This window comes from Xenopus laevis, chromosome 9_10L (assembly GCF_017654675.1).
Source record: "Xenopus laevis strain J_2021 chromosome 9_10L, Xenopus_laevis_v10.1, whole genome shotgun sequence".
NCBI classification, from domain to species: Eukaryota; Metazoa; Chordata; class Amphibia; order Anura; family Pipidae; genus Xenopus; species Xenopus laevis.
Window position 1 is genome coordinate 22,597,658 of NC_054387.1, and position 72,089 is coordinate 22,669,746.

Sequence of the window (72,089 nt, forward strand, 5' to 3'; positions counted from 1 at the left end):
GTGCTGCTCCAGCAGAATTCTGCACTGAAATCCATTTCTCAAAAGAGCAAAAAGATTTTTTTATATTCAATTTTGAAATCTGACACGGGGCTAGACATATTGTCAATTTCCCAGCTGCCCCAAGTCATGTACTCTGATAAACTTCAATCACTCTTTACTGCAAGTTGGAGTGATATCAGCCCCCTCCCTTTTCCCCCCAGCAGCCAAACAAAAGAACAATGGGAAGGTAACAAGATAACAGCTCCCTAACACAAGATAACAGCTGCCTGGTAGATCTAAGAACAACACTCAATAGTAAAAACCCATGTCCGACTGAGACACATTCAGTTACATTGAGAAGGAAAAAAAGCAGCCTGCCAGAAAGCATTTCTCTCCTAAAGTGCAGGCACAAGTCACATGACCAGAGGCAGCTGGGAAACTGACAAAATGTCTAGCCCCATGTCAGATTTCAAAATTGAATATAAAAAAATCTGTTTGCTCTTTTGAGAAATGGATTTCAGCGCAGAAGTCTGCTGGAGCAGCACTATTAACTGATGCATTTTGAAAAAAACATGTTTTCCTATGACAGTATCCCTTTAAACTTGTCAATTGCTAAATTTAAGGGTAAGACCAGACGAGGGGATTCGGGGAGGTTTTGTCGCCTGGACCAATCGCCACGTCTTTTGCGCGACTATCTCCCCGAACTGCCTCAGCGTTTTTTCCCCATGGCTACAGCGCAAATCGCCTGCGCTAATGCACACGCGGCGATGCGTTTTCAATAGTCGCCCAAAGTTGCCTCAGTGTGAGGCAACTTTGGGCGACTATTGAAATAGGTTTGGGACCCCCGTGCTAGACCTTGCTTTATGGTATTGTTCTCCAGGCTATAATGAGGGGGGTTTCCTCAGTAGATAAGGCTGAAGAGACATTTCTTGTTTTTACATTGCCTAGTCTATACAGTGTTCATTTGTTTTTGTCTAGCCAGTCCCCTTCTTGCAAGCAGACAGGATAGAAAGAGATCATTTTCATTCAAAATGGGTATACCTGTTAGAGACTGAATTTTTACTTCCTTCCATTAGAGGGATCAGATGTTCATCCTAGGCTTCCAGACAAAGAATTGGGTGAGAGGCATTTTGGTATTAGTTTTCAATGGGTATTAAACTTCTGTATCTATTTCGTACTCTACCAATGATCAGAAGGTTGTCATAGAACACAGGATGGAAATCATTACTGTTCTACCATGGTGGAAGCAACCATAGATACTCCCTTTATAGCTGAAATTTCTTGCACAGGTGGGAGATCATGATGGAAGGGCTTCTTTCTGAAGTAGTTATAGCTACAAGTATGGACAAACGCTGAAGGCCCGGCTGTTGCACGCCTGACAGAAGAATTTTACATTTTATTTGTTCTGCTTAAATGAGGGAAGTAGAAGTGGGGTAAAGCAGTAGCTAATATGGCAACTGCCTCACTTTCTTGCTCTGTTAAAAAAACAATAAAATAGGGAATTTGATGGAAAAGAAGAGATTTACATAAAATTTCTAATCCCACCAAAATGAGGGAGATGTTTGTTCTAGTGCTCGGGGGCAAAGCAAGTCATTCTAACAGACACTAGAACAACATGAACTGCCTTTAACGATACTGAATATGCAATATCTGTTATCTGATGTACAGCAGTTATAATTGTGCCTCAAAACCGTTTCACATTGATGTTTTTAGTGCCTTTGTTATCTGGGTGTTATGCTCATGTAGTTTGTTCTCTGCTTTTATAAGTGGGTTTCCTCTCACAATCCAAATATGCAGCTTGTGTTCCTGATAACACTGACCCTAGTGTGTGTCTTAGAAGACTACATTAGATAAAGTTCATTATATTGTAGAGATACATACCAAGAATTTATATATTATAAGGGTAATAATTATATATTTTTTTATATAATTATTATTTTTAGATATGAAATGCCAGACACAAGCACTATGCGTAAACATCTTGCAGGCATGACAACCCTCCTGTATGCAGACCTGTTACTGACACAGTAGCAACTCTTTTTTGTGTTCCATTGCAGGTGAGCAAAGTGTTGTTAGAGTAGGCAAAACTACTGGGGTGGGTAGGTGCATTGTGTGCAAACAACATGGTTCTTTGCATTAGTGGTTCAATTTGCCCTCATGATAAATAAGCCCTGTGTACTATTTGCCTTTCAGCAAGAGATGTTTATTTCTTGTGAACACAACTTTATTTACTTTCCTGACAAAACAGAACAGTCCAGTCATATGCTTTGTGATACACATGCCATATTTACACGTTTGCAGCAATATTTACACAACATGTTTGCAGCAACAAAGCAAGTGTTTACGGAACTATATCGCAGAAAGCAAGACAGAAAAAATATGATTAAAACCAATACAAAGTAAACAAGAGCTCAGTCCTATAGTAACATCAGCTCACTGCTCCAGCGTAAGAAAATGGCTGCACAGAGCTCATTAAAGGGGAAATAAAGTCTAAAATAGAATAATGCTAGAAATGTATTTTGTATACTAAACATAAACATGAACTCACTGCACCAAAAGCCTAATTAAACAAACGATTTATGCTTTCCAAGTTGGCCACAAGGGGTCACCATCTTGTAACTTTGCAAGACCACGCACATGCTCAGTATGGTCTGGGCTTCAGTTGGGAGGTTAAGCTTAGGAATCGTCATAAATTATCAAAACAGCACAAGTCAAATAATATCTGCCATAGAAGCCGATACAGCAAGACCGATTAATAAACAGAATATGCAGACTGCACTGGGTCTGTGGATACAAATCTCTACACAGTCACTGGCTGCTTTACAGGGAAACAAAAAAAGCTGCTCATGGTCAGGGAAGTAAGGTGGGGGGCTCCCCCCTGCCATTTGAAAGTATGACAGTTTCCCTGCAGAGCAGTTAGGAACTGGCTGAAATTTCCTATCTGCAGCTGTCAGAGCAAGTAAAACAAAGTGTGAATTTCAATGCATACAGTCAGGTTTGCGTTATACATTTTTTAATAAAATATATTGGAGGTTTCTTTTTCATTAAAGTAAAAATGGGATTTTATTTTTTTTTATTTACATAGCCTTTAAATGAGCCATAAAAGCTACAAACCCATAAGCTGTAGCTGGATAACTTTGGGCAGGTCCTGCTACAAAGGAAACCGGAAATAAGAAAATTACAAGGTTTAAAAACTATTTAAAACATCATTACAGTTTTTTCTTAAAGTGTAATGTTCCACAATGCTGTTGATGTAAGATACAGGCAGTGGAGCATATAATCCCTTAGTACGACAATGTTCTGTTCTATATTAGTGTTACTGACACATTTTAGCACGCCAGTTCTCGAATTCCCCCTTCACTTAAGCAAACCAACTTATATTGATGATGAACGAGTTAATGCATTCACTCTCATGTGCCCCCTCCCCAGCCAGATCATGTGACTGGCGTGCCAGACAAAGCCTTAGTGTACCAAGGAAGCAGAAGGGAGCTGGCATGTGGAGGAGGACAGGAGGAGCAATATTATTTCACCATTTCCATACATCTGCTTTTTCCATTTGTAGGAGAAAAACATGTTCCTAAAATCTTTGTGTTTTTAGCAGGAATGCATGGAAAATTCCACTATGCCATCCCTTCAGTATTGCTCTCTATTCAACGTTATTTGATAGCTATCTTAAATGAGATCTCCCCAAGATCCATAGTAACACCTCACTGCTTTCATGGCAGCTACTTGTGATCATCTCCTCTGCTTAAGCACCTGAAAAGATTCTTCCATCCTAGATTTCACTTTATTTACTAATAGACATTTCTCTTATGTATTATCTCCTCTTCTTCTGGCGACTAATCTCCCCTAAATGCCTTCCCACCGGCTACGATGTTAATTGCCGACGGGATGGCACTCGGATCGGCAACTTCAGGCGACTTCGGAAAACAAAGCGTTCCTTCACTCAGTAAAGCACAAATATGGCACGTCAGGCTTCCCATCACATGGTCATCTCCTGATAGAACAACATAGCCTGTTCCTCTGGTTATTGGGCTGGGAAAGCAAAGTTCAATGCAACCACCCCTTTGAAATTATCAGCATTTGGTAATAACTGAAAGGTGCTCTTCATTTCAGAGAACGTCCTTTGAGGGTCCCAAGGACAGAATACAACTCATGGAAAACAGTCAATTCTCTAACAGATACATTTCATTTTGGAGTGTAAATGGTTAAAAATGAATCTAGGACGACGGACTCTTAAATAAGCAAGTGGCAGGTAATATTAATCTAAAGCAAGTTATCAACTTAAATATTTAGTAAAATACACAAGGCCCAAGAAATGGACTGACAACAACTATCACTGTTCCCCTTTAAAAAACTGGCTTTATGTTATAATCTGATGTTCTCACCCTTCTCCCATGCAAGGTGATGTTGTGAAGGCTGATTCAGTTAATGCCTTTAAGAACGGCTTGGATGATTTTTTGGACAGACAGACAAAGGCTATTGTGATACTAAGCTCTATAGTTAGTATAGGTATGGGTATATAGAATTTATGTAAAAGTAGGGAGGGGTGTGTGTATGGATGCTGGGTTTTCATTTGGAGGGTTTATACTTGATGGACTTTGTCTTTTTTCAACCCAATTTAACTATGTAACTATGTAAGTCCAGTAATACAGGTTTTAGTAGCCTCACATGAGTAAAGGTGAATCTGTCAAGTTGACTTAGTTGCTGGCTGATCCACAAATGTTGCTCTAAGGATACTGTACTGTTGCAAAGCAAATATTTCCTATAACACAAAATTGCCTGGGTGGTGCCAGTTTAGAAGTCTCTGTGTCAGGGGGTAACAACTGCATACCATCCGGGTTGATTTTAGGTTGCCCTGAGGGTGACATCTGATTTGTTTATCTTTCAATAATATTATAATACATATTAAATGAGCAGTAACACCAATAACTAAAAATGTCCTTTATGCATTTACACATTTTAAAATCAGTCTGCCTTAGTACATAAGAATTCCTATCAATGCATGATTAGATTTCTGTACTGGAGAGAATCAGCTGCTAATTGGACAGAATTAATTGCCGTTTTCGTTATACTGGTCTATGTTATGTATGGAGAGAAGTTGACATACTGGATTCTATTAATGGCAAATAAACTCTACTTAAAATAAAATATAAAAAATTATATATAATTTTCCAGATCTCAGATCTGGAACCCCAGCAAATTCATTAGAATCTGCTCATTATCCTATAAATATAATGATCGGTGATATATATTAAAAAACAAGAAAACAAGAATTAAAAAAACAAAACCTTTTTATACAAATGACAGCACAAAATAGGTACAGAACTTAAAAAATCTGTATTCTATATACAGTAAATTCGTCAGTCTCTTGGCAAGCGGTACCCCCAATTTTGTGGTTAAACAGCTTGTACCATCTCTTTTTCTTTCCTCACTCAATGCTCTTAAGCTCTTGCTTTTAAGCAGCAGAAACAAAATTTAAAACTAAATGTTCCATTAAAATTCTGGAGACCATATGACATGGGTAACCGTATTTTAAATGGTCAAAAATGCATAGTGTTATTTTATTTTGCTATAAATATCACTATACTCCTAAGTCATACTCAAGGATGGAGTAACTTTAATAAAAGATTAGTATTCCTTAGGTCTACAGTTAAATAAACCATCAGACAAAATGCATGGTCCTGCATTGTGGACCCAGCCTTCGTCCATAACTGTCTATTATGTGAAACCACAATGTAACTCAAAACCTTGTGACCCCTTAGAACCTTTGTGGTGGCAGACCTGTGTCTTTGTGAAGACTTCGACAACAGACTGGACCCAAACCATTCATTGCAGATTGTCACAGTTTGTCTTTCAGAGAAACTGGATAGTTCAATGAATGTGATCATAGGTACTCAAGTGAGAGGGACATGTCATCCTCACCTCTTGCAATCAGTTCTTCTAAATATCAGTTCCAATAATTGATCTATGATCAACGTTAGAAGGAAAAGAGACTAGACAAAGCATATACAAAGAGATTCAAAGAGTCTAGACACTGGTCAGTTGTGGTTTTAAATGAACTTGAGAAGGGCTTCATATCTGGTCCAGTACTCAACTTTAGAGGTCACAAGCTCTGTTATATCTCAGCAAGGGCTTTGGTCTCTTACCCTAGTGAACAGCTCTAAATCACCTTTCATTGATCCTATATATCCATGGGATAATCTGTTGTAATGTTGAAAAAAAAAACCAAAAAAAAAAAAAAAACCATTTCATCTTGGTTCCATGGATGAATAATTACCTAGTCAATTTCTGCGTTGGGGGCACACATCAACATGGATGTGTGATTGGCTGCTATACAAGCAGGCTTTTTTTTTTTTTTAGAAAAAAAAGTATTTTTTACACTCTGATTTCATCTTCCTCATCCATAAAAGAAAAGTCTCTCCCCTTCTTTGATTTGTCTTCCTTGACAACTGATCTGTCTCTAGACTTTGAATGATTGTTTTTGGACACTTTACTGTTGGTTACTCTGGCAGAAGTAGACATTTTGCTTTCTGCATTAGGGGCACATGATGGGTAACCTGTTTGTGGAGGATGAGTCTGCCAGGAAGGAAGTAAGCCAGAGCCATTTCTATCAAGGTCATCAAGGCTATGGTCCAGGTCCTTCTCCCACTCATTATTGTCCATGACACTTAAGATATCCCCTAACATAGATGGACCTAGGTCAATATGGAATGACATGATAGACTCTGCATGCTTCATACCAGAGCTGCTCTTTGGTGCAGGATCTGGCAAGTCTGTTAGTTCTCCAAATTCTCTCTCTACAGAGGCTGCATCGGGAACAGTTGTTGGACTTTGAGCTGATGCCCCATTTATATGCTGCTCTTCAGGCACCTTCTTTACTGGGCTGGAAGAGAGGCTTTTTGGCATTTTCTTGGAAGAACTCTTTTCAGCCTCCTTCTCAGTCAACTGGGGCAAGGAAACAGCATTTTTTACAAAAAAAGCAGAGTCCCTGACGGAACCTAGCATGTCTCTACGGTCACTGCGTGTCACTGAAAGGGAACGTTTGCTGCTGCGAAATGTTCTGGAAAGCAGTCCTGGCTTGGAAAAAGATTCTTCTGATTCTGGTTGATCATCACCTTTGCTGCCAAGAAAGGATGTGTCTCCAAAGGCATCACCTGCCCTTCCAATGTGCATTGTGTGCCGAAAATCACCCAGTGGAGCACTGATCATTTCCGATGTGAGGTCTGCCCGCGAGCGCCTCTTTGAGGCAGTGGGATGGGTGACCAGTTGCTTAAGTATAGGCATCTTTGCTACCTGCAAATCTCTCATCCAACAGCAGCACCTTATTCTTTTGTAAAATCTCTGTGTATATACGGAGTCTTATATGCTTTTTCAAAACCAGAAAAATAGTCAAGAGTGCAGTGTGTGAACCCAAAGTTACTCAACAGGAAGTTCCAGGAAAACAAGTTAACTTTCAGCTCCAACCATCCATTAAAAACTAAGGAGAGAAGAAAAAAAACAAAAAAAAAAATCACATAAGCTTAAATATTACCGAAAATGCAATACAGTTAAAATACACAATTAGATACAAAATATCCATCTGAAGCACAAATCATTAATCAGACAAAAAGCATCAAATATATAATATATATATAATTCGATACAAAATATCCATCTAAACCACAAATTATTATTCCGACAAAAAGCATCAGTTACTTTTTAATACAGTATAACTTTTCTGCATAAGTGCAGATGCTATAGATCACATAGTAGGCTGCTTATTTTATTATGTGTGTCTAACACTAATATTGTCAAACACATCTAAGCAAAATACCCTAATCTCCAGATTAAAAACATCCATAATCCCCAGCAGTTTTTTGCAGTTTTGCTCACAGAATTTCCCTATTGTGAAACCTTTCACAATAATCCATGTGCTAATGGCCTGGAAACCATCATGAACCTTCCTTTGTCACCCATTTAATAAAATATGCAATGCATAGCCTGCTCTTGACCAGAGCAGAGCCAGGACTTGATTATCTGAGTAGCTGGTTGTACAGAGTCAGTAAGAAACAAAACAATAGGTAAGCATAGGAAAAATGAGAATGTGAAGAAACATCAAGCACCTTTCATCCCATCACCTTAAGTGTAAATACTGAAGTGCATTCAATGCTGGAATTAGGTTTTTCATTTGAGACTGACCCATTTACTTAAAAAATATACTCACTATAGACATGTTAGGGCATTAACACTGACAGCTGTCAGAATGTGTATTCTCCAAAAGGAAGGAGAGTGGCAGAAGCAACCAAGTAGAAACCAAGAAATTTGTGCTAGAACATTGCTTGACAGTTTTGCAAATAGCCTTAGCGAAGAACACAAGCAAGAAAAGTCTGCACTGCCAACCCATGTGAAATTTTCACCCTTAGGCCTCCTGTCCATAGACCGGTCAGCCATACAGAAAAAGTGTAGACTGTTCATGGAAGATGCACATTCATCATAATGCAGCTCTTAGTAATCTGCCCTGAGAATGAATATGTAATCTGAGGAAGGTGTGGACCTCAAATAGCTCAAAATCCTAAGAAACCTTGTAATATGTGATTACCAGAAATCAACTCTAATTTGAGAATCACTTGGACCATTAACACCAAAAAAATTTAAAAAAACCCTAAACAAGTACATATAATGTTCCATCATGTACCCGTTCTCTGGTAGCTCTTTTGGGGCAGTTATGGGCATAATCCTCAGCATGGGCTCCATGTCTATGGAGCCCATGCGGAGGATTATGGAGAGAGGGAGACATGCGCCTCTAGCCCTTGAACAACATTACATACTTCAGCCTGGCATAAATTTACATTGTGAGACATTCAAGTGCAACCAGGAATTTTATATACACTGGCCATAACTACACACACACACACACCTAGGAAAATTGTAAATCCACTTTAATCTGTGCTGAAGTATGGTTATGGATTATCTGAAATGGCTTCCAAACACTAATTAAAGCTGATGAAGGTTTCTCACCCAACACATGAAGTTCAGGCTATTCTCCTTAGCAAAGTACAGTCATATGCAAACATGATTATAAGCAGATAAAACAGGAGCATTCCTAAATATGTCAGTATCACTTTAACTGCTGTATTAACTCAGGAGCCACACATGAGGGAGGCACCTGATAACAATATACTTTGGTTCTCATTAATTTAAGTATGTTGGCGGATTTCTATATTATAGACCAGGAGTCCCTCACTTCTGAACACTAATGAGCCTATTTATCATGCTGTGTAAAACATAGCAACCAATCAGATATTTACTTGGTGACGAATTGCGGATTGCTATGGGCAAAATTTTTTTCCCCAATTGTTTCACAAAGCGTGATAAAAAGGCCCCTAAGGGTACTGGTACACCTGAAGATTAGATGCCCGATCTCCACAAGCAATATGATTTACTTACGGCAATCCAAATTTAATACCAAGGCATTCTGAGATATTTGTGCAGTAGTGCAGACTTATCCCAGGTGACAAATCTTACCTTGTTCCGTTTCCCTAAGCCTAAGGGTAAGGCACATGGGGAGATTCGTCGCACTTTAGTTGCACTTCGGACTACTTCGGAAAACGAAGCGCCACGAGTGCCATACCACTGGCGATTTTTCATTATAGCTGGCGGGAATGTAGGGGTAGTCAGTTCAGGGAGATTGCCGCCCGAAGAAGAGGTGATTTGTCGCTGAGGCGACTAATCTCCCCATGTGCCCTTAATTTAAACTGACAGTAGCTCAGCATAATGAATTGCAAAAACAAAACAACCCCCCCCCTAAAACTTAGCCCACTTTGATAATGCCCAATGGTGCAGGACAAAGCATACAGTGGGTCACTGCATATATATTATTAAACATGCTTGCACTGAATATATTGGCCAAACAACCCTGATCAAGATCTTTGTGGATATTGGTTGGTTTGTCAATTGGACAGGTCTTGAAATTTAATTTGTTGAAGCATCCAGTGGCGTAACCACCAATGGTCCGTGGGCGATAGCACATTGGCCCACAATAATTTTTAGTGCCCGAGCCAAGTGCGAACATTTATGTGGGGGGGCTTGGGTGCATATCCTGGAAGCCATGTCTAGTTCCACTGAAAGCATCATGTTAGCCCAAAGTGTACAAAGGAAAGGTGGCCATGTACGGTATCCATCCAATAGCCAGGTCAACAGTCATACATCATAATAAATATGTTTGTTTCCAGTTGATATTAAAAAGATAGGTTTTATAAAAACAATACATACAAAATCACATGCACCCTCAGAGGAAGAGGGTTTCATAGGGTAATAGTGGCCAAGAACAAGCTTTCTGTGGCTGGATCATTCTGTAAAGTCACATGTGCAGCCCAGAGTCACAGGGAACTCATACAGATTCAAACGAAAATTATATTAGAGAAACAACTAACAAAAAACCTGCAGTAAAACTAGCATTACAGCCAACCGCGCACAGTTTATACCAGTTACATTATTTAATGAGCTTTGTTAAAATTACATCAGCACAGAGCTACGCTGTGGCCAGAGTATTAAAGTGAGATTATAGTGAGAAGATGTTAGTGCTTGTTAAATCTGAGAAAGGAATCGGCTATTTTTCACTTAAGGTGACCATACACGGGCAGATAAAGATGCCGATATTGGTCGTTTAGGGCTTCCGACGGGTTTTCCCGATCGATATCTGGCCACGATGTCTGAGCCCCTTGGTGTATCGTAATCTGATCGTTCCACCATACGGCCTAACATTCGGATTACCCCCCCGATATAGCCATGCCGTTAGTGGCATATCGGGGAAAGATCCACTCGTTTGGCGATGTCGCCAAACGAGCTGATCTTTGAGATTATGGCCAACTTTAGTCTAGAACATTTTTAAGAAAATAAAGTGAATATATACCCTTCTGTTACACGGATTAGATTATCCCTTTTAAAACTCTTTTCTAGCCAACAATCCTTCATTTTCTGTATTCTGAGAACCTGGCTCCTGTCCCACTGTAAAGTCAACAAAGGTAGAAGCACTTAAAAAGTGAAAATAGAACATGTGAGCATCTACTGCAGCAGCATATTCCTAACTCTCTACTCTCAGTATTATGCTCCTGCAGTAGCTTTGCGGCAGCAATACTGTCTAAGTATTGTACATAAAGGAACATCTGTTTAGTTAATATGGCTCACAACCAACATGATACATACATAATGTAACTGGTCACTCACTTACAGCAATGGTAATTTGCTAGAAAATTAAGACAGAAAAATGGGTATATCTATGTATTTATATATAGGTATGGGAAGTCCGTTATCCAGACAGCTCTGAATTAGGGGAAGGTCACCTCTCATAGACCCCATTTTAATCACACAATTGAAATTTGGAATAATTTCCCCTTTTTTTTCAATAACAAAACCGTACCTTGTACTTGATCCCAAGTAACATATAGTTAATCTGTATTGGAGACAAAATCCCATTGGGTTTAATTGTTTACATTTTTTTAGTAGATTTAAGGCAGTGATCCCTAATCCGTTGCTCCCCAACTCTTTGGATGTTGCTCTCAGTGGCCTCAAAGCCGGTGCTTATTTTTCAGTTCTTGGCTTGGAGGCAAGATTTGGTGCCATAAAAACCAGATGTACTGCCAAACAGAACCTCCTGTAGGCTGCCAGTCCACATAGGGGCTACTAAATAGCCAATCTCAGCCCTTATTTTAGCACCTCAATGGAATTTTTCATGCTTGTGTTGCTCCCCAACTCTTTTTACATCTGAATGTTGCTCTTGGGTGAAAAGGGTTGGGGACCCCTGATTTAAGGCATGGAGATCCAAATTAGTATAGATCCTGAAACACCAGGTCCTGAGCATTTTGAAAACAAGTCCTATACCTGTAATCGTTTTTTTAATGGGGGTAATTTCCATTGAAATTAACTTTGTGTTTCACTTTTGTGTTCTGTTGCACCCAGGTCATTTTTAATATCCAGGTATGATCTGACAATATTAGCCTACATGCTTTTGTTGGTAGACTTTTCTAATTCTTTACATGATTTATGGTCCTTGAACCTTAATAACAGAAACCAACTTTATTTCCTAGTTTGGTGTATTCTAAATCACTTTTTGAGTTTCAGTTCTCTATTTCATCATTTAGGGTACTGGGAAACATGACTTTTTGCAGCCTTGCAAGGCAAGATGTATATGTTTAACCAAGGCAATTCACATTAATCCCATAAGAAAGGTAACGTCTGACATATTGTTGCCTGCACTGTGGGAGATTATGTGCAGGTAACAAAACGTCCCATCTGCCATCAGCAAAAGGGGATGGCAAAGCAGTTGATGTTGACAGTTTCCAAACATGTTAAAGGGATTGTTCACTTTAAAGGGGATCTATGGTCAAAAATGATAATCCCCTTTTGCCTTTGGGGAATGAATATAAACATTTTTCAAATTGCTATGTATTATTTTTTTATGAGCCGGTTTTGTGTTGCTCGCAACGCAATCATAGGGGCTACTAAATAGCCGATTCCCCCACATATTTTCTCATTTCAGCAGCGCTCAAAACCTTCACGGGCCATAGCCATCTCTTCTGCTTGCCCCACCTGCCTCTTCTGCTAGTCCCGCCTACCAATGAAAAACGAGTAGGCAGTCTGGTTGTGCGTGCGCCTTATTATCAAGCGCTGGTCACCACCGTTGCTTGACTGCCTACTCATTTTTCTTTGGTAGGTGGGTGCGACTAGCATAAGAGGCAAGCAGGTCAAGCAGAAGAGGCGGCCACTCTTCCAACCTGCAACTAACCATGCAGATTAACATTAAGTAGTAAAAAGAGAAAAAAAACACACAATTCTCTGGTCATTTATTGGCAATCACACGAAAGTTATGTCCGATAAATAGTAGTGACAGTCTCCCATTGATATAGTCAGATAGGAAATACAAGCACAGGTCTTATCGGTAGAGGATATAAATCTTTTTACCTGTCCAATCGACTGAATGACGGATAACCATGGTACGAAAATCGTGCGGATCTTTGTTGCGTACAATGGTATCTTTTGCGTCTATGGCCTTAGGCCAATACCATACTGGGCTTATTTCAGCCTGTGGATAAATCCAGGCAAAGATTCGTTCCCGACACTCGAATTACCCTCTGTGCCCAGAGTGTGTCTGCACCCATACCAATGCAGTGGCTCCTGGTGCAGACACAGAAGAATACAAATAGAAACATAGGAGCCGTTTCTCAGGCTGAGCTTATATGCTCAAAGAGAAACAGTCCAGTGTGGCAGTAGCTTAAATGTGCCTTGAGCAAATACTGGACTTCAAAGAAGGAGTTTCAGACCAAAATGTTTGCATTGACTTCTGATTACTTGACCCGTGTACAGTTATGTCTGTGTATGTCCCTGTGGTAGTGAAATCAAATATAGATCTCAAAATACATAAATTAACTGTAGATAGAACTGAATCATAATTACAGGAAATGGTAGGTGCATAGAATAAATTACTTTTATATAGGGGTGTATTTCTAATTGAATAAAGATAATGCATCCTTATGACCTGCACAACTAGGTTTCTGTTTTGCTTTTGGGAACTAATAGTTGGTGTCAAGATGCTGCAATGTTGGAAACAGCAAATGCTAAATAAAAAGATGCCATACAAAACAAACCTAATCTAAAATAAGTGCTACTCATATATTATGTATACCTTCTTTATAAGATTAAATAACCCTTTTTTAGCACAATAGCCTCACAACCTCAGCAAAAGAAAAAAAAAGCCACTCCAGCCAAGTCAAAAACCTGGGTATGTAAACAGTCCTGGGACAGAACAAATCTGCAGAGCCTGTGGATATGTCACCCTCAAGCCAGGGGCTTTCCAATATATCAGTGTTCTATAAAACATAGATGTTCAGCCTATGGCCAGAGTCTGTCAGTGGGTGCGGAGAGTTGTGGTTTATAAACACCTGGAGGGCTGTTGGCTGAACTGCCACTACCTCCCATTCACTACAGTGGGTGATATTAAAGTTGAAGCAAGGCAATGAAGGGTCCCCTTACAGGAAGCATATTCATTTACCAGGCCAAGTTAATCACTTGACTTGCAAGGCACATAAGCAAAGAAAAGTTAAAAAATATTGTAAAAATGTACAGGTAGACTGGAGAATACAAAGACACAGAGTACCTGCAAATGGACCTGTAAGTCTAACAATAAGAGGGATCTTAGTTCAGGCAGCATGAAAGTACATCAGGGTATATTAATAGTTGGGTTTTTGTAACTATTATGAATCTAAGTCTAAGGCAGAACTATGATCTTTAGAAGTAGGGGACAGTGGATCCAATAGGAATATCACAATTCTTCAAAAAAATTTTAGCATATGGACTAAAATAATGTAAGAAAGGACCAAAAAAAGCCACATGTTTGCATATCACTACTAAGAATGACTGAAACCAACTGCAGAAAGTGAAGAGCAAGTGCTGAAAAGCGGCATCTTTCCACGTCACAAGCAAACTTGATCCTGTGATTGCTTTCTTTCAAAAGAGCCCTTTATGCAGAGCAACCATCCAGCAAACCTCAGACACCACTCACTACCTTGTAACTACGAGACCAAAGAATAACTTTCTATGGTCTCTATAGTTTATATCACTGGACCCCAACTTATTTTTACCCATGAGCCACAATCGATTGTAAAAAGAGCTTCGGAGCAACACAAGCATGAAAAAAATAATGGGGGTGACAAATAAGGGCTGTGATTGGCTATTTGGTAGAGCCTCCTTTACACTGCCAGTCTAATAGGGGCTGTGTGCCAATACACCTGTTTTTTTATGCAACCAAAACTTGCCTCCAAACCAGGAATTGAAAAATAAGCACCTGCTTTGAGGCCACTTCATTATTTATTGTTCCTTTAAAGACACTGACCATTGCTCGAGTATACACAGGCCTGGGGTCACAAATGTTTTTTTGGCTTCCCCTAAGTACAAGATAAATAAGAGAGGTGCTAATGTGCAATAATATATCAATTACAGGCAGTCAGTATATAGAGACAAAGTAGCATTCAGCTTAAACTTTCTCTAATATGCATTTGTATTATTTCCACACAGTCATCTATACAAAGCAATAATGCATATGGCAACTCCAAAACATTTTTTTTTAAATTGTAAGCTCTATTGAGCACGGCTCTTTTTACATCCTGTATCAATCAGTATGTGTATGCAAGGTGTGCATTAGAAATATACACCATTCCATTGTAAATGGTTGTGGAAAATAGTGAATAAAATATACCCTATTGTAAAATATAAGGATATTATAAGTTACAGAGGAGTTCCATGACCATATAAAAGCACAAGGCCAAGGAACTCTGAGGTGCCTTTTAATATCCTCATATTTTGCAACAGAGGGTACTTTATTTATTATAATACACAGGTTTCAGTGAGTCATGCGACAGAAATAACCACTAAGCTCCGATTATAACCGATTAAATCACTGAGCACTGTTTACAAGGATATAATTTACAGGATATTCATTGCTCTTTTATATTATATAAGTATATATTATATAAATACATTACTATTAATGTGAGTATATATTATATAATGTGAGTATACATTATATAAATACATTACTATTAATGTGAGATTTATGAAATTTGCTTCATAGGAAAGGTGTTATGCCAGAGCAATTGTATGTAAGATGATAAACACTTGTGAACAATAATTTCCTGACTGCTCTAGTTGGGTCATGGTGGTTACAAAATATTAACGGTTAAACTGGAAATCACATGGGTAGCAAAATGCTTTCTACTGTGTTATTTTCCTAAAGGTGCTTATATATAAACACATAAAGCAAAAATGCTCACACTCCAGTGTTATAAGATTTAGGCATGTCTTTCATAATTTTGTCTTTACACAAGAGATACTGTGGTGATTGCAAGTAGAGCAAAAGCCCCAGTGTGTTTATTTGCAAAAAAGTGTAATATTTCAGGGCCTGTCCCTTCACCAGGCATACAGTATATAGAAACTATAATACTGTCACACAATTAACTTACAAAATTAGCAATAAAAATGTAAAATGTTATTACAACCAGACTGTTTCTGGATTTTCGCCCCCAGATTTACTAGTCTAGAGCCCACCAGGTCTGGATGAAGATTTTTTTGTTTTTAAATACATTGTGTCTACTATAAAGGTTGTTAAATTATATTCCCCTTTGTTTGCAGATATCAATTACATACTGCATCTCCCATTTGGCAGGGTAAGGCAGCAATTGTATGTTCATGTTTTAAGTGTTTAATCCTTTGTTTTTGCTACAGTGATACATGTCAGTGATGATTACATTATATATTTTTTATTACAGCGAGTTTTTAAGATATAAAAATTGTGTAGTTTTGAACAAAATATCTGAGAAATGAAAGAACTGGGTCGACCATGGATTATACAATTTTAATATGGACTTTAAACTAACTAAATTTATTTATTTATTCTTATTGCTAATTGTATAAATTAAGCGCTGTATCTCTGAATTTTCCACTGCCTCACTGGTTGTTCCGACACGTTTTCCAAAAAAAGGACATTAAAGTGGCAATGGGTGAATTAAATGAGCAGTCAACCTGTACTGGGAAAAAGGTATCCAGGGAGTGGCACCAGCAGGGAGTTTACACAGGAAAATGCTGAGAGTGTAGCCTTGATTGTCTATGCTCTTACACAGGGATCCCCAACCTTTTGAACCCGTGAGCAACATTCAGATGTTACAGGAGTTGGAGAGCAACACTAGCATGTAAAATGTTCTTGGGGTGCCAAATAAGGGCTGTGATTGGCCATTTAGTAGCCCCTATGTGGATTATCAACCTACATTGAGGCTCTGTTTGGCAGTGCACCTGATTTTTATCCAACCAAAACTTGCCTCCAAGCCTGGAATTGAAAAATAAGCATCTGCTTTGAGAAACTAAGAGCAACATCCAAGGGGGTTGGAGAGCAACATGTTGCTCACGAGCTACTGGTTGGGGATCACTGCTCTTACACATGGGCATTTTTACGTGCACTCCTGTGCGGTGGCTTTTTTTTTTTTTTTGTGTTCCATGCACTGAACCGAAGGAATGCAGCTGTGATGCAACAAGGATGGTTCTATCTGCATTTAGCAGTTCAGTGCGGTGCCATGGGTATAGCCATAGTAGAAAGAATGGGATGATGGTAACTCATTTGTTCCCAAGCAGTGGGATATGTAAAAAGCCACCACATGGAATTGTGTGAAAAAATGCCTGTGTGTAAGAGCTCACATGCCCCAGCCCCAATCCTTGAATGATTAAAATTGGAGGAAAGTGCATTTTTACTGGATTTTGGTTAAGGAAGCAGTCAGACCAGCAGAACAGTTATCATATACTTTCTGGTACTGAAGGACATGGGGGAAATGACAACTCCTTGATTTAACACTGAACAGTTCAGTGTAAAAATTAAATCTGGGTAAATAGGCTGTGCAAAATAAAAAATGTTTCTAATAAAGTTAGTTAGCCAAAAATTTAATCTATAAAGGCTGGAGTGAGCAGATGTCTAACATAATATCCAGAATCCAACCTCCTTTTCAGCACTCTAACTCTGAGTTAGTCAGTGACTTTAAGCAGGGCTAAATGGGACTTAACTGTTCAGTGAGTTTCCAATTGATCCTCAGCATTCAGCTCAGATTCAAAAGCAAACAGTTATACCCATACACCCCCCCCCACTCAAGTCCCTGATTGGTTACTGCCTGGTAACCAATCCGTGGAAACCAAGATAACTGCAAAGCAGAAAGTAGTGTTCTGTTCTGTTAGACATCCAGTCACTCCAGCCTGATATTGAAAACATTTTTTTTTTTTGCACAGCCTATTTACAGAGTTTTTATATTTACACTGAACAATTCATTTAAATGGGTATTTACCTTTACATCAACTTTTAGGATGTTACAGATAGACTAATAATAAGGAACTTTTCAATGTCTTCATTACTTGAATTAGAGTTTCCTTTCTATTTGTAACCAAAATACAGACTGATCTTGAGGCCTTTTGTATTGCTTATATTTTTTTTAGACTCTCTTCTATTCGAAATTTAAAACAGCTCCATAGTTGCTAGTGTAATCAACATCCAGCAGCCAGGTAACAGTTCAGATTCTAAGCATGCAAGCTACAGAGTGATATATGTAAATATTTAAAGTACAACCACAAAAAAAATATTGCAATTTCTTAGAATTCTGCCGACTACACCAAACAAAGTTTGTTTTAAATACAACAACCCCATTGAAAATAAAGTGCAGGTCATACTAAAAGTTATACTGGCATTTCCCATAACAAAAGAAACAAAGTGTCAGTTAGGGATCATACATGAGCATTCGCGCATGCGTTCTCATGTGGTGGCTTCTTGATTCGCTCTACCATGAGAGTTAAATGAGACTTATTTTTTTATGTAGGTTGTACTGATGGGACCGGGCTAAAGTTCTATATTAGAAACGGCTTATTGCATCTTACCTGCATTTGGTGGTTCACTGTTGCTGTGTCAGTACAAACCTACATTATTTTTTTTTATAATTGATTCTATTAACTCCTGCATTCGGGTGCAGTGGGATGCATTAAAAAAAAAGCCACAGCACAGACATACACAAGTGAAGGCTCATGTGCAAGAGTGTGCAAGTATGGCATACCAGTTAAAGGAACAGTAACATCAAAAACTGAAAGTGTTTTAAAGTAATACAAATTTAATGCAGTGTTTCCCTTCACTGGTAAAACTGATGTGTTTGCTTCAGACATACTACTATTGTTTATATAAATAAGCTGCTGTGTAGCAATGGGGGCAACCATTCAAATGAGAAAATGCTCAGGTTACACAGCAGATAGCAGATAAGCTCTGTAGAACATAATGGTGGTATCTGTTATCCACTATTTACCCTGTGCCATATAGTTTTTTTCAATGTCCACCATTTCTACACAGCAGCTTGTTTAGATAAACTACTTTGTTTCTGAAGAAAACCATTTTCAGTGCAGGGCAACAGTACATTATGTTTGAAGGGTTGACATGCCTACGTGCCAATCCTTGCAGACCTCTGTACTTGTTTTTCTGTACGACCTGTACTGTCTCTTCTTAGACAACCTTGCATAAGTATCATCATGTACTATAAACAATATTATCAGCTTGCCTCAGACAAAATATCTTAGCTAACGCGCATGCACATATTTGTCTCTTTTCTATCTTGTCCATCCTGAAGGATATACCTATTACAGACATATACTATGCTAATAACTATGCGGATACGTCACTATATTGGGACGTCTTTACTTATAACCTATATAAGCCTATGTTTGACCTTCAATAAACGGAACTTGTTATTCTGATCCACTCGTTGGTGTTTCTTTGTGCAAGTTCCCCGGATCCGGAATGCTAGGCATTGTTGGTCAGACGAAATCCAAAGGTTCCAGTAGCCGTCGGTTCGTTGTCCCCTTCAATGTTTTCATTACTTTAAAATACTTTCATTTTATGGTCTGTTTCCTTTAAATCACAAGTTAGTATATAGACTTCTGTACATTATACATCAGAGCCACCTCTGTTTTCAGGCTATTACACAAACAATTTACTTTTATCGACTTGAGGCTAGGATTGCTAGAATCAGAACATGACCTCTCTTTTGAACAAGCATGGAATATTGTTTAGCTGACAGCTGTTGAGAATTGAATCATTAGAAGGTTTTAAGGAACTGCTGATTAACCACATTAATAAAAAAAATAAAAAAAGGCACGAGCCTTTACAACTAAACGGGAAGTATAAGGCTGGAACTACACGGTGCGTGTCCTCCCGATCGGAGGAGAAGGAAGGCTAAGTGGTGAGGTGAAGCTTGAATTTGACTTCTGGTAACTGCAGGGCCCGAAGGCTCAGGATAGTAATTATGGACCAAGGAGGAAGTAGCAGGCACCAAACACAATTCGAGGTATTCAAGGGGTTAAGAAGTAAAACAAAGTCAAGTCCAGACGAAAGGGTCAGTTCAGGCAGCAAGGGTTCCAAAAAGGTTAAACAGGCCATGGTCAAGATCAGAATCAGCAGAATTAACAATATAGCGCACTCAGGAACACACAAAGTAAAACCTATAATCAGGCAATGTCTGTAGGCCTTTGGCGTCCTTTTAAGGGCTGATTTTCGCATTGACGTTGCTCATTGACACTGCACGTTTTGACACCACACACGTCCTGACGCATCGGCGTCAGAATGTCACATCATTCACCGTGGCTCCCCTGGGTTCCGCCATCTTGCCAGCGACGCTGAAGGAGTAAAGAGCCCCAGCGAGTGCTCCTTACACTTTGATAACACAAGACAATGGTACGCAAGGAAATTCTGAGCAGTTACTTGGGTACTTGCTAGCTCACTGGTGGGTGGACAAAATGCTCAAAATAGCCCCTTTCTCACTTGAAAGGGAATCACATGAAAGTGATTGTCATTCGGAAACAATGATTGCTGGGGTTTTGAGTGATAATCATGTGTCAGGAATGTGTACCCAAACTTTTAGGGCTGAATCCCATGGCGTGCCAAGGAGTGACACGTCGCCATGCAATGACACACATGCGGCCTGTTGGATGTCCAGAAGATAAAGGAAGTGAATGAGAAATCCCAGGTAATAACGACATATATCCGACAGTTGGATGAAGACACAGCGTGCAGCGTTTTCATCCAACACGTCACTATGTCATCACATGGTGTTCAGTCCTAACAGGCAGGTACTTGATGCACATGGAAATTGTTGAGTACAGCAGAATATAAAATAATTGTAATTACGGTAATTAATTTTCTTCTATGATCTCGTAAAAAATAATCATATCTTGTCACATGCTTTGCCTCTGCAATGGGTGCAATTTCATTTCAGTCCATAAGAAGCCATTAAAGAGCTTAATAACCTTCCAACACTTTTTTCAGTTCGGTTGTTTTCGGATTGTTCACTAGAAATAAAGATTTTATTCAATTATTGGCGATTTTCAATTTGTTTTCCTAATATTGAGGTATAACGTTTTATTTCTCACCTTCTAATGACTTTCTCATGTATGTATCAACTAAATGTTGAAAGTTTGTAACAATTCCGAATCTGCACCTGGAGCTGCTAGACTAAACACCAGAGACAGGAACATTAAAGGAGACATTTTGTGTAAAAAATAAGAATGTACTAGTACGTTATACTCATTTAGATATAGAAGAATTGTGCTTAAAAAAGTAGTGTTACAGGCTGATGTATTGAATATTTCTGCAAAAACCCTAATAATCCCTCCCTTCTCTTCCACTTCCTGCTCCCTAAATTCCGAGGCTGTGCAGGGGAACCGTCGGCTCTCAGCTCACTGCACTGTAGGACAGGAACCAATCAGCAGCTAGCAGGACCTGATAGGAAACTAAAGCCTGTCTGTGCTTGTGTGACTGCAGGGCTGTGATTCGCTGTCCCCCTCCTTCTGTGCTTCTGGCAGGGACCTTTAGGACGCGCCCACTCCTCATTTGAAAACACAGACAGGGACCAGAGAACATCTATAGGGAACTCCAATAAAGGGGCTATTTTTAAAGATAATATTAATTTTTAGCAACACCATATCCTATATAATAAAGTCCAAGTGTCTCTGCGTCCAGTCCCTGTGTCCGTGGAATTGCGCTACTGCGCATGTGCCCCACGGACCGACACAGGGACTGGACGCAGAGACAGGATCTGTAGGATACACATCCCCATAGGTGCCGCTGCCAACCCGTTGGACGAGCTTGAAGTCCTGCTGCGGGTTCTTGCGGAGGATATCCGCGCTTTCTGTAAAGGAAACCGACAATAAACCAAGGGAGCGTGACGTTTGCAAAGGGAGTCCCGGAACTGAACTCTTACTTTGCGTCGTGCTCCTCTCTCTCCTCCCCTCTAGCGAAAAACCTTTATGCTGCTTCCATAGACTTCAGTCAGTTCTCGGGTTGTGGGTGCAATGTCTCGCATTCACTGCAGCTCTTATACACTTCCTGGTCATTTTTGCACCGTTTGCGAGATGAGACTATGCGCGTGATGTCACAATCTGTCGGCTGAGCCTGAGGGAGTAGCCAGGACAGAGGTGCGGAGTGTGACTGCAGCCGGATGGGGGCGAGAGAAAAATTAGGCGATGGCATGCGGCATTATTTTCTTTAGCACGTATGTGCCCATCAGAAGTGCTAGATCCTTCAATTCATTACTCACGCCCATTCATGCTTCCTCCTCTCCCTTACTTCTGCCGCTGGAGGCAGGGAAAACATGAAGATTCCGGGAAGTGATAGGTAAACAAACAATGCAGTCGGGCAATGCAGTTTCACAATTCTAAATGTGAAGCATGAAATGTTTTGTGTTTCGGTCATTACAGTTTGGGCGCATTTGTTACTAATCTGGTCACTCTGTCATTCTGTGCATAGGCTCAGTGTGGCAGTAATTTGATAGGGTAGGGCAACTTATATAGAAATCAATATAGAGGATTCTCACTGTGTACTGGGTGCTATTCTCGAGCATATCAATTAGACATTGCAAATCACTTGAATGAAACACTTATTGCCCCTCCCCTGACCGCCATGGTAAATTCCTGGACCTGGCTGTGCAGTCACATGTCAGGCTCATACACTAGGCTGATATCCTCTTCAGCTGCAAAATGCACATACCGGATGCTTTATAGATAAATTATTTGTGTGTTTTTGTTAAATGGGCGTGACTTATGAGGGGGAGTGGCCATAAAGTGGGCTACGCGCAGCACAATTTTTTGTCCCTCTTTTTTAGTCTAAAATGTTGGGAAGTATGGTAGATAGACTCACCCTTACGCTTTGGCGTGTTTTAACATTGTGGGTGATAGTCTGAAAAACGTAAATACGTTACCGTTCGCCGACCTAGAACAATTCTGTTTTTATAAATGTTTGACTACATATGTTCTATCGCCCGTTCATTTAACGGGCTTAATGTCTAGTATTACTTATAATTGCCTACAAAATTAGGGTTTTTTCATTTATCCTATATGTCTTCTTTAAAATTTAGCATGATGTATTGTAGAGAGTGATTTTCTGAGACAATTTGCCATTGGTTTTTGAGTTATTTAGCTTTTAATTCACAGCTCTCCAGTTTGCAATTTCAACAATTTGGTTGCTTGGGTCTAGATCACCATAGCAATCATGCATTGATTTGAATAATGAATAGAAGAGGCCCTGAATAGAAAGATGAGCAATACAAAGTTGCAATAACTATAAATCTGCAATTTAGATGGGGTCAGTGAACCACATTTGAAAGCTGGGAGTATTCAGAAGAAAAAGGCAAATAATTCAAAAATTATAAGAAAGAAAAAATTAAGGCCAATTGAAAAGTTGCTTACTAAAAGTGACTTTATAGGTGAACCACCCCTTTACACTTCAGTTTTGGAAAACTGTAAAAAAAAAAAAAACACCCTTTAAGTCATGGCTGACTGGATTCCATTTACCAACTCTGCTAAGAGAAGAGACTTTTCCATAACAACTCTCTAGTCTGGGGACAGATTGTGCAACTGGGTGATATCACCTTTCGGGAAATATTTAACCTTGTTAAAAAAAAAAAAAAAAAATTCGAGAAAAACCCAAGCTGAAATAGAAAGAGCTACAACTTCCCTTCTGGAGACACCTGAAGACTAGCTCTGTATTCCCTTCTCAGGGCTGTGGCACACCAGGAGATTAATTGTCAGTGATAAATCTCTGCTATAAAAGCTTTCCCATCGGCAATAATGTTATTATAATAATAATAATAATATCATTGGTGATAAAACACGTCGCTTCAGTCTCCTCTTGAAGCAACTTCAAGCGATTTTCGCTGGCTGAATCAACCTCTTGGTGTGTCACTGCCCTTAGGGTGAAGACACACAGAGCTACTAGTAGCAGCTATTTGTCATGGCTACAAAATAGACAATAGTGATAAGTGGCTTTGCTAATACACTACATGTGTTAGCAGAGGCAAATCTCCGTATTGTAAGGGCTAGTCCACACGGGGAGATAGCGACGCGTTTGCGGCGACAAAGCGCCGCGACAGTCGCCGCGACCGGCGCAGGCGACAGTTTTGTATGGGCGCCTATGTAAAAACGCCTGTGCTAACCACACGAGGCGATGCGCTTTTCAACAGTCGCCTGAAAAAGCCTGGCGAGGCATTTTCAGGCGACTGTTGAAAAGCGCATCGCCTCGTGTGGTTAGCAAACGCGTCGCTATCTCCCCGTGTGGACTAGCCCTAAATGACAGAGTATTTTGTAGCTCCCGCTAGTAGCTGTGTGTGTGTGTCTGAGCTGCACTAGCAATTAATGAATTGACTTGCATAGGGCAGAACCTGAATTCAGCTTGGAACAGATCCACATAGCTGCAGCTACAGGGAAAGTAAGATCTCTAGTGACAGATGTCAGAGGTCTCCAGTTGGGCTTGGCTTGCCAAGGGATACAATTACATTTATTTCAACACATACTGGGGCTTTCCAGAAGAATCCTTAAACCATTTAAATCACTAAATAATAATAAATTATCATAACCTCTTCGGAACCAGACTGGTTCTCAGCAGTCTTGGCACAATTGTACTACCAGTATAGGAACTTTTAGAAATAAAGTAAAAGTGGAAGGTGGATTGCTTTAAATGCACAAACACAGAACTGTGTGCAGATAACCAGCATAAGAAGCTTTCACACTAATTGAGCCTTTATTCCAATTCTTTCAGGAACAGTTAATATGCTTAGTATTCAAGTGATAGTTACTTTAAGCAATAGGTAATATTCTTTGTATTTTATAGTTTAACCAGCAGTTAATACTCTGTGTCATACAGTATAAGAAGCTGATAACGATTATATATATGGGCATTTCCACTAAATGATCTACAGACATCTCTAGCATGACTCCAATATGACTAAGGCCCTCTGCTTATTTTGAATTACTAAGTCTTTCATGCCACAGGTTGTGGCGGCTATAGCATGTTCATCCCTGAAAATACAATATAGACAGAATAATAATAATTATTTTTAAACACACAAGTTTCAGTGAGTCATGTGACATAACTAAGCACCAATTATAACTGATGACAACACTAAGCAATAATTTACAGGATATTAATGTGTCTTGTGTATAATATACATTATGATTACATACACACAGTTTCAGCTTAAAAGCTGTGTATAAATAACCGTTTATGGCCCACATAATATCACAAGGCCACTGTATTTATTTTTTAACATTTTAACAAATGCTTATTTCAGCGTTTCGGCTGCAAACTCAAGCCGTCTTCCTGAAACGTTGAAATAAACATTTATTATTTTTTACACTTGGATCAAGTCCTGAGAGTGCGGTTCTTTTTTGAATATGTATATATACACACACACACACACAAGAAAAATATACACAATAGAAGGAAACATTAAATAAGACTTTTGAGGCATCAACTTTTATACATTTGTTCAAAAGTCCTAACTAATCCCCAGTGGACTAAAGCAGCATATCTCTAACACGACGACTCGCAGCGAGATGGCATGGCCCTTTGTGTGCAATGATGGAACACATGGAAAGCTCAGCAATAGGAACAGACTAAACCAATGGATGGCCACAATCATACGAAGCCCCTCCCTCCGGTAACCCCTGCACTGCCGGCAGCTCTTTGTTTATAGAAAGATGTGCAACTGAATACCAAATATCCTACTCGTGTTCTATAGGGTGCCAAACAACTCTGGGCAGCGTGAAGCCAAAACAGCAGCTTTTTTACAGGCCCAGCACTCAAGTGCTAAGAATAATGCAGCCAAAATGAACAATTTGGGGTGAAAGACAACATGCAGAGCAAAACGCCATGGAATAGTCTATATGGGCGTAGGCTGGCAGCGCATCCAACATGAAAATACTGACCTGAAGTCCAGAGCGCAAGCCACAGTGCAACAGCTATAAATCCTAGCGCGGCTTTCTCCCTAACCCCTGTGACACCATCCACACACCCAGGCAGCACTCCCGGTGAATGACTGCCAGAACTCGTAGCCACATAAAGACTTCTAGCAGCAGCATTTGGCGAGCTCCTCCCACTGTAGCATAAACACCGCCCCTCAGAGGGGGCTCGTCGTGTTGTAAGGCGGTGCCTGAACGTCCACCCGAACCTTTAGTTGATTAAAGTGACAGAGCAGTCTGCTTAGTGCAATTATGAACAAAACAATGGCCTCTTACAGTCTGAAATGCAGACAACAAAAGCTTTGCCTTGCCTCATTTTATTAAAAGCCATTATGTCACAGTATGTTATCAGTGGATATTATCAGGAAAGAGAATGAATTTTGAGTTCAACTTAATCAGACTGAATCAGCAGAACAAGTCTTTTTCACATGATATTGTTAGTAACAGCCCTGTGAATTGGTGCTGTACCAATAGGATAACAGAATAGCAACACACACAGGGGTGCTAGGAGGCTATGAGAGAACATTGGGGCAAATTTACTAAAGGGCTAAGTGGCTGTCACTAGCGAAAATTTGCCAAAACAACACTTGGCAGGGACATCGCTTTTTTACTAAAAGGTGTAGAGGACAATTTGCTAGCGAAAGAGCTCTAACAAGGTTTGGCACACTTTTGCCAGTCTAATTCACGCTCAGGCGAATGATCGGCTACATTACATTTTTTACCAGAGTCTGTTCCGGCAGGTTATACCTGGCGAATTGATAAGATGAAGCTACATCCTCAACAAACTTATGTCAGTGACATCATATCCTGTATGCCGAAATGTCATAAAAAAGACAAAATGCTGGCGTTTTTCATATTTTAAAGTGGGAATATGTTAAAAGGTTTTAACTGGTAAATATATTTTTTATTTACAATTTTATTAACCATTTGAAGCTCATTCCACATTTGTTTTAGGGTGGGCTCATGTCTACGACAATAGTGGATCTCTTTAGTCTTTATTTTGCTTCCTTTGGACATTTTTAACAATTAGTGGTCACTTCAAGCAATTTCACCAATATCACTACTAAAGACATATATATGACCTACTGTATTTGTACCCGCCCTATTTAAAGTGGACCTGTCACCCACACATAAAAAGCTGTATAGTGAAATACATTTTCAAATTAAACATGAAACCCAAATTCTTTTTTTCTTTAAAACATCCATACCTTTTATAAACTAATTTAAAAGTCTCAGAGGGGCAGTCAATTACTTTCACTTTCCATCCAGTACTATCTAGATGTCACTACTTTCCTTACATTCCCCCTCCCTCCTCACACTCTATATTTGTGTAGGGTACCATGTATGGGCATTAGGTCCCCCATTCTGGCGCATACACAAGATTTTGGGGTGATAAACAACTTGCCTTGTCACAAAATGGCACCTTCTTGCTTACTATAATTGTGAATTCCAAGACTGAAGGAAACCTGCCTCTTTAGTTATGCCTAGAAACCTCATATCATGTCACCAATCCCACCCCCATCTGTTACCCTTCATGTCATCAATATCTTTCTAGAGGAAAAAGTTGCAACCCTAGCTGCACCAGAAACATATTTTGTATTGAACAGGAAGTTTGACACTTTCAGCATAAACAACCACCACAATACCCTCTACACCAAAGGTGAGAGAAGATGGACTGTGCTGTGTCATGAAGTTTTGGGGCTAGTGCAAGTGTGCTATATATTACTGGGGGCACTGTATTATAAAATGGGGGACACTGTGTATGGGGTGCCTCTGTATCTGTCTGTCTGTATCTGTTCCATTTAATCACATGACCTTACATTTTGGGGAAATATATTTTCTGAGGTGAAGGCTTCCACTAGATTCACAAAATGTATTTCTGACATACTAAGTTATTATACTTGATGTTTACTCTGCATTTATTTTGCTGTGTTTGTCAGGGATGTTATACACTATACATGACACTATTTTATCTCGGCTCTTACTGGATTGTATAATGTATAAAAGTTGGTATACAAAACACACACACACACACACACACACATATATATATATATATATATATATATATATATATATATATATATATATATATATATATATATATATATATATACTGTTCAAGAGGGTATTCAAAAAATTTATTGCAGCATCACTGTGCTTTTGTGGAAGCACAGTGATGTTGCAATAAATATTTGGTGAATTTAAAAAGATCGGTGTGCTGGTCCCTCTTCAACAATTATATACATTTACTTGGCCAAGCACCCGTAAAGTGGAAGTCAGAGACAGAGTGCGGGTACCTTCCGTATTAATATATAATACACAAAAGCCATTAATATCTTGTAAATGATATCCTTATAAATGGTGAGTTCTGATATCATCAGTTATAAATGGTGAGTTCTGATGTCATTTCTGTCACATGACTGAAACTGAAACGGAGAGAGAGTAAGAGAATTCATGCAGGGATACTATTGACCATAGCTTTGGTTTAAAGGATGCCTATAATCTAAAACATGTTTCACCAACTATAGATACATTCCAGATGGGGCACACAATAATAATTGTTTTAAAGGAGAACTAACACTTAACTAAAGAAGTTGGGCAGAAATTTTGTACATTATATTTTGGGCTTCTGTACCAGCCGAAGGCAACCACAGCCCTTTAATGGGGAAGATCTGTGTCTTCAAAGATGCCCCAGTTCCCCGTCATCTTTGTTTATTCACTGCACATGCTTTGGGCTTAGGGAAAGACACACAATATACTATAATTATATGTAATATATATATATATTTATATTACAATATAAGGCTGATTAGTACGTAATTCGGATTATTGGTACATAGCAGCACAGAAACCAGCACAATTAGCATCATAATTTATTCACCAGCTTCGTAATATCAGTTAACAGTCTTACCTATTTTCTGATTTGTGAAAACTCCTACGTTTAGCTTCTAAACAGCTGCTCAAAGCTCACTGAGCATGTGCGTGTAAAAGACTTTTAACAAAATCAAAGATAGGGAGTTCCTGTGACAAGTTTGAAATCACTGCTATAGAGATGCTGAACTTTTAGGCTGGTTCAATAAGTTCAGCATATAAAATATGGCATTTTTAGCCATATTTTGTTTTAGGGTTCAGTTCTCTTTTAAGAAATCTATCAAGCACTGTGGCTTGTTCACTGGGAGGGACCTCCTGGTATGGAAGGCCTCATTGGGGCACACACATTTTCTTAATAAGGTGACTATAGCACTCTATAGGGGACTTTGCTTTAAAAAATGCTATTGTTTCCCCCAACTGCTCTGAAGGCCTGCACCTCCGGTAGGTGAAATTTTTTTTGCTGATCTTTGATTAGCCTTCCCAAACTCAAAAGTCACCCTCCGCCTATGATCAACTTGTCTCTTTTCTAAAAGTTTGGGTTTAAATAGGACCCTGTAATGTGGCGTACGAGTGGCTTTGATAACAGGCACCTCCTCTTCCTCGAGCTCCCTCTGGTGGCCATGCAGGCAATAAGGTGCGGGAGTTCTTTTGGAGAAAGATATAACCTTTTCAGCACTGGATTCCAAAGCCTCCTCACGCTTTCGTTTTTTTCCCTGTGACAGGTTGAAGGGTTTTGGGATTGTGTATCCTCGTTTAGGAATCTGAACCTGTGGGTACAGCCCAAGTAAATTACATTTGTGCTCCCACACAACAAATCCAATGATAACCCCCACACTGCTAAACTCACCGATAGCGGTTGGTGTCTCCTTAGTGATGCAACAAATTTCACCATGTTACAGTCATTTCTCTCAGGTTGATTGGACCCATGCTCAAGTTGATCATTGGTTTTACAGAGAAAATCCACTGGTTTTGTGACTGGAGGGTCACCATTATTCAAAGACTGACCTGAGACACAGAAGGGGGGGGGGGGGTGAAGCCATGCAATAGACACAGAGCCAATTAGTTATACCCTCATATTGTACTGTCTAAAACACTGTGGTACAGAGGCCCTAAGTTTTACCAGTGTTTAATCCATATCCACTTTAAATCACACCCATGTTACCACAAGAATTTTTAAGACCATATCCAAGTTCAGGGTGGTAGCACATCAAAGAACAAAAAAACAAACGATTGGTGCTCACTGCAGGGATATCACTCATCACGAATATGTGAAACATTAAAGTCATTTTAAGACATACCCTTAAATCCATATGCCTCCTCCCCTGTGGATAACACAGTACATGATTAAATACCTTAGGGGCCCTTGATAACTTCCAAATGCTAACAAACCCCCAGAACAAATGCTACCAGGCTCATGTCCCACAAGTAGCATAGGGCAGGCAGAGTATGGCACACACAGGGAGCATGGGGCAGGCAGAGTATGGCACACACAGGGAACATAGGGCAGGCAGAGTATGGCACACACAAGGATCATAGAGCATGAAGAGTATGGCCGACACAGGGAGCATGGGGAAGGCAGAATACTGCAGGAGACAGAAACCTATCAGGACCACTTTAAAATGAACAGTTAATACAGTGCTTCACAGTACTGGAGGCCCTCCAGCAGTTTGAATGAGATGTGAACAGTGCAGGGCTTTACAGGTGTGAACAGTACCGGACTGTGAACAAAAGAGGTGTTACAGATGTGAACAATACAGGGGGATTACACCAGTTAGACAGCATTGGTCAAATGAGAAAAAATATGGCTCCTGCCTACCATATGTACAAATACAAAAGGAATGTTCTGAGTACAGTATGAGGGTATATCTTATTTTGTACACAGTCAGGAAAATATAGTCGCTCCCACCAACAGGTACACACCTGCTCTAGTTATGGCAGCTTTCATGGAATGCTCATTTTTCTTGAGATTCTTTTGAAGTTCTTGTATCTTCTCAAGCTCTTGCTGTTCTGCAATTTTAGGCTTCACCAGCACATTCCTACTCCTGAAAAGAAACTTGTATGACATATGTAAATAGGCAATGACACATATCTACTGGGAACCAATCCATTAGGCTCCAGCACTGTACAACTTGGTGGTTATTTTACAGTAATAATCATGTAGTCAGGAGCAGTGCTGAACTAATGTTCCCCTCAACTTGGATGGACACAGCTGTAATATATTCTCCACAAAGGTATAATAGGATCAGAGAAGATATATGGATGTATTTAGGGTAATATAGATAGACAAGGCTGTGACTCACATGAGCCTTTCAAAAGGGCGATTCTTTATTTGCATCCAAGTTAACAGCCCAGCAGCCTTTTCCCATAAAAGAGCAATATGGATCTTGATATCAGTGGTTTGTAGCTTTGCTGAGCATTAAACCCCTACCGCACCATACATGCATGAGACAGATATTCTTTCCTGAGCAGGTTGAGTTACTGGGCCCCAGCAGAGAATGGTAACAAATCATTTCTACAGACTTCAGCAGGAAGGAAAGTGGTCAGTCACTGGGGCTGATGAAGTTTCAGTAGCCATACATACCCCTTTAGTTTGCACAGCGGGGAGTCAGCCTGTGGTGGCTCATTCTCAAGATCTGACTCTCTCATTTTTATGAGAAGCTTTTCCCGATGCTTCCTGGACATGAGCCTGGTTGATCTGTTGGAGGGAGAAATGAGGATAGGTGAGAAAAGCAAGATAACATGGCATAGCAGAAATCGGATTTCACTGTATTGAAAGGAAACAACCCCTTAAACATTACAGGTTCAAAACATAAAACAAAATATATGTAAAAACGCTGCTTTATCTAAAGGAAAAAAAATAGGGTACAGATGGATAAATAATGGCATAGCAGAACCTATATGAAGAGGGAGTGTGTTAAAAAACATGGGACAGAAAGAGGAAAGAAAAAATCAAAAGCAGAGAAAACGCCAAAGGAAAATTAGTCCTTTAAAAGAGAAGTAAACAACAGAAGGAGCAGCAAAATGAGAAGTGCTTGTGTGCCAGTACCCACTGCTTCTCATTGTATAATCTTTTTAGTGCAGGAACACTTTAAGTGTTTGAAATGTAGGCCTTTAAGTAACACCAAAAAATTTAAGTGTTTTAAAGTAATGAAAATATCGTGTACTGTTGCCCTGCACTGGTAAAACTGATCTGTTTGCTACAGAAACACTACTATAGTTTATATAAACTAACTGCTGGGGTGGAGATTGAAAAAAGGCTATATGGCACAGGTTAAATAGTGGATAACAGATAACACCATTATGTTCTACAGCAGGGGTAGGCAACCCCAGGCTCCGGAGCCTCATGCGGCTCTTTATCCTGCGGCTTTGCTTGACATGTCATCTATACAGCCCTCACACCTGCTGGCGGCTTCTTGAGTGTGCGACCGCGGTAAGCTAGCGGTCAGCTTACCGCGGTAGCACACTCAGGAAGCCGCCAGCAGGTGCGAGGGCTGTACAGACGTCCCTGGAGTGACAGGCAAGACCGAGCCGCAGCAATATGATTCATCATGGTCCTTACCACGGTCACACACTCAAGACAAGACACGCAAGACAACAGAGGGAAAATCATCATGGAGCTTCAGAAACCGAAGTCACATTAAACAGATGAGAACAGTAGCATTTAATAGGGCTATTCAGTGTTTAATTTATTTCAAAGTAGGCCTACACATACACACTGCACTTCTGTTTGTTGTATTCTGTTGTTGTAACAGTTAACATTAAAAAAAAGGTTACAACTTTTAAAAGTTTATAAACTGTGTTATGTTTTGCGGCTCCAGACTATTTTTCTTTAGTGGAAGAGGGGGCAAAATGGCTCTTTTGATAGTAAAGGTTGCTGACCCCTGTTATACAGAGTATATTTGCTATCTGTTGTGTAACCTGAGCCTTTTCTCAGGTTACTCCCCCATTGCTACACAGCAGCTTATTTGTATTAGGGATGCACCGAATCCACTATTTTGGATTCGGCCGAACCCCCAAATCCTTCGCGATAGATTCGGCCGAATACGAATCCTGCTGAAAAAGGCCGAATCCCAAACTCAATCCTGGATTTGGTGCCTCCCTAATTTATATAAACTATAGTAGTGGTTCTGAAGCAAACACAGCAGTGTTACCAGTGCAGGGCAACACTGCATTATATTTGTATTACTTTAAAACACTTTTTTGATGTTACTGTTCCTTTAAACAGGTGTAGTCTTATAATCTTAATCAAGATCAAAAACATCTGCTGCTTATTCTATTTATCCAGTGTCTAGTGTTTCTAATGAATCTGTAAAATATGACAGATAAAGCAAACTACTGTGACACAGGTACACAGCATTGTCCCCAAGCCCAAAAAAAAAAACAAAAAAAAAAAACAACTTACCGCATTGACGGAGATTTCACATCACAAAAATGTATAGTACTCTTGGAGACTGCCTCCTTTGAAAGGGTTGTCAACACCTTTGCGCTTGTGTTCTGTTAAAGGAAACAGACTTGTTTAACTGGAGCAGCCTAATGCCCCCTGCCAATTGTAAGGCTGCTTCTTTAGAACATGCTAATATATTCATGCTGCACTGTATCAGCATTGGGGTCCCTTACACTCCCAGCAGAAACACATTTATTTGTCACTTACCAGAATTCACAGCAGAAGTTTCAAAGCGTGGCCTCTGGTTTGGGGGAGTATTAAGTGCATTGGTCACTCTGTCTGCAGAACAAAAATTGGCAACAGATTACATATGTGGTATAAACTGGTCCTCAGGCCAAGTCCACCAAGCCACTTGGATAGATGTCCAGTTAGGGGGTGAATGCCCATTTGATTTTATGCTTCCAGGAATATCTAGAAGATCAGAGAGTGGGGTCTGGAAGTGAGCACTTATGTTGCTGGAACTATGGGCGAATTCCCAATTCACCAATGTTTTATATATCAAATCTTATGTCCAAAGGGCCCTGACCTCCAAGTGGGGCTTGAACCTAAAAGTCAGACAACTACTATTAGCGAAGTAGCCCAGGAGCCCATGCCACTGACACTCAATTACATCATGCATTTGGAGCTAGGTTACAATAAAGACATTAGGGGTGACCCTTATATCCTTGGTAACCAATCAGAATGGGCAGACTATAGAGTAGATGTTCCCACGCTGTAGGACATGGAAACAACCTTGGAAGGCATCATCAATTGAATGAAGATAATTTCTCAGTGGCTGTGTCAGTTTTTTTTAACTTAATTTCTTGGTTCAGGGCTATATGTGTATTGGTAGCTCTTCCTACACAAGTAAGTCCTATATGCAGGCAGCAGTACTGTAAAGAGAAGACATGGAAAGAGCATAAAGGCCCCCATAGACGCGACGATTCTTCTTTGCGAAACGACCGATTTCAGCGCAGCCCGACCGATTCGTCAAATTATCGTGCGGTTAGTGGGATTCAAACGATCGTACATCTTACGATTTTTCGTCCGACATCTGCCAGGAAATGATCGCCAGGTTAAAAATCTTTGTCGGTCCAGTACAATCTATGGATGTTTGCAGGCCAAGCAGGCAGCTCCCCTTTGTTTTCCTGGTAAATTTCGTTTAGTTGATGGACAGTTCGAACGTTCGTACGATGGTTCTCAGAAGATCTTGGTCTCACGATGTGGATTGGATCTGTTGAAAATCTGTACATCTATGGCCAGCTTTAGGATTGGAGAGTAGGGTAGAACAAGTGGGGATTATTAGAGAAAACCAACAGAGATCAAGAGGGCCTAAATGTACAAATGAAAATGGCAGAAGAGGGGAAGCTCCAGAATGAGATGAGGGGCCCAGATGTGTTTAGGTAGAGAGAGAGGTACAGCTATGCACCTAGCAATGCTCCAATTAGAAAATAAAGGGCACACGTGGGCACTGGAAATCAGAAACAAAGGACATGGCACACACAGGAGTTAACAGCTAAAAGGATCTACAATACAGGTGCGCATAGAGTCCCTCCTTACAACATATAAGTATGTTGGTGTAGGGAGCCTGCCCAAATGTTAAGCAACTCAGGGAGTCTGAGCAAAGAAAATCTGAGCTATGCAAATGTGAGGGAGGAGTCAAGGCACTAGAGAGGCTGCCACACGGAGAGTTCTAACCCAAAGAATGAAACAAGGGTGCACTCAAACAGCCAGGGAAGGCTCACCAGGGGATAGTCTGCACCTCCAGCAGCACTCATGCCAAACACTTCATCACATTCAATATACAGATCCCCCCAACCCAATTCCCAGCCAATACTTGACTCTACGCCCCTCCCATTCTAGATCCCCAAGGAATCTCACCTAACCAGGAGTCAGCATTGTGATCCTCATGGAAAGAACTAAAGTTAATGTATGTAGAAGGGGCATCAAAGGTGTAGGGATCCAGCATGTCTGCCATAGCAACTGGGCCACTTACAGGAAACTGTCTCACCATTGCATGTACCTGTGAGAAGATGATGCCAAACCGGGCATTACTGGGACTGACAGGGGATTATACCAGCAATTCTACTATTCCCTCCGCACATCCCTGAAATAGCCCTCGTACGTGTTTACTCTAAATATCCCACCCAGAATACCATATCCCTGTATTATCCAGTCGGCACCCCATATTTATGTATATGCCAGTAAGCAGCCCATATGCTTGTATATTCCAGTCAGCATCCCATTTGCTTATATAACCCAGTCAGCACCCCATATCATTATATATATCCTAGTCAGAACCCCATATCCGTACGGAACACAGTCTGCATCCCATATCCTTATATAACCGAGTCAGTACTATCCTTATATAACCCAGTCAGCACCCTTTATCATTATATGTCCCAAGCAGCAACCCTATCCTTAAATAACCCAGTCAGCACCACATATCCTTAAATAACCCAGTCTGCATCCCATATTCTTACAGAACCAAGTCAGCACCCCCTATCCTTATATTCCCATTCAACACTATCCTTATGTAACCCAGTCAGCAGCCCCTATCCTTCTATAACCCACTCTGCACCCATATCCTTATATAAGCCAGTCTGCATCCCATATGCTTACAGAACCCAGTCAGCAGCCCGTATCCTTATATAACCCAGTCAACACCCCATATCCTTAAATATATACTAGTCAGAACCCCATATCCTTACAGAACCCAGGCTGCATCCCATATCCTTAGATAACCGAGTCAGCAACCCATATCATTAAATGTCCCAATCAGCAACCCATATCCTTAAATAACCCAGTCAGTACCCCATATACTTATATAACCCAGTCTGTATCCCATATGCTTACAGGACCCAGTCAGCACCCCATATACTTATATGTATATCCTAGTCAGAACCCTATATCTTAACAGAACCCAGTCTGCATCCCCTATCCTTATATAACCCAGTCAGCAACCCATACCCTTAAATAACCCAGTCAGTACCCCATATACTTATATAACCCAGTCTGCATCTCATATGCTTACAGAACCCAGTCAGCACCCTCTATCCTTATATATATCCTAGTCACAACACCATATCCTTATAGTACTCAGTCTGCATCCCCTATCCTTATATAACCCAGTCAGCAACCCATATCATTAAATGTCCCAATCAGCACCCCCTATCCTTATAAAGCCAGTCAGCACCCCATATCATTATATATATCCTAGTCAGAACCCCATATCTTTACAGAACCCAGGCTGCATCCCATATCCTTAGATAACCATTCAACACTGTCCTTCTATAACCCAGTCTGCATCCTATATCCTTACAGGACCCAGTCAGCACCCACTATCCCCTGCACCACATATCCTTCTATAGTCAGCATCCCGGACGAGGAAACAAACCCAACCCACGCAGCATAACACAAACACCTCCATACCTTCGTTACCAGGTTAAATAGAGAACGCCGTCAAACAGACCAATCGCCCCACTTGACGTCACCGAACGCTCCGATTGGATGCAATTGGACGAATTGGAGGGCACGCACACAGGTTGCTAGGAAATGTAAAACAACTAGATAGCCGGATAAACATCTCTCGTGGTTCATTAGAAGATTGTGGTCGTTAGCTATATTGTATATAGAGCTATATTACATTAAAATTACTTGTGGAGGATGGGAAAATGTAGTAAGGAAGTTTCCGCAACCTAAAAGATTGTTTTTGTTTTTTTTCCTTTTGATCCTGATCATGATAAAAGTTGGGATCTTGGATTTTGTTAGAAGTGTCAGTGGCCCAGCACATGCTCCCTGTGCTTTGGGCAACTGTAGGGAAGACAGTGTTGGACTGGGATGCCAGAGGACCACCAGAAAGCCTTAGACCTTGGGCTCACCGAAAAACCTAAGACAGTGGACCGTTCCAAACTATTATTCCTCCTCTCCTCACTCAACCTCTTTATTTTCCTACTTTTTTATATATACTTACAATATTGTCCCATTATTAAGCATTTTCCCCCAAAAAGAAATAGGGAATGACCATGAAATAGGCCAAATGTTTAGAAACAAGAGGGCCCACTAACACCTGGACCCCCCGGGAGTTTTCCTGGTATCCCGGTGGGCCAGTTCAACACTGGCTGAGGCAGTTGTACATAAAAAAAAAGTGTTCAGTGGGTATCATTTGTGAATCTGCCACTATGCCATTCTACTATTAATTCTGGGGGTATTATACATGGAATTGACTCTGTGCCATTTTACTATGAATTCTGAGGGTATTATACATGGAATTGCCTCTTTTTCATTCCAATATGAATTTGGGGGGTATTATACATGGAATTGCCTCTGTGCCATTCTAATATTAATTCTGGGGGTATTATACATAGGATTGCCTCTGTGCCATTCTAATATGAATTTTGGGGGTATTATACATGGAATTGCCTCTGTGCCATTCTACTATGAATTCTGGGGTATTATACATGGAATTGCCTCTGTGCCATTCAACTATGAATTCTGGGGGGTATTATACATGGAATTGCCTCTGTGCCATTCTAATATGAATTCTGGGGGTATTATACTTAGAATTGTCTCTGTGCCATTCTACCATGAATTCTGGTGGTATTATACATTAAATTGCCTTTGTGCCATTCTTCTATGAATTCTGGGGGTATTATACATGGAATTGCCTCTTTGCCATTCTACTATGAATTCTGGGGGTATTATACATGGAATTGCCTCTTTGCCATTCTACCATGAATTCTGGGGTATTATACATGGAATTGCCTCTTTGCCATTCTACCATGAATTCTGGGGTATTATACATGGAATTGCCTTTGTGCCATTCTACCATGAATTCTGGGGTATTATACATGGAATTGCCTTGTTGCCATTCTACCATGACGATGATCATCAGGCCCTAATCTGGGATATTCAGCAGATGCCAAGATCCATTGAGGGTCCCATATTGGCATACACAGCAGAGAAAGAAATCAATGTGCAGTGGACAAGCACCCAGCTTGACTGGATTGCTGTTTATTACAAAGGGTCTGGAGATCCTGCATGTGTGACTCTATTTATTCCTTACTCTTTTAGCCCACTCCGCCTGCCCCTTTCCTACAGGATCTTCCGCTTCTCAAGGCCTACAGTTTTTATACATCCAGACTTTCCCATCTTTGGTCTAAGCCAGAAGATCCTCATTCTACTCCCAGAGCCTTTCACTACTAAACATTATTGTCCAGATAAACCAAGTCCTTCTGTCTGGTTTGACAGTATATGACACAACTCTGTTACATGGAGGAATTAGTGCTACTTAGTAAATCAGGCCCTGTTTTTTAACCTGCAACATTAAAAGGGATTCCTTTCCCTGGTCAGTCCCCTGTACTTAGCCTTGAGTGTATTTCAGTTGTGGATTATGTGGGTGGGATGGTAACTATTGTACTGTAAAATGACTTGTGCCTACTATCCACATATTTGTGTGTATTTGTAGTGCTAACATGTTATTTCTATTTATTGTCTGACGTTAAATGAGTATCAGGTTCCCTCCATTGATTAGCAGCAATGATTTCACATATTGCTTTTTTAGATATGGACTCTGTACTACTGGTTGCTCTTTGGATGCTTCTCTCCTGTGTCTCACTTGCAGCTTGTATTTTGGGCAAGACATATCCCTAATGAATGATAGACCCTATGAAAACCAGGAGAAAAGATTAAAGGGGAACTATTGCAAGTGGGAGAAAAGGGGGCCTGCATTTAGTAGTCTGATATGCAGATTTTCTCTTTATCCAGGGTCCATGGTCCCATTTTCTTATTGGTTGCTAAAAAGTAGCTAAAGGGCTGTATGGACATATACATTAGATGTTCCCCCACATTAGGGATCCCTCCATCTCTATTCCTACTGCAGCTTCCCAGATAAGTACTGCAGTATTTTTGCACTTGGCTTTCATTGAAGTACAGTAACAACTACAAATTGTATTGCATTAAAGATGTAGTGAGAAGCATGTTAGATGGGAACAGGGGCCTCTAGAGGAACAGAAATCGTCGCCTTCATTTTGGCTGAAAGAGCTTTGGTGACTTGTCAATCAACTAAGCAATCCGAGAAAGGGAGGCACCCAAGCTACAAAGAAGAGTGAGGGGTTTGGCAGAGAACTTAAAGGACCAGTAACATCAAAAAAAATTTTTTCAAAAATTCGTTAGTACATAACGAAAAAATAACACCAACACAAATTAAAATTTAAAATAGCAAAGCCTTTATTAAGAAATAACCTTACAGAAACTCCACTTCCTGTCCTCTTCAGAAAAGGCGACCATCCTTCCTGCAGCGCTCGATTTGTCCTCCCTGGCTAGCTCCAATATTCTACTGACAGCGTGTGAAGTGAGGTGAAGAGAGTTGAAGCTGCGGATCAAGACCCTGCGGGACCGACACATGAAGACCTTTCTGCTGTGACACGACGGGGAACTTGTAGAGGAGACGCGTATAGAGCCAGTCGAAGTGTTTTTGTAGCGGCGGTGAACCTGTAGCCCCGTGTGACTGGGGAGGAGTCGGTACGAGATGTATCTCTTTATGCCCTTGAACTTGGTCTGCTTCGTGGGCTTGTCTATGTTACAGCGGAACGGGTAGGGATTCTCCTGCCACTCAGGCCCGTCCGGCCCCTGCACCAGACACAGCTTGTCCCCGTCATGCACGAACCCCGCCGCCTCCCCAGTACGAAAGCCTCCCTGCCGCTCTTCACGAAGGCCGAGAAGCGGTTGAGGTTGCGGCTGACCGTGGCTGAGCCTTTGCCCGGGGCTTGTGAGGAGGCGATGGAGGCGGAGGTGGAGTAAGGGCTGGGCGGCAGGTCGGAGCGGGTGGATAAGCGGAATCTGCTGCTGCCGGAGCCTTCGTAGTCATGGTAACCGCCCGAGTAACTGCCACACGTCGGACCAGCTGGTTCCTCGGCCGCAGTGGAGCTACTGTCGTCCCATTCGTCGTCCCATACTGGGATCAACTGTGTGCAACCGGGAGGGCATGGGGACAGAGATCCGGAATCAGGACTGCGTCTCTCAACCGGAACCTGAGTTTTTCCTGAAGTCGCTCTGCCAGGTTCTCTTCTCAGTCAGCCGGGTGACACCTCAGCGATCCGCTGCCTGTGGAGGGTGAACCGCTTGCTCCCAGGAAACTGTCTGCATCTTTGGCTGCCTGCACCAGTTGGTTTTCTTGCACTCGTACAGCAGAAAGGTCTTCATGTGTCGGTGCCACAGGGTCTTGATCCGCAGCTTCAACTCTCTTCACCTCACTTCACACGCTGTCAGTAGAATATTGGAGCTAGCCAGGGAGGACAAATCGAGCGCTGCAGGAAGGATGGTCGCCTTTTCGCCGTTTCTGAAGAGGACAGGAAGTGGAGTTTCTGTAAGTTATTTCTCAATAAAGGCTTTGCTATTTTAAATTTTAATTTGTGTTGGTGTTATTTTTTCGTTATGTACTAACGAATTTTTGAAAAAAAAAATTTGATGTTACTGGTCCTTTAAAAAAGACTCTTGCCTGAGAACTGGAAATCCAGCTCTGTTTAATCAGTGCCTGTGATAAAAATGACCAATCACAATTTTTTTTGTTACATTTCAAAACACCAATGCTAAACGCAGTTACAATAGGAACCAGATGAAGGCTCCCTAAGTGCTACATGATCCAGAAGGAGGTTAAAACCAAATGTCCAGAGCCATTTTTATTTCCAGTCGAGAGAGAATTAAATTCCTTCTTGGTTCCAATGGGGTTATGTAATAAAAGGCATTACGTTTGCCCAGGGCAGTAACCCATAGCAACCAATCAGCAGGTAGAGTTTACTGCTCCTGGGAAAACTTAGTGAATTTTTACATATGGGGGCAATCGGACCAGTCCCTGGATCAACCTGTACTGAGCTAATGTCAGTAACCTTACATTTTCTCACTTGCTAAAAAGTCATCCCACCCTTTCTCAAAGCTATCTGATAAATCTGCCATTACAACTGATTCTGGGAGAGAATTCCACAACTTCACAGCTCTCACAGTAACAAACCCTTCCCAAATGTTAAGATGGAATCTCCTTTCATCTAATCTCAGTGGGTCCCTTGTGTCTGCTGGAAGGATATACTGGTGAATAAAGCATCAGAGAGTTTATTGTATGGTCCCCCTAGTATATTTATACATAGTTATCATGTAACTATGAACAACCCCAATTTGGCCACACCGGATACCATCCATTCTCTTCATCAGCTTAGTTCTAGTTCTACTGCAATAATATCCCTTTAGGAGCTCTAAAACTGTCACTAGGTGGCACAGTGTGGCCCCTGTCCCATTGTTCCTGTTACAAGACTCTGCATGATATATTTTATTGCTGCTATATTAATATTTGCTTTGTTACTATAAGCTGTTATAGATGGCCTGGGCAAGGAGTTCTTACTCCCAGCAACTCCCTAATCCTAAACTCTGCCTAATCTTGAGCCTAACCTTTCAGTTCCCCTCTGGGAAAAAAGGTCCTACTCTGGGGAAAAAAGGACCCAGCCTAGCTGGCCAACTCAATCCCTGGGGTTTAGAAAAACCTCACCTACATATGCATACCTCCAAAATGTCCCATTTTTAGAGGGATAGTCCCTCTTTTGACAGCTCAACCTGCAGTCCCTCATTTGTACTGGAAAGACCCGTTTTTCTCTGCACTGAACAGCCAGAAAAATAAACAAAGATTCTACCTTAATCGGCTTTTGGCAGAGAGCCCAGAACAACCACAGCAGAAGATAAGATACTTTTGTAACAATTTCTAGATAAGCAAATAAGCAATTGTAATATAAGATAACAGGTCCCTTGGGAAAAGTTAGACTCACAGCTTAAAGGGCAATTCACCTTATTAGCAAAACTATAATAACTGTAAAAATTGAAAACTTTCGTAACCTGGCAAATTTTGTAAAATGAACATGGTAATTAGGGCGTGGCCACAAAAACAGGCGTGGTCAAACACAATTTTGCCATGTTACATGCGCCAACTTTTTTGTCCCTCTTTTTATTTCCAAAATGTTGGGAGGTATGCATATGTCTAAGTATCGGCTATGAGCAAACCTAGAAAATAGCTGCTTCTATACCAGTATGTAGCTCATCTAGCTGGGGTATATCTTGCTTGTGAGCTTAACCCTGTCCCTGACATCATGAATCAGAAATGAATATAGTGTATATGAGGAGCACTGCTGCCCTGCAGAACTGGGGTTGAAGGCTCAATTCCATCCAGAAAATGATCTGCAACCCCCTGTTCTAGACTTCTAACCTCAACCTGGGTAAACCAATCAGTTTATACCTATACCACTTTTATATTTCCCATTCTCTGTATTTAGTTCATGCATTTCAAAAGGTTTTCTGCCATTGATGCTTTTAACTGTGCTTCTGATTGGGGCTCCTAGTGGGCGGGACTGTTACTGTTGGCAACCCCAGCTTTTCACTGTGAGCAGTGAGAGTTGGGAGATTGGGAGAGACAGATCAGCTAGTGATTTAGTTTTCAGGAGATTTTTCAGTGACCCAGGCAGCCATTTATTGGAGTAAGTTAAGGGTATATCATGTGGGGCAATCTTATTAATATTCCATTAACACAGCTATCTAAATTAATAGGTTTCCATCCACTGCTTGTTTTAACTGTCCCTCTGAGTTCTTAACCAATAATCTGCTTGGGGCTCCTAGTGGGCGGGACTGTTACTATTAGCAACCTCAGCATTTCACTTCCTGAGGATCAGACATCAGTGACAGTTTGGAGATTTGGAGAGACAGAGCAGCTAGTGATTTAGAGAGAGAGAGTTTGCAGGAGATTTTTCAGTGACCCAGGCAGCTATTTATTGGAGTAAGTTGGGGGTATATCATGGGGGAGCTTTTCTATGAGATATTAAAGGGGACAATGTTATTAATGTTATCAGGGGACTTTATTTACAAAGTGTAGGTACCAAGCACAGACATACAGACTAACAGCAACATCTGCCCATGGATAGAGATATGAGTTGGCATGAATAACACACAATACAGAGGTTGGCAGCTACATGCTTCAGCTTGTGGGAGCCAGAGATAGAATGAATGCCGGGGAGAAGTAGACAGTTTCATATTTGTGTGTGTGTGTGGGGGGGGGATAAAAGTTCCAAAAGTATGTTGCAGATTCTCTTTATTCCATTAATTGAACACACTTATCTAAATGTATTAAGTTTCAATACACTGCTTCTTTTAACTGCGTTCTGATATATTTGGGGCTCCTAGTGAGTGGGACTGTTACTGTTGGCAACCCCAGCATTTCACTCCCTGAGTAACAGACAGCAGTGACAGTTGGGACAGTTGACTGTTGGAGAGACAGAGAGTAGCTACAAGTTTAGAGAGAGAGAATTTTCAGCTGACCCAGGCAGGAATTTATTGGAGTAAGTTAGGGGTATATCATGGGGGCTTTTCTATTGGATATTAAAGGGGACAAAGTTATTAACATTCCATTAATTGAACAAAGCTATCTAAATTTATTAGGTTTCCATCCACTGCTTTTTTTAACTGTCCCTCTGAGTTCTTAACCAATAATATGCTTGGGGCTCCTAGTGGGCGGGACTGTTACTATTAGTAACCCCAGCATTTCACTCCCTGAGGATCAGACAGCAGTGACAGTTGGGAGATTTGGAGAGACAGAGGAGCTAGTGATTTAGAGAGAGAGTTTGCAGGAGATTTTTCAGTGACCCAGGCAACTATTTATTGGAGTAAGTTGGGGGTATATCATGGGGGGCTTTTCTATGGGATATTAGGGGACAATTTTATTAATGTTATCAGGGGATACTTACAAAGTGTAGGTACCAAGCACAGACATACAGACTACATCTGCCCATGGATAGAGATATGAGTTGGCATGTATATCACACAATACAGAGGTTGGCAGCCTCATGTTTCAGCTTGATGGGAGCTAGGGTTGCCACCTGGCCAGTAAAAATGATGATCGATCTCAATGTTATTAATAGGGAAAAAGATAAATATGTAGGAAGGCTCGTAATTTTTTCCAGAAAAGGTGGCAACCCTAATGGGAGCCAGAGATAGTATGAATGCCGGGGAAAAGTAGACAGTTTTACATTTGGGTGTGTGTGCGGGGGATAAAAGTTCCAAAAGTATGTTGTAGATTCTCTTTATTCCATTAATTGAACACACTTATCTAAATGTATTAAGTTCAATACACTGTTCTGATATATTTGGGGCTCCTAGTGGGCGGGACTGTTACTGTTGGCAACCCAGCATTTCACTCCCTGAGGAGCAGACAGCAGTGACAGTTGGGACAGTTGACTGTTGGAGAGACAGAGAGTAGCTACAAGTTTAGAGAAAGATTTGTAAGAGATTTTTCAGTGACCCAGACAGGAATTTATTGGAGTAAGTTGGGGGTATATCATGGGGACTTTTTATGGGATATTAAAGGGACAATGTTATTAATATTGTCATCGGGGACTTTATTTACAATGTGCAGGTACCAAGTGCAGACATACAGATTATCAGCAACATCTGTCCATCAATAGAGATATGCATCTTGTATCAGTTTTTGGTAACTTTATCTAAACCTGTATCAATCTGTTGGTGCTTTATAAAAGGGTGGTTCACCGTTAAAGTAACTTTTATTATGTCATAGAATGGTGAATTCTAAGCAACTTTTCAATTGGTTTTCAATATTTATTTTTTATAGTTTTAGAATTATTTGGCTTTTTCTTCCCCCTCTTTGCAGCTTTCAAATGGGGGTCGCTGACTCCCTTCTAAAAAACCAATGCTCTGTAAGGTTACTAATTTATTGTTATTGTTACTTTTTATTACTGATCCTTCTATTCAGGCCCTCTCCTATTCATATTCCAGTCTCTTATTCAAATAAAGGCAGGTTGCTAGGGTAATTTGGACCCTAGTTACCAGATTGCTTAAGATGCAAATTGAGCTGCTGAATAAAATGCTAAATAAATCAAAAACCTTCAATAATAAAAAATGACTAAAAGTTACAGTAGAAGTAATTCCACCTTCTTCCTTTCTCTTTCTAGGAGAGCCAACCTTGCTTGTATATATTCCATCTGTACAGGCTGTGCTGGTAAGTAGGAATAGTGGGAGAGAAGGGGCGAGGAGAGTGGGGGAGTGGTTTGTGGAGAGTAGATAGTGTAGTGTAGAGAGTAGGTGAGTGGGGAGTAGGGAGTGGAGTGTAGAGAGTGGGGAGTTGAGATGGCCCTCCATAAGGTGGACAGGGTAGAGGACATGGATGTAGACGTAGTGGATGAGGTGGAGGACATGGAGGTGGATGTAGTGGATGAGGTGGAGGACATGGAGGTGGATGTAGTGGATGAGGTAGAGGACATGGAGTGTGAGTAGTGGATGAGGTGGAGGACATGGAGTGGATGTAGTGGATGAGATAGAAGACACGAGGAGAGGAGATAGTGACATTGATTGTACATGTTTCATGGATTAAAATTGTTAGCATGTATTGTTGCCCTTCTTCTAAACCCCCCTTACCCATGCATCCTCCCTCACTGCCACCCCACAGCTTACCCTTGCTCTTACCCCTCCTCTCACCCACCTACCCCTAACTTTCACCACTCTCCTCTCACCCCTTATACTTGCTCTCAGCCCTCCTCTTACCCCCACCTCTTATCCTTGCTCCCACCTTTTTACACCAACTCACCCCTTACCTTTGCTTTCACCATCCTCCCCTGACCTCCCCACTCCTTACCCTCGCTCTCACACCTTCTCTCAAACCTGTACCTCTTTCGCTTGCTCTCTCACCCCCCTTAGCCTGGCTCTCATCTCCCTCCTCTCACATCCCCACCACTTACCCTCACTCTCACCACTCCTCTCACCCCTCCACCCCTTTCCCTCGCTTTCAACCACCCGATTCTTACCCCCCTTTGCTTTCACCCCCTCCCCATACTCTCTCTTTCACCCCCACCCCTTACCCTCGCTTTCACCCCCTCTCACCCCCTCCAAATACCCTCTCTTTCACCCCTCCTCTAACCCACTACCCCTTACCCTCGCTTTCACTCCCCTACTTTTACCCCCTTTCCCTCGCTTTCACCCCTCCTCTCACCCTCCACCCCTTGCCCTGGCTTTCACCCCTCCACCCCTTACCCTCACTTTCTCCCCCCTCCTCTCACCTCACCACCCCTTACTCTTACTTTAACCCGTCTCCTCTCACCCCCTCACCTTACCCTTGCTTACACCCCCTACTCTCACCCCAACCCTTACCCTCACTTTAACCCACCCTCCTCTCACCCCCTCCTCCCCTTACCCTCACTTTCACCACCTCCTCTCACCCCCACCCCTTACTCTTACTTTAACCCGTCTCCTCTCACCCTCTCACCTTACCCTTGCTTTCACCCCCTACTCTCACCCCCAACCCTTACCCTCACTTTAACACACCCTCCTCTCACCCCACCCCTTACCCTTGCTTTAACCCGATCCTCTCACCCCCCACCCCTTACCCTCACTTTCACCCCCCTCCTCTTACCCCACCCCTTACCCTCGCTTGAACTCCCTCTTCTCACCCCCCACCCTCGCTTGAACTCCCTCTTCTCACCCCCCACCCCTTACCCTTGCTTTCACCCACCTCTTCTTACCCCCACCCCTTGCCCTCACTCTCACCCCCCTTACCCTTGCACCCACCCCTACCCGCTTATCATGCACCCACATTAGTACTCACATAAGCACTCACACATGCACATACATGCACCCTCCCTCTCAAACATACATATAAAGCCATGATCCAGGGAGCAATACCGATTGCCATTTGGAGTCAGGAAGGAATTTTTCCCTTTAGTGCAGATTGCCGAAGCACTCTATGGTTTTTGCCTTCTTCTGGATCATCAGCTGTTAAGGATGCCCGAACCCAATTGACTTTTAATTTGAATAAATCCTGTTCCCACGAACTGGTTTCCCCATAAATATGTCTCTGTGTTTTTCTTGAATCTCTATGGCAAATATTGAGGGAGGGAAGGTGCTCCTGTGCCTCATTCTGATCAAGGTAACGGACCAATAGTGTGATTTAATACTGCGGAGGGGCTGCTGAAATGTGCAGGTGCAGGGCAGGGTGGATATAACTCAGCAGTGGTATTGATAGAGTCTTAAAGATCTGTATGGTTTTATATCTATGCAGGTTTTTTTAGAATAGGTACTGCTCTGGGAATTCATTGGTTAATATGAACATCATGGGGCTGAAATACACGGGGTCAATATTTGTGCAGGGGGTTTGTTAGAATGGGTAATGATATGCAATTTCATTGGTTAATAATTAAGTGATGGGGCTGATAGACACAGGGTCAATATCTTTTCAGGGTTTCTATGCAATATAATAGAAGGGGTGATGTTCACCTCTTTCTTCTTTCTGTGCCACCCCAGAGCTCTGGGCATCAAGCATGATTGTACCACGAAAGTCACAGGACAAGCTCATGTTATCTATTAAGGTGAAAGGCCCATCCTAAAGCTTGACATGGGTAAGAAAGCCCAGGATGGAAAAAACAAACAAAATTAATCCTAGCACCCACACAGTGCCCTCGAAATATACCACAGGCAAAACACCGTGCCCCTATACCCATCACTGACAAAACAAATCATATATAGCGAAGTTACCCTTAAAGCTGCACCTACACTAAATATCTGATTTAGTGGATCTGATAGGGGATATTTTCCAGGCAGCGTCTCTCCAACTGTTGTTTGACTACCACTCCCAGCATCCCCAGGCACACAGCTACAGGGCTGCACACTGGATATCTCTGCTATACCTGCAATAGAGATATAATAAAGATCCGTTATCCAATAAAACCCCAGGTCCCGAGCATTCTGGATAACAGGTCCCATACCTGTATTTCCATTAGGTAACCACAAAGGATAAAGAGAGGGATTACAAAAGAAAACATTCAGTTTCAGCGGAGCCCAATATTAATACTATAAGCCCCTCCCCTATTTATTGTTCAGAAGGGGCCCAAATACCCTGGGAAATGAAAAGATCAAGGGTTTGTATGATCCAGATTTGGTAAAAAACACCAGCATTATAATGGAGTAGAGGCGCCCTCTAGTTTGTGGTAAAAATGCCTACATCTCAGAGCTCACAACAGACAAGCAGATTATTATAGATACTAACACACCTTTAAGTATGTTATAGAATACCTAATTCTAAGCCAACTTTTCAATTGGTTGTCATTATTTATTTTTGCATAGCTTTTGAAATATTCACTCACTGTCGTTCATAGCATTATTTGGGCCCTGGTGGGGTGCCAGGCTGGCTGCAGTAGGAACATCCTGGGTGCCATCTGTGAGACCTCATGGCTTTTCATGATCTCTGAAGGTGCCACTGGCTGATTTCCTTGGCTTGGAGGGGCTTGGGCACAGGAGAATCCCCATCCCCACAGACATCCCCATTCATCATAGTAACATAGTAAGTAAGGTTGAAAAAAGACACATGACCATCGAGTTCAACTTTTTTTTTATTTTTTTATTAACTACCTATCTGCCAGTTGATCCAGAGGAAGGCAAAAAAAAACCCATCTGAAGCCTCTCCAATTTGCCTTAGAGGGGGAAAAATTCCTTCCTGACTCCAAAATGGCAATTAGACTAGTCCCTGGATCAACTTGGACTATGAGCTATTTTCCATAACTGTGTATTCCCTTACTTGCTAAAAAGCCATCCAACCCCTTCTTAAAAGCTATCTAATGTATCAGCCTGTACAACTGATTCAGGGAGAGAATTCCATATCTTCACAGCTCTCAGCGGAAGGGTTTGCATGGGAGGAGCCTTGAGTTTGGGATTCCCCTGGTGACAAAGCTGCAAATAAAACACAAATATAATGATTAGCAACTCTAATAGGTTATATTTGCCAGAATTCTAATCTCCGGGCTCTGATTGGCTGCAAGTTGATCTAGCTGTATTGCTCAATTGAAAGTAGATATGAATAGAGAATGGCCAGGCACAAGTAATACCTACCTTTCTCTCCTGGAACAGCTATATGCGTTCTATCCAAGGCAAGGGGTTGGTAAATGTCTTCCCCTATTTGTTGTTCCAGGTGCCCCAGGAGGTGGATAGGGTGTGGGCCCTAGAGGTGAGGGGTAAGCAGAGCTTGGAGGACCAGCAAGGGATGAAAGTCTCTGCATGGCTACCATCTCCAGACTGTCCATCATGGAGCCAAACGTATCCTCCCATTGTACACTGAGTCTGGTGGTCTCACCATGCGAGGGTCCATAGGCAGTGCAAAGTGTCGGGCCTTGGAGGATGGCTGCTCAAATTTAAATGGGAAAGAGAAAGTTTCCGGAGGGATAATCCTACCATCTGGGAGGCCAGGTCTCATCTGGGGCATGTACCCCATGGGGTATTGTCCTTTGGGGGTACAGACACTCACCCTCCCTGTGATGGGGTGCTCATTCTGGCAAAGTGGGTGGGATATGGGGACCCTGGGAATGTCTGAAATTGGCTGGGTTACTGTTCCGATGCTTCAGGAACACAGCACCGGGGATGGTAAGTGGGGGCATCTTTACCTCAGCTCTCCAACCATATAACATCAACGTCTGTATAGTAAAGAGGAGGTTCCCGGTTCTGCTCTATCTGAGTTCTGTAGCTTTGGATTTGCTGTACAGGATCTCCAAGTTGCAGTTCTGGAAATCGAAGTGCTTCCATAACCAAGACCAGGCTACGAACTCCTCAGAGGCACATGCATCCCTGGGGCCGACCCTACCCTACATAGACCCCCGTTCCCTCGTCCCCCCCCCAGCCTAGCTGCTACCCCAGGGCAAATGCCCTAACTTTTTACTTACCCCCTTAGTGCAGATTCACAGCATCGGAGTTCATGGCAGCCATCTTCTTCTCTTCGGTATTCATCGGGAAGCAAGTTCCGTATCGGCGCATGCGCAGTTGGAGCAGTCTTCGGGTTTTTGTCAGCTGTGCATGTGCGAAAGTCACGGAAATTGCCGAAGGTGCCAGAAGAAGACCCAATGAAGACCCGAAGAAGAAGAAAACTTAGGGGCATTTGCCCAGGGTAGCAGCTAGGTTGGGGGGGGGGATGTAGATGAGCCTATGTAGGGTAGGGGAGTAGGGTTTTTTAATAAGGGTTTACTTCCCCTTTAAGTTGCTAAAAGCAGTGCATACTGTAAAAAGGCTCACATTTAGCCTATCTAGCAAGCTGAGCAGTTTCCCTTTCAGTCATTAACATAATAGGTTGGACTAATCAGTTGCTTTGAGGCTACACAGTTGCTAGAGGGGGGGGGGGCACAGCCCCCTCTCCCCCCTCCCCGTGTGCACTGGAGAGAACTGACCGTAAGTGAGCCTGCCCAGATATGCAGGCAGGGTTAGAACGCTGTTATTAAGCTTTTATTTTCCAGTAAATGGACTGTCCCTAAGCCTTTACCGTGAGTAAGGATGGTAACCCTTAAAGAGTTGGCAATGTAGCCTGCGAGACATTGCTTACCATAGCCCTTGGATGTAGATATTGCCGGGGCATGCCCCCATAGTGCAGCTGGTGAGGGTATGATGATGCCATAGCAGAAGGATCATAATGCCTCTCCAGCGCAGATTCTAATTAATTGCACCGCCTGAGGCGGTTCCTTCAATGCCGCCCCCCCTCGCTGGCAGGACCACTATTGAGACAAGCGCAATTGCGCTCTTTCACAATAGTAATGCCGAATTTCTGGTTTAAAAACTGGAAAATTCGGCTCTTAAAGGTACAAGGAGCGGCTTTTTTGCCGCCCCTGGATACCTCTCCTGCGTTGCCGCCTGTGCCTCTCACTCTCCTCTGGTTTCGGTATGGAAGGACTGTCCCTGCTGCTTTCGCTTGATTGCCTTTTCCTCCCCACTATCCTCTCTGCTTTTCCACCAGCCCCCCACCTTTGAGCAGCCCTCTCCTCTTTATGTGAATACTGGTTTCTCTGTCAGATTCCCCCTCATCCTCAGGAAGGTACATAATGAGTCATGTGTATACGGAACCCCCAATGTGTACTGTGTCTAAGGGAAACAATATGGCAGTTCCCAGAGAAGGAATGTCTGTGCGTTCTTTTTGAAAATTGGTCTCCTAAGATAATATTCGGAAGAAATATTTCCCTTAAGGAAAAAAAACTGGTTACAATATATTTTGATGTGAGCTGGAATTCTGGTCTAGATCCTCTTGTCTTACCACCTCTTCCATCTTCCCTTCTGTTCTAAGGGGCCGTGGGTTTGTGGCTTTTTAGGGCTATTTAGCCTCTTTTAATTGATAGGGCAAGTTAAGTTACAAGGCCACAGCTCCGGTTACCCTGTCCTGCCTTTACTTTGTGGTGTCCCAGGCCTTAAAAACAAAAATAGGCAGTTAGATTTTGGGACAACTCCACCCTCTATATTTTCAATTTTCTATGAACTCTATCTATGGATTGTGAACGGATGACTTTTTAACCCATATGGAATTTTTGGTCAATTTTTAATTACTCCTTTTTAACTAGTTAATTAATTAACCAAGTCTCATTTTTTAGCCTATTTATTGCACTGCACTTTACTGGTGGAACTTAATTGCAATATTAATTTGCTAATTCTATTTGAATAATTGCCCCTTACTAATTAATTAATGAATGAATTTATTGATTAAGGGGTGGTATTGGAATCTATTGGTGGGTTAATATACCCTTTTGATTTAGCAGTAATCAATTATTTTTTATCATCAGTCTTTGTGGCTGATTGATTTCACACTATTTATTTGCACTAGCACTTTACTTAAGTTATTAGACAGCACCTCTTTATTAATTATTATTATCAATATTAATTACCTGAGTTTTGCAATTTAAGGTTTTAGTTAACTTGGTATAGATACAGTATTAACTATTTGGTGGGGTTTCTTTCTCTTAGAAAACTGGATTCTATCCCTTGTTAGGATCCAGACTTACCTTGAGGGTTTTTTTATTGGACAGTGTTTAGCTTTATCTTTAGAGATTGGACTCATTTCTATCTTTCCTTGTACTTCATCAAACACCACTAGAGGTTACTAGGTCATTTCCTTAGAAACCAGCTCACTACCAAATTATCATTTTTTTTCCACTACAGAGACGGTCCTTTCAGAGGATAGGAACTGTCTTGGCATTACACCATAATGCCTCTCCAGCGCAGTGAGCACCAACCATTTGGATTTTTGGTGCTACCAACGTTAATGTGGATATGATCTTTAAACGTTCTTGTGGTAACATGGGTGTGGTTTACTGTGGGTGTGGTTTAAAAGGGGAGTGGCCAACACTGACATATTATCAGCCCTCCACCACATACGCCAGTAACATTTTTGACCTCGGTACCACAGAAGGTGGGGGGGGCACCTTGCAGGGTGAAGTAAAGCAAGGCACTTGTTGGGGAAGGGGGTTTATAGGAGAACATTTGGAGTTTGCACACACAAAGCACCGTGAAGTGTCAAAAAAAGCATCTAATTCAATCCAGGTGAAAACAGAACTGAGCAGACTGCTGCCTAATGTAGAGGAATTGCCAGTGGATGGATATCAGTTTTGCCTGCCATCTAGAATTCTGAGTACATTTTGGAATATTCTGCAACTGTATTATTGAACCCTGGTGCAGTCCGATGTACAGAGATCTGCTATATTCTGTAATCTCCTGCTGGTTCCTCCAATCTCTGCGTCCAGTGTAACCCCCGGCACATCTCCATGTATAGTGATTTAATAGATTCTAAATTTGAACTCCTGGTTCCCCCAACTGTAGGGTCTACTTTAACCGTGCAAAGCTTAATGAACAGAGCTAAACTTGTTGTATCCTGTGACCCACTGCTGCCGTACCCAAATGTTCAATGAGTGTGACCCTGATAGTTTTCTGTTCTGCAGCTGCAAGAAAGTCTCCAGCTGAGCACGGGTTCTCTGCTTGTGGGGTCTGCAATTGTGTCACTTCTAAATTGGTACCCCCAGCTAGCAAGAAATATACTGCAAGAAAATAAATTTGCTCAGAGACTTCTGGGATATACTTAGATAAGAACCCAATTTGTGCAAAGGTGCAGAATTAGATTGAGCTTTATAAATCGTTAGCAGTTGTAGTAACTGTGTAGTCTGTGCTGTTATTGTAAGGCCGACTAATTCACAGGCACTTTAGGGGTGATCAGTATGGGGGTTCCCATTGGGATAGTCGGGCCTCTCTCTCACCCTCCCGGCACAGTTTCCTTCCTGGGAGAGACAGACTGATACATCCCTGATTCCCTCGTATCACTTGTCTGGTCCCAATTCTACTAAATGGACATTCGCACACAATTCTGATGGGGGGGTGCACTTTTTTCCTATACGCTGCAATATTGATTCTCATAACATATACTGATATGAACGTTTTTAGTAACTAGACCAGTGGCTGTGTTGGCCTTTGTGCTCTCTACATTACCAATAAAGATTTACACTTTCCTCTTTATGCTGTGGGGCATTTCCTGAGGGCAAATAAATAATTTATATCCATACCTGCTGTATTAGACAAACAACTTCCCTATGAAGCCTATTAATACGCAGAGGTGGAGTTGCACTGGGAAATCCGAGTATCACTGATAGGGATAATGTAACACCCTACTGTAAATTATAAAGATATTCGAGGGGTTCTGTGACAATATAAAGGCACAAGGCTGCAGTTCAGTTGCTTAATGTGATATTTGTACCCTGAACCCATTGAAGGGGACAACGAACCGACTGCTACTGGAACCTTTGGATTTCGTCTGACCAACAATGCCTAGTATTCCGGATCCGGGGAACTTGCACAAAGAAACACCAACGAGTGGATCAGAATAACAAGTTCCGTTTATTGTAGTCCAAACATAGGCTTATATAGGGTATAAGCAAAGACATCCTAATATAGTGACGTATTAGCAAAGTATATGTCTTGTAATAGGTTCAGCATTCAGGATTGGAAAGAGAGAAATAACAGACAAATATGTGCGTGCGTATTAGCTGAGATATTTTGGCTAAGGCAAGCTGATAACATTGTTTATGGTACATGATGATACTTATGCAAGGTTGTCCAAGAAGAGACAGCACAGGGTCGTACAGGAAAACAAGTACAGAGGCCTACAAGGGTCGGCACGTAGGCATGTAACCCTTCAACCCCCTCTTTGATCATAACATGATCATCTAATGTGAAAAAGACATATGAGAATGTATTTTCTTCAACTGAGAATTTTCTGAAGTACGTATCATAGAGCTGATACGCTTCCTAAAAAAGCAGGAAAGATATAAATTGAAAATAACAAGAAGAACAAGAATGACTGTAACAATAACAAGGGGATAAATAATAGAATGCATGATAGCAGAACCAGTAGGTTACCAACCAGTAAACACATTATATCAATGGTGTTGTAAATCATCTTGTAACTGAGAACCTAAAGAAATTAATCTGTGTTTGGTAGCAACAGTATCGTAGAATTTATCAGTGTGTTTGTGATATGCAGCAACAGTGTTAGTATGATGATGAATAAGTGAATGACACAGATAAACAGGGAGTTGATAATTAGCAATAAGTAAAATTAACCTAAACTATAAACTCACCTAAATGCAAATAACCGTATTGAGACTACTATGCTCTGAAGAGGGGCTAGGCCTGTCTTCAAAACCAAGAACTCATTCTTGACCAGCAGAATTAACACAACTACATGCTGGAGAGTTCCTAATCCATCCCAATCTTGTTATTTGCCTAACTATACAGACTACTTCAGTTTAAAATAATTAACATGAAGTATTACATATCTAATTCAACCAACACCCAAAAGATTCCATGCCATGTATTTTGAAATATTGCGTTTAGTAAACATAAGTCTCTTTATCCATGTTCCAGTGCCGTTTAGAAAAGATGGTTTGAATAAAGGCATCTGCAAAGGTATTGTCCCAATTATAGTTCTTAGAAGTGATGAACTTAGTATACTTGCATCTCCATGATATAGGCGTGTTCTTTTAGAGACAGGTGTCCTCAAACTTTTTCTTTATAGTGCTTTGGAAAGAGACATGGAAAAGATGTCCGTAATTAAAGGGAACTGTGAAATAAGAATGGTTCCCATCTATCACCGATTTTGAATTATCAATAAAGAGTGTTCATTTGAAATCATCATCATCATCATAAACATGTAGCAAGAAAAACGATTGCCAAAATCTTCCACATGCTCAGTTGTTCTATAGAAGTAAACAAATTATAATGTTAGAAACTACTTTTATAAAGAATTTCAGAGTCAGGATCTTGAATCCTGATACGGTAGATTTGTTTAGCATTAGGTTCTGTACTTTGAGAAATTATAAACACAGTAAGTTTATAAAGGGCATAAAATTATAGCAATATAATGAAAACCATGAACAAGAAAACACTATCTTGCTTAAACTAAATATATCACTAAATTGGAAACCTTTAAAAGGGTTCCACCCCTTATGCCTAATTGCCCTTGCTTCATATTGTAACTCTTTAATCTTATTTACAATTCCACAGAAAATATTAAACTTTACTATGGTAAACAATTCTCTTAAAAAGATTGTGGCGTGATTAAAAAAATTTGCTGTTACATTATCCTAATCTACAATTGCTATGGCAGGAGCTAAAGTAGCAATAATACAGGTACCATAGCTATTCTCTGGTAACCAAACATAAGCCCATGTACCACATATAAAGTAGTAGGTAGATTTCTATGTAATTAATCAATAAATAGCTAATTTTATTTTAGAATAGAATAGGTTCCAAAACTCTATACTTTTCTTAAAGTTAGTATCTTTCAAATTAACAGTTGTTTTATAAATACCATCTTCTGCTTGTTGCTAAATTCATTAGCTTCATCTTTAGTTGCCTGTAAAAACACACTTAGACCAATCATTATTTTCCATGTGTCATTTAAACATGTTTAATGCTTTAATAGTGCTATTTTCCAAGCCGTATATAAATAATAATTGTTATTGTTAAACTAATGTATGAGCAGAAATTGGGAAAACTACCATGGGTAGTCTCATTTAATCAGTTGGAATAATGCCAAACACCCAACAATTAGTTCTATTTGCTTCCTTAGTTATTCTATTTTTGTAAAGTTATGTAATGACTGCTAGAGGACATATGAACGAAACCAAAAATCAGTAGTACTTAAAATACAAATACATGCTTGTCGGGTACACTTGCTCTACTACAATTTGAAACATGTATCTATATATCTTTGTTATGTAATTTTACTGAAGTAGGTATTACTGATTGCACTTAGAAAGGACCTTCAAACCTTGGGTCCAAGCTGTTCCTCACGTAATTTCTAATCACTACCCAGTCACCCGGTTTAAGATAGTGTGAACCAGTATTGACATTTGGATCTGGAATAGAATCAAAAACATATTTGTGTATTTCATTTAGACATTTCTGTACAATAGCTACATATACAATCCCATTCTTAGGGCTGACCCAGACTGAATGTCATAGGGTGACAGTTTGTAAGGGCCTCTTGGATTGGTGCATATTGAAAACAAAACAATGGAAGGAAGTTAACCCAAGATTTGAATGTTTCTTTCAGAATCTATTAAATTTTATTCTATATAACACCATTTAGGCTTTCAACCTTCCCAAAACTCTGAGGGTTATTTTTATTTAAGACATTATCTGCCCTGTAAAATGTGTACCCCTGTTACTTTCAATGTAGGTTGTTAAAGAATACCTACAGATTACCTTAGGTATTTAAAAATTCTTAGCAGTTGCTTTTGTTGTAGCCTTAGCAACTTGGCCATGCCTCAGGCCACCCTGAGAACATGTTAATACATACTGGTACATATTCCTATGGACCTACTTTAGGCAGTTGGCTGTAGTCTATTTGTAATCGCTGGAAGGGTTATTCTGGTTTAGCAAAGTGCTGTCTCGGAGATTTGACTATCTGACCAGGATTATGACATAAACAGGTAACACAAGAAAATACACATTTTGCAACAAATGCTGGAAACCCAGGTGCTATTCAACTTTCCTGAACTGAAGCAGCCATTGCATTCTTACCTGAGTGCGCAAGTCCATGAGTTAGGTGTGCCATCATAGCATACACTGCTTTTGGTAGACAGTATAATACACCATTTCTCCATGTCATCCTTGGATGCTCCCAGCTTCGACCACTTTCCTTTTTCCATCTCAGGGGCCTAGTCCTGTATTGTAGCCAGGATATCCATGTGCAACGGACCTTTGTGGTCTTTCTGGATGCAAATTACTGTCATTATAGGCAAGAGTGCAGCTGACTTGGCTCTCTCGTCAGCTTTTGCATTTCCTTGTAGGTTCTGGAATCTGAAGCTTTGTGTGCGCTTGTACTTTAAGAATGGCTACCTCAGTTGGAAGCTGTAATGCTAACAATAGCTGTTTTACTAAATTTGTATTTGTATTCTTATTTGGTTTACCTGATGATGTCATAAAATTTCTGGCCCTCCAAATCAGAAGATAGTCAAGACAAATACCAATACAGTACCTGCTATCAGAAAAGATGTTTGCCCTTTGACCTTCTGCTAGTATGCATGCTGTGATGAGTGCTTATAGCTCAGCTTCTTGAGCTGACAGATGTGGAGGTAGATTCTGCAGAACTAAAACATCAGACAAATGTTACAACAGCATATGATATTTAGCATCCTCAGTACAGTAGCGAGAACCATCAAAAAACAATTCACAATAAGGATTTAACAAAAGTTCATCTTTTACATTATCAAACCCATGTACCTCACTTTGTCAGGGTGTGTGAAGCATTTGATATATCCCAATGTCTTTACAGATTTGTTGAATCTATCTGCAATATCTGAAATTGGTACATTGATTGTACATATTTGGCTGCGATAGATAAGAACCCGGGGCAAACCATACTCTTGATACTGCATCACACCTTGAAATGTGGGTGAGAGGCAGCAACCAAATGACTGGGCGAATCCCCTCTCCTTGCGCCCTGGACAGTGGGTGCTATGGGATTTTGGGCAGGGGGGGCCGTGGGTCTACTTGTTTGGACAAAGGTATATTTGGAATATAGAAATATGGATAAACGGAGGGCACAACATACAATTAAAATTTTATGGCAAAAATATGCATTAGAGGTGCAAAAAACCAAGATCACCTATACAAAAAGTGGCCATATAATCAATATTCCATACAATAGGTTATGCACTGTCAGGAAAAAAATTTTAAACACAAAATCAGGTGGTATCAAAAAATCTTTAACTGTTTAAAACAATCTGGCAATTTACAATAGCATTAAAAAATGTTCAGTTTATACAACAATGATATACATAGTAATGGTATACATACCACCCAAAGGTTTGTGTGAAGCAAAACAAGGAAGCAACAAGGAGGGGATATACTTGCCACAACTGAGAATAACACCAACGTTTCGGCACAAATGCCTTTGTCGAGGGGATTCTGATGTGCCACGAGATTGCCAAACATATCAATACCTTATTCTGTTAGGTGTCAATCAGTCTCTTTCACGTGCAGCCCGAACTTCCCGGTCTGTAACGTCAGAGGCACCTGTGTCATTTCCGTGGATGACATTTCAGCTAAGATTTTCCATACCTTTTACCAGCTTAGTTGCCCTTCTCTGTATGCTCTAATACAATTATGTCCTGTTTAAGTGATGGAGACCAAAATTGTACAGCATATTCTAGATGGGGCCTTACCAGTGCTCTGTACAGTGGAAGAATGACCCCCTCCTCCCGTGAATCTATGTCCCTTTTAATACAGCTCAAGACTAGTGATGGGCGAATTTGCGCCGTATCGCTTCACCGAAAAATTAGCAAATTACGCGCGAAATTCGCGAAACGGCGAAAAATTCGTGAAACGGCACCGGTGTCCGTTTTTGACACCGGCGTCCGTTTTTTGCCACCGGCGTCCGTTTCTTTGGCGAAAATGCGTTGGCGTTCAAGAAACCAAAAAAAAAATTGATGACAGCAAATTTTTGCGCCCGTTTCGCGAATTTATTCGCCGGCGGCGAATCATGCAAATTCGCCCATCACTACTCAAGACCTTATTTGCCCTTGATGCTGCTGACTGGCATTGCTTGCTACAGCCAAGTTTATCATCTACAAGGATTCCAAAGTCATTTTCCATAATGGATTTGCCTAGTGCAGTCCCATTAAGGGTATAAGTGGCTTGGATAATTTTACATCCCAGGTGCATGACTTTACATTAATCAACATTGAGGGCCCTTTCTCGTGGTCGTTTGAAGCTGTGCTCCCCTGCGTTCCGGTTTTATGCATTAAGCCGCAGGGGAGTGCAGGAGTAGACGCGCTGAATTCTTTTCAATGCGGCTGTACTCACAAAGATGCATGTAAGGGACAAACGCAGGTTGGGACACTGCATGTTGCATTTTAACTGTGTTCGGCGCTTACTTGCGTCTGTGGTAGTACAGCCGCATTAAAAAGAATTCAGCGCGTCTACTCCTCCGCTTCCCAGCAGCTGAACGCAGAAAACGGGAATGCAGGGGAGTGCAGCTTCAAACGTCTGTTAGTAAGGGCCCTGAATTTCATTTGCCACTTAGCTGCCCAGATTGCAAGTTTGTCAAGAACCTGTTGCAAGGATGACATATCCTGGATGGAATTAATTGGGCTGGATAGATTTGTGTCATCTGCAAACACTGAGACAAATACAAGATTCCTCTGCACTCAACCCATTATCAATATATTTAAGACAGAGACATTTTGTGCATACTGCTACTGAAAAATGCCTTACCCTTTAAACAAAACAGGGATTGTTTGTCCATATATTGCAATATATTTAAGCTGGCCAACTACGTCAAAGTCATCCCATATCTGGCCAGTCCTATGCTCAATTTTCATCTGATTCATTAAGAATTCTATGGTTTAATTATACATTTTATAAAAGGGACGAATACGTTTTACCTGCAACTTACTAGCTGCTTTCAAAGTAAAACTCCCAAACTTGGCTGCCCTTTTATTAGACACCAGTGGGATCACCTGACTATAGTTGGAGGGGGTGGGAGCTACAACATAGAGCTGGTCACTGCTCTTGTAGAACTATAACAAACAAGGGAAAGTTGTGCTCACCACTAGTTTTTAAAAACATTAGGCGGGGGTGCAAACACTGATACATTACTTACAATACCCTCCCTAAGTCATTAATGAACATGTTAAAAAAAAGTGGACCCAACCAAGCCCTGAGGGACCCCACTAAGAATGTACCATTAACAACCACCCTCTGTACCCGATCCTGTAGCCAGTTTCCTATCCATGTGCAAACGACTTTATTAAGCCCAACAGACCTTAGTTTAGAAAGCAGTCGTTTGTGGGGCACGGTATCAAATGCTTTGGCAAAATCCAAATAGATCACATCTTCTGCCCCCCCCCCACTATCCAGCATCTTACTTCCTCATCATAAAAAGCAATCAAATTTGTCTGACATGACTTATCCTTCATCCTTCATAAAGCCATGCTGATTGCTGCTCATAATGCCATTCATTAGGACAAAATTTTGAATGTGATCCCTTAACAAGCCTTCAAATAATTTGCCCACCACATATGTCAAATTTACTGGCCTATAATTGCCAGGCTGAAATCGTAATCCCTTTTTAAATATTGGAATGACATCAACTTTTCTCCAATCCATAGGTACCATACCAGATGAAAGTGAATCTGAGAAAATCAGAAATAGGGGCTGGTCTAAAACTGAACTAAGCTCTCTTAGAAATCTTGCCCTCCTGCAAGCGTTCTATCAGAGCATGTCTTCACAGATAGAATTTTTAAACAAAAAATATTGATTTTTCTTCTTGATTACAATAAAGTCACTGATGTCCTATTTATTTTGCTCATTTTGAGCTAAGGTGTGTTCAGGTGAATACATTAACAAATGTCAAGTCATTTTATTGTAGAAATCAAGAAAATCAATCTCAAATAGAGATTATTTGCTGCAAAGAGCTATTTTAAAGATGTTGCCCACCCCATACTTGTAGATCAGAGTGCCAGAATTATTCTGGCCTATGTGGTGGAGGGCTGATAATGGAAGCCAGTGTTGACCACTCCCTGTTTTTAAACCACACTCATTTTAAATCACACCCATATTATCACAAGAACTTTTAAGACCATGTCCACATTAATGGTGGTAGCACACCAAAAAAACGAAAAGGTTGTGTTCACTGAAGTGATATCACTGATCACTCATATGTGAAAAAATGGAATTCACATAAAGACATACCCTTAAATTCATATGCCTCCTCCTCCCCGTGGATAAGACAGCACCACCAGCACATGATCAAACAACGTAGGGGTTACTAACAACAATTTCCAGGGCAGGCAGAGTATAGCACACAAAAGGAGCATAGGGCAGGTAGAGTATGGCACACACAGGGTGCATAGGGCAGGCAGAGTATGGCACACACAGGCAGCATAGGGCAGGCAGAGTATGGCACACACAGGGAGCATAGAGCAGGCAGAGTATGGCACACAGGGAGCATTGGGCAGGCAGAACACAGCAGGAGACAGGTAACCACCTTTGGATGGGGGGAAACACTACCAGCAGCCCCCAACAGCAGTACCTGAGAGGGCAGCAGCACTACCAGTGGTGGAAGCAGCACCACTGCTGGTAGGAGCACCACTCCTGTGTGTTTTTTATATGTTTTATTATGCACAACTGTGCTTTGGTTTTGTATTTTTATAGTGAAACAAAGCATTTCTACTATGTTTTGAGGTTTTTTTATATTTAATTGCTCAGATGGAACATGAAGTTGTTTGGAGTATTAACAGATCCATGATCAGGGCCGGAACTAGGGGTAGGCAGAAGAGGCAGCTGCCTAGGGTGCAACGATTAGGGGGCGCTAGGCAGCTACCTCTTCTGCCTACCCTTAGACCGGACTCACCTGGAACTTGTCGTATGCAATGCGCCCCAAACGATACTGCGCATGCGCAGCGTTACTGTGCATGCACACTAGCGCCGTTACTGCGCATGCGCACCAGCGTCGTTACTGCGCATGCGAGTGTGACGGGGGAAGGGAGGGGGCGAGCTGGCAGCTGGGCTGCCTTGGGCGCCCGGCTTGCCTGGCCGCCTCTGTCCATGATTATTCTTAATCTCAGTCATGAGACATTACATTGCAATGTATTTCACAGTCAATACATTTATAAATATATATATGGTTCATTAATTTTAAAGTAAGCCAAAAAACACCCAGATATTATCTGATGGTGGTTGGATTTATTATTAGTTGTGCCTGTGTTTGTAAGCTAGTATAGCAATATACAGTATAATCTATAGGTGGTACTTTTTGGTTAAACAGCGACATAGTGTACTAGTAATTACCATTACTGGTCAAACAAAAAAATCACAGACTTGTTTTGTTCTGTGCTCCACTTCGGTGGAATGCAAGAAATCTGACCACAGGGGAATGCAGGGTGAAACTACCATCAGTACAGGCGCTAAGGGTAGGACTACATGAACGTTTTTGGCGCGATCCGACAAAACGCATGTGTCAAGTCGCATGCGACAAAAATAAGGTAAGTGAATGCATTGTCGCATGGTGTCGCAGCGTTGATCAGACACAACTCCACTGTTGGATGCAATCACTGCACGCTGTGTCTGCATCCGACAGTCGTGTCGGATCAATGCTTTGACACCATGCGACAATTCTATCTCTTACCTTATTTTTGTCGCATGCGACATGTCGCAGTGCGCCAAAATCGTTCATGTAGTCCTACCCTTACCGATTCACTAACTTCGAGTGAAGGATTCGAAGTATAAAAACTTCAAATTTCGAAGTGTTTTTTGGGCTACTTCGACCATCGAATGGGCTACTACGACCTTCGACTACGACTTCGAATCGAAGGATTCGTACTAAAAATCGATCGACCATTCAATAGTCGAAGTACTGTCTCTTTAAGAAAAAACTTCGACCCCCTAGTTCGCCATCTAAAAGCTACCAAACTCAATGTTAGCCTATGGGTAAGGTCCCCATAGGCTTTCCTAAGTTTTTTTGATCGAAGGATATTCCTTCGATCGTTGGATTTAAATCCTTCGAATCATTCCATTCGAAGGATTTTATCATTCGATCAAATGAATAATCCTTCGATCGTTCGATCGCACTATTTGCGCTAAAATCCTTCGACTTCGATATTCGAAGTTGAAGGATTTTAATTCCCAGTCGAATATCGAGGGTTAATTAACCCTCGATATTCGACCCTTGGTGAATCGGCCCCCAAGTGTCTACTGTGTTTTGATTTTGGTCTGCAAATTGAAGTGATTTCCTAATAAAGTGTCCTGTACTGTTTTTTCTTGTTCTAAATATGGTGAATTAAAACACTTTATTATGGTAAAAAACCTGGAATCATCTGACACCTGTGAAATATTGTCTCTAGGCAAACAAAATACAGACTTAAATTGGGAGAAGAACACAATAAAGGGGAGGGGAAATATTGTTATACCCTTCAGGCTTTTGTCTGCTGCCCCAGTAGATATCTTGGATCACAAAAATTCAATACTACACTGGGAAGAGCAACACTTCCATGTTTTTGGGCTAACAGGTGTTCTTTTCAGACTGATAACACTTTTCTGTAGAAGATAGGAACCAACCCAAGGCAAACTTGCACTACATAGTTAACATTGCTTCTGCATGAAAAAGGACATTATAGTAATGGCATTACCATATTTCGGAACCTTCTGTATAATAAGGTTCTGTATAATATGTCCCTTACCTGTACATTGATGTTTATGTGCCTGCAAAGTATTTTATATATTTACCCAGTGGAATAAAACCTTGTTTGGCCACCAGGGTTTAGTATGGACATGACTAGTAAACTACAAAATGTTATTTTACATAGAGAACAGCTATGTTAAATATAATATCATTTATTGTATTAAACATTATTAACTCGCAAGTTAAAATGTGCCCCAATCAGCTAGAGTCGTGTAGAATATTATTTTCCCCTGTGTTCTTATGGTACAGACCAGTATTAATCCATCCATGCTCCAACCATATGGCCACATTCAAAAAATAAATTAAATTGATCCCAATTTCTGTTGTGAATTTAAATGTTGGATGTGCTTTGTTAGCAGGCTGTATCATTTTGTTAAACAATGTTACCTGACCATCTCATAAAACCAATTTATCATGCACAAATCTATAATATCCAACTATTTGTTGTATATAGGGGGTCAGCGAAAAATAGCTGTTCCTTCAATTTGTGGACAAAAATTTTGGCAAATGCAGGAGCATCTGCTGTATCCATGGATTTCTCTTTCTTTGCCAATAATACTCTCTTGCAAACTAAAAATAGTTTATTTTCAAAATAATTCTTTCACAGTCAATCAAAAAATACATCAGCTGGTGTGGAGTCTCAGTATCAAGTAAAGCCTCTTCTACATTGATGCTTAGCTTACCCAGTTCCTTAAAGGGATACTGTCATGGGAAAACATGTTTTTTTCAAAACACATCAGTTAATAGTGCTACTCCAGCAGAATTCTGCACTAAAATCCATTTCTCAAAAGAGCAAACAGATTTTTTTATATTCAATTTTGAAATCTGACATGGGGCTAGACATTTTGTCAATTTCCCAGCTGCCCCATGTCATGTGACTTGTGCCTGCACTTCAGGAGAGAAATGCTTTCTGGCAGGCTGCTGTTTTTCCTTCTTAATGTAACTGAATGTGTCTCAGTGAGACATGGGTTTTTACTATTGAGTGTTGTTCTTAGATCTACCAGGCAGCTGTTATCTTGTGTTAGGGAGCTGTTATCTGGTTACCTTCCCATTGTTCTTTTGTTTGGCTGCTGGGGGGGAAATGGGAGGGGGTGATAATCACTCCAACTTGTAGTACAGCAGTAAAGAGTGATTGAAGTTTATCAGAGCACAAGTCACATGACATGGGGCAGCTGGGAAATTGACAAAATGTCTAGCCCCATGTCAGATTTCAAAATTGAATATAAAAAAATCTGTTTGCTCTTTTGAGAAATGGATTTCAGCGCAGAATTCTGCTGGAGCAGCACTATTAACTGATTCATTTTGAATTTTTTTTTTCCATGACAGTATCCCTTTAAGGTGGGAAGATCCAAATTACGGAAAGACCCGTTACCCAGGTCCCAAGCATTCTGGAGAATAGGTCCCATACCTGTACTTGTAACCCTGTAAAAACCAAGATATAATCAACACATACTCTATGCAATGTGCATAAGCCAATCACCAATGGAAAGGGAGCAGGCGGAGGTCCGGTGCCAAGGCCAACACTGGTTCTAAATAGGGCTAAGGCTAAGGCCTGGGTGTGGCAGTAGATACTCATGTGCTACTCACTTCCCACATTTAGATGCAGAAAGTTGTGACAAAGATGTAAAATGCAAATTCAATTGGATCATGGCACAAACTAAGCAAATCCTGGAGCTTTGTCATAATTTTTTTTAACTTCTTACTGCATATTTTTTAGGTGTCTAACATGCAGTAAGATTCCAATATCTTGTCAAGTCTTACAAAAACCACAGGGGATGTAAAGACAAAGCTAATTTAATTGAATTGTATATTCTACAATATTAAAAAATGTTTCACAGACACAGTTTTTTAAAAAAAATTTAATTAAAAAAAGATTTTGAACCCAACACATTGGCAAATACAAGAAATAATGTAAATATTTTTTTTTTTTATTAGTATGGGTTATTGTAGGGGAAGTATCACCAAGTAATAATGATAAGCATTATACACTTAAAAGCAATGCATAGTCTTTTATTTAGTCTTATGAAGCAAAGCAATTTTCGTGAATAAATAATGACTTAAAGGTTTAGCATGTTTCTTAAATTATACATATCCTACGCAATAGGAAAAGCTGCCTTTGAGTGGATCTAAGCAGAAGAAACTGACATGTGTCCTGCACATACTAGAGTCTATAGTAGCAGTGAGGATAATAGTCAGTTTCTGGGAAGGTATTGTAGGGAGAGATGGCTCCTATTGCAGCAGTTAAGATAATAGCCTCTGTGCAGGGACTGTGGTGCAGCAGATATATTTTTGAAAATGGTTACCTTTTTTTCTGTAATATTAAAACAGTACCTTGTACTTTATCCTAAATAAGATACAATGAACCCTATTGTAGGCAAACAATCATATTGGGTTTATCCATTGTTTAAATTATTTTTTAGTAGATTTAACGTATGGAGATCGGAATTATGGAAAGGCCCCTCAATCGGAAAACCCCAGGTCCCAAGCATTCTGGATAACAGGTCCCATACAGAGAGAGATGGTGCCTATGGTAGCAGTGAGGATAATAGCCACCCTCTGAGAAGTGACTATGGCTAAGGTTCCCCTATAGACAGATTTTCTGTAGTGCCCCATTAACTAAAGTTCCTGAAAGAGACAGTTCTCAGCATTTTTCTTAATCCCAGCAAATGCTACATTTTTTTGGGATCTGGAAGAAAAGGGTAGACCCTTGACTGCAATTATGGTTCATAAGCACAGCCTAATGGGCAAAAGTAATTTTCAACAAACGGTTGTTCTAATTCACTGTAGGAAATATTCACACATATTCACTGCTCACATGAGAAATGAGTGGTGGGCACTCCTATTAAAAGAATTCAATACTCATGTGATTATATTTAGGTCCACACTTAGCATCCATCCTGTTCTTGTAATGGCCTTAAAGTCAGACTGATATAACTGCAAGTCTAAAAGCAAAACAAATCTCCCATTCTCCCACATCCTGTAACATGCCAAGGGTGAATTAATTAACGACAAAACATCTAGATAATCTATTTTATTTGTACCCATAAATAACTCCCATCTTTTTGCCATTATAAACTTCAGTAGAACAATAAATGTTATTCAGTTTAGAACTGGATGTGGGATCTGAATTTACAATAACACAACAGATGTGACACAGAAATATAATTTTCCTGCAGTATAAGAAGCATACTACATATTTATAATCAGCTTTTGAAACCATTATATATCCTCTCCACATGGCACAAATATGTCACTGATCATAGGTTAACACTAAAATGGTCTAGGGAAGGGAATTGTTGCATATACTACTCTTTCTGTGGTTTAACTACAGCTAACAAGCCCGACTGACTGATTAGTAATATGGTCCACACTCTAGCATGACAATTACTGTCAAGTCAAAAGTGCAGAGAAGCAGATGCCTTTTCCAATTATTACTACATATATATGGAGCTAATGTGGGGGTAAAGGGTGTTAATAATGACAATGTAATTAACAGTCATGTGGGGTTTACCTTGACGTGGGTAGAGTGGCTTGGCAAGTTTATGATCATAAACTTGTAAATAAAACTCGTGGAAAACTTGCACAGACTGAATTACTAGTAAAATTTGGTCAGGGGATGTGCAGCATTGGTTCATCCCTTTATCTCTCCCCTATAAAAAGCTACAGCAAGGGTGGTCTTTGAGACCAGTGCTTTGGTCAGGACACAATTTCCCAGGCTACTGCCATCAGAAAGGATAGTGGCAGCCTATAAAAATATGACCAGAGATACACAATGGGGTAAATTTATCAAAGAGTGAAGTTCCGCCACTAGAGTGAAATTCCGCAGCTCTCAGTTCATTTCTATGGGATTATGAAAAGCGTATTTATCAATGGGTGAAAGTGAAAGTTTACCCTTTAAAAATCCCATAGAAATGAATGGGGAGTGGCGGCATTTCACTCTAGTGGCGGAACTTTATTATTAACTTCACTCTTTGATAAATATACCCCAATGTCACTAGCGCCAGGCAAAGTAAAATGCATGCCCAAGGAAACCCCCTCATCCAACCCCCATACATGTGAGGTGCTGAGTGGAGAATGGGTGGGGGGTGATGTTACACCCTGCCCATCAGCTTGGAGCACCTTTAGGATTAAGACGAGTCCTTCTTTAGGTCACCGGTTATTCAGGCATTTAGTATGGGTTCTATCCTAACCAGGTTGCCTCAAGCACTGTGTTTATATTCTACACAAGCAAACATGAGATCATTCTAGACACAGAACAGAAGCATCAGCTACATGTTTATAGTGTTGTCTTCAGGGTCAAATTCACTCCCATACCAAAAAGTTTGCACTTCAGTAAATAATAGTATAATTTAGTATAATAATTTCATTTTGACAGTGCAGCAAATGACTGGTATGTAAAGCTATTTACAGGTCTCTTTCACACTAATAACAGAGATTAGTGCTGTGCACACTGTTCAAAATATCACTAGATAGTCCAGTCCATCTCTATAATGTCAAAACAAATCAAGCAAAACAACACTGGGTTTGTGCTTAAAACTCCAAACCATCAACTAGTAGAAATGTGTTTATAGCAACTGCAAAACAAAACAGAAATGGCCACATTTGTTTCAGCAGTCCTTTCTGTGATATAAAGCTTCTGATTCTATTTTTGTAAACCAGCAGATATCTATATATTTATATATGTTATAATGTTTTATAGCAGTTATCCCCAATTATGAGTAAAATGCTGCTCACCAACCCCTTGGATTTTGCTCCCAGTGACCTCAAAGTAGGTGTTGTTTTTTGAATTCCTTGCTTGGACGCAACTTTTGGTTGCATAAAAACAATATTTACTGACAAATAGAGCCTTCTGTAGCCTGCTTATCCACATAGGGCCTACCAAATAGACAATCACAGCATTTAATTGGCACCCCAGGAACTTTTTTCTTGCTTGTGTTGATCCTCAACTCTTTTTTACATTTGAATGTTGCCTACGGGCAAAAAAAGGTTGGGGACCCCGGTATAGAATACATGGATGGCATGGGTTTAAGGGTATGACTGCAGTTCATCTGAGATAATACAAAGTGCATCCATTTGGCTTTGACCTGCCATTAAAAAATAGTTTTTTGGAACATTGATTGAATAATAAACTGAGCATAGTCTATTGTCACTAATGCAGCGAATGCTTGCCCAGTGTGTCAATTTATCACAAGAAAAAATATGTTTATTATTTGATTCAGTGCCACGTCAGTTAAAACCTAACTCCTGATTGGCTACTAGCCATTCTTAGGCAGTTCTATCTTTGCTCATGATCCCATTGTGTTCTTGTGATGCCAGACTTGAGATCCCTTCAACGTCAGTATGCCATCCAGGGTCCCTGATACCTTGGCTTATATAATCTTTTTAAAGATAAGTAACGAACAAGATCAGGTGCTATTTCTCAGTTTTGGATATAAAATATTTATTTGCCTTCCTTGCTTTCATAGTTTTGATGAACCACCTGCAACTTGGGAAATGTCCAGAAAGCAAGAATTTCTAGTCAATGTTTTCAACTCAATGTCATATGTACACAAGCCTGCACATGTTTTTATGACTTAGTAAAGGGTTGAATCGTAAACCCCCATCACATATTTTCTCATATCTGCTGAAAAAGTGTCTATTACATTTCAGCCACCTTAGGTTAGGCATACTGTAGATATTTTTACATGTATTTTGTCAATATTAACAAATGTTCAAACAGTGTGTGCTTTTGCTACAGACCAAATACTTGAATAGATATTTATCCTTTATTTCTGCTGGTCTGATAGAATATAACCACTCACATGCTTGGTCACAAGCATCCCCAGCTGCACCCATTTTGGATTTGTCACGTTCAATAAACAAAGAAACAGGAGCTGACTTGATATATTTTATACACACATCAAACTCATAACTGGTATGCAAAACATAGCAAATAAAATCTGTATAAAAAAGAGCAACACAAAACTTTATCTTGTAACTAAGGTCCAAAAATATATGTTATTCTTTTGTAGACTCAAAGGTATTCCCTCCACAATGAGTGAACCACAACAATGGTCACTAAATTAAATACAAGGTATAAGTTTTTCTGCTTCATTTTATAGTAGGAACTCTTACACTGTAGTATAAATTGTTCCTGATGTTGCAGCAATAAGGTGCGGGATTGAGCTCCCCATTGTTATATTTCATGTATGAGGCCTTCTTGAACTTGTTCTATGGATTCTTCTCCAAATAAGTAATAAGTCCTCATTAAATCCTCTTTAAAATTATCCTTAAACTTAAGTGGAATGATTTTGTAAATATATATACCTCTGTAATCAGATCCATATCGGAAATTTAGCGTTGGCACCCATCCTGCTCTCAAAATAGGATTATGTAACAATGGTCCATCTACTTGGAATAAGACATCCTTCCAATGTAATTCACATAACAGAAACACTGCATTTTAACTGTAGAATATTCGACTTTGGCAGTTTTGTAAGCTCTAAGTAAAGAGAATGTCTCCATAAAATGTATTTTTGTGTGCACGTTCATTACATTTGTTCAGTTTTGCACCGAATACCTTTGGAATAATACACATAACTGAAGCAGCAAAAGGAGATTCCAAACCACAACTGATTGTCTCCCAGATTATCTGCTTGGTTCCCCTTCTTCATGTTTATATATATATATATATATATATATATATATATATATATATATATATATATATATATATATATATAAATATATACATGTACTACATATACAAACATAATATCTTGATATATATATTTATGTTTCTTTTTAAATACCAAGAAACAGTGATAAAGTGATGGAATCTTTTTTCATCAAACAAAGGATGAAAATCCAGCAATAGGAGGACGTGATGCTGGGGCGAGGCTGCTTGGGGGACGGTATATGGGATTTTGGGAAGGTAGACTGTGAGACTGCTGTGGTGTGGGAGTCCGGCTGGATTTTGGCCTATAAAGGCTTCCCTGTTGGCTACTGTTGCTGTTGGGGATAATACAGTGATCGCTGTCCTCAAGGTCATTCTCACTGTAGTTGTAAGCATGGGCACGAGATATGCCTTTCTGCTGACGTCTCCATGAATTGTAGTAGGTGGGGTCACTGATGTAATGGTTAACAAATGAATGGGTTTTCTGCTGATTCTGGTCCACTTCATATTCACTGTCACTTCCCTTATAGAAGAAAGAAAAAAAATGTTACAAAAATCACTTTATCCATATATCATCTACCATGTCTTTCCAGGCCACCACTATAATTAACTGAAATGTTAAGGAACAGACCACAGCCATCATCCTATTAAATTATTATTATGCATTGTGTTATCAATGAGCAGCAAAGTAATACATATCAAGTAAGATTACTGAATGAGGGAGGTGATAATTCAATAGTTTTATTGAGGTTTACCATTAAATACAGGCAGATAGAATCCGCATTAGGGATGTCGCGGACTGTTCGTCCGCAAACTAATTTGCGCGAACATCGGCCGTTCGCGTCCGCCGAATGTTCGCGAACGTCGTGCGACGTTCGCCAATTTGGGTTCGCCTTAGCTGGCGCTTATTTTTGCCCTCTCACCCCAGACCAGCAGATACATGGCAGCCGATCAGGAAGCTCTCCCTCCTGGACCACCCCCACACCCCCTGGACCACTCCCCTTCCATATATAAACTGAAGCCCTGCAGCGTTTTTTCATTCTGCCTGTGTGTGCTTGGAAGAGCTAGTGTAGGGAGAGAGCTGTTTAGTGATTTGAGGGACAGTTGATAGTAACTTTGCTGGCTAGTAATCTACTTGATACTGCTCTGTATTGTAGGGACAGAACTCTGCAGGGATTTGAGGGACAGTGAGTTTAGGTTAGGTAGCTTTGCTGGCTAGTAATCTACCTTCTACTGCAGTGCTCTGTATGTAGCTGCTGTGGGCAGCTGTCCTGCTGCTGATCTCTCATCTGCTGACTGCTGCCTGTAACCCAATAGTCCTTGTAAGGACTGCTTTTATTTTCTTTTTTGTTTTTTTACTTTGCTACTATAAGAGCCCAGTGCTATTAGTCTAGCTGTGTTGGGGAGTGGGACTGGTGTGCTGCTCCTCCTAGTAGTTCACCACTACCAGCACCAACCAGAGTCAAAATTGTTACACAGGATCTTATTTGCACCTGTTAGCTGTTCTGAGCTCTCTGCCAAAAGCTAATTAAGTTAGAAACTGTTTTTTTTCTGGATGTTCAGTTCAGAGAAAAGAGGGACTGGTGTGCTGCTCCTCCTAGTAGTTCACCACCACCAGCACCAACCAGAGTCAAAATTGTTACAAAGTATCTTATTTGCACCTGTTAGCTGTTCTGAGCTCTCTGCCAAAAGCTAATTAAGTTAGAAACTGTTTTTTTTCTGGCTGTTCAGTTCAGAGAAAAGAGGGACTGGTGTGCTGC

The 72,089-nt window shown here is 40.7% G+C and overlaps 2 protein-coding genes and 1 long non-coding RNA gene across 4 annotated transcripts; all 3 read right to left on the reverse strand.

Annotated features, from left to right (window-relative positions):
* Positions 1-6,326: 6,326 nt before the first annotated feature.
* cdc42ep4.L (CDC42 effector protein 4 L homeolog) lies at positions 6,327-25,888 on the reverse strand. The gene is made up of 2 exons (NM_001097860.1): positions 25,780-25,888; positions 6,327-7,459 (listed from the first exon to the last, which is right to left on the reverse strand). The coding sequence occupies exon 2, from the start codon at positions 7,264-7,266 to the stop codon at positions 6,358-6,360; it is 909 nt and encodes a 302-aa protein (NP_001091329.1). The 5' UTR covers positions 7,267-7,459; positions 25,780-25,888; the 3' UTR covers positions 6,327-6,357.
* A 2,787-nt stretch (positions 25,889-28,675) lies between these two features.
* On the reverse strand, positions 28,676-33,162 carry LOC121398124 (targeting protein for Xklp2-A-like). 2 transcript variants are annotated; one of them, XM_041576756.1, is made up of 5 exons: positions 33,089-33,162; positions 31,268-31,381; positions 30,607-30,728; positions 29,534-29,691; positions 28,676-29,453 (listed from the first exon to the last, which is right to left on the reverse strand). In XM_041576756.1, the coding sequence occupies exons 1-5, from the start codon at positions 33,091-33,093 to the stop codon at positions 29,088-29,090; spliced, it is 765 nt and encodes a 254-aa protein (XP_041432690.1). In that variant the 5' UTR covers positions 33,094-33,162; the 3' UTR covers positions 28,676-29,087. The 2 variants fall into 2 exon arrangements, with proteins under 2 accessions (XP_041432690.1, XP_041432691.1); XM_041576757.1 differs by lacking the exon at positions 31,268-31,381 and having other exon boundaries at positions 33,089-33,115.
* A 3-nt stretch (positions 33,163-33,165) lies between these two features.
* LOC121398125 lies at positions 33,166-35,127 on the reverse strand. The gene is made up of 3 exons (XR_005964121.1): positions 34,991-35,127; positions 33,338-33,409; positions 33,166-33,180 (listed from the first exon to the last, which is right to left on the reverse strand). It is a non-coding gene; the product is annotated as an uncharacterized LOC121398125 (long non-coding RNA).
* Between the last annotated feature and the right edge of the window lie 36,962 nt (positions 35,128-72,089).

Coding starts and splice junctions, on each gene's coding strand:
- LOC121398124 (XM_041576756.1), bottom strand. Junction 29,692..30,606: donor AGCTGCCATAACTAGAGCAG/GTGTGTACCTGT, acceptor TCTGTGTCTCAG/GTCAGTCTTTGAATAATGGT. Junction 29,454..29,533: donor GGAGACACCAACCGCTATCG/GTGAGTTTAGCA, acceptor CTGTACCCACAG/GTTCAGATTCCTAAACGAGG.
- cdc42ep4.L (NM_001097860.1), bottom strand. CDS start 7,266: ATGCCTATACTTAAGCAACTGGTCACCCATCCCACTGCCTCAAAGAGG.